Genomic DNA, 72,089 nt, shown 5'->3' on the forward strand with positions numbered 1-72,089 from the left:
TGGAGATTTCGCTAAAACAGAGAAATTGCTTGTGAACTGTAATTTAGAAATGGATATAAACACTGCGTTAGGAAAGCCTGTTTCATTATAACTATTCTACAACATAAAACTACTACGTTATCTGTAGCGTCCAAATCATGCTTAAAGTATAGTATCTGAGATATTCTACTCATCGTCCATTCATCTTACCGAATGGAAATAATATGCATCATTTGGAAAACATAAATTCATTAGGCATTGCTTAATTTGCGTGCATTTATCTAGAACAAAAAGTTACGTTCAAGTATTGTAGTCTAGTGATATGCCCTCACAAAGTAGTTACCTAATAAGAAATATATTTTGGGCTACAGATAAGAATAATATACTTTGCTGTGCTTGCACTGATCTGGTTTTGTATATAAAGAATATATTTGATGCATGAACATCGGATATAGGTTATATTCTAGAACCGTATTTATCAGGCATAAGAACGCAAACAAATATACATAACGTAAATGATATCGAGTAACTGGATAATGTTAATGCATATTGACACATTTAACGTTGTTGCATTATAAAACCACTCTACTAACGATACAGCGTACAATAAGGTAAATAACACGACACACATATGGATACTGGTCCTACCGATACACGGACAAATAATTCATACATTATTATAATGCACTCTATTCACATTGAAACATGATAATTATGAAGTATCCACAACATCTGTGATTAATAATCATTTGCCTAGTAGTTTTAACCCGATAAATAAACATGTGGGATACGAACGCTGATTGTGGAATAGTAATATTTCTACATCAGACGCACGCATATAAATTACTGTAGTTAATTTGTGTCAGAAAAACTTGAATGATATGCAGCTTAGATTCGAACGGCATTTCGAATACATAGAGTATAAGTTCATTGTTCAAGCAAGATATTCATACAAAATTAAAGACAAGTTTAAAAGACAATTTTAAGCAAAGTTCAACCTAAATGGCAAAGTAACAAGTAAAAGCGACTTACCTTCAAAGACAAACAGAGAGAGGTTCTCAGGCAAAGCAGGAATGACTAACAGTCGATTTCCCCCTATATTTATACCTGAGACCTCCTTTGTTAATCTGAAGGCAAGTCTACATGTGCATGTCCAGTTTGAAATTTGAGACTTTGGACTAATAAAGACTGGACATGTTATACAATTTTGTATAATGGTTTTGGGCTGTTAATAGCCAAAGCAGACGGTCAGTTTGGAGAGTTGAGTAATAGAAGATTATAAATGCCGATAGAATCACTCAGCTCATGTTTTGGTTTCGCGTTTTCAATTTTCTAGTTTGGTCAGTTGCCGCTAAATAGCTGATAACGGTACACTGGCAAGTGCCGAACGCGCTGACCACTACCAGTTGTTATTCAAGATCTAATTAAAGTTTCGCCCACCGACCTGTTTGTGGCAGCGTAAATCTGAAGTGCCAGATGTTGTTATACAATTTCTTATTGCTAGTATGTACTGACAGGTCTTAAATGGTTAACCGACAACTTATAAATTGAAGGCGAATTTCACAAAAAGTTGAATAAAATATAGCAATTTTAGCACTGTTACAAAAGCAAGATCATGTGCCGAACCAAACCAGGATGTTGAATTAGGTGTCGTGGACATAAAAGAGCACATCATGGCCAACAAAGACATTAGATCTGACAAACTGAATATGACAACAGCAGTAAGTATTTTCCTAAAAAAATCATCTTCCAATCTATTACCTCAAAGTTAAAGCATTGGATAAGAACGAGAAGAAGTAAATTAAACGTTTTCATAATGTTTTCATTGGTATCTATGCTATTTTCGCCGGAATAAGTTTAAAAATCGGTTTCAAGCAGTTTTGATTCCATTTCCATATCTACCAAGTGTGGAAACATCTTCCTTCAGGAGACTCTCTCTTTCCTCCTCTCTAACAATCTGCACTCTCACCTCCAACTGGGTTAAATACCTGTCTTCCGCTACTGTTTCTTCAACCTTTTTTCTTTCAGTCAATACATGTGCGAGTTCTTCCTCAGCATCTTTGATTTGCTGAAGAAGTGAATCCCTCTCCGACCATGGCTATTGCATAACTGTGAAGCCATTTTGTACTTCTTTGACTTGATCTCCATTCCCCTCTGCACCAATGCTTCCAACACTTTCTCGTTGTCTCTCCTGGATACATGATGGTCTGCCGGGTTATCGTGTATGTCCTTCGGCTGCCGCTTCAGATCTTCCATCTCTAGCTTCAGATGTTCTATCTGTTTCAAGTTTTCTTTTAGTTGATCCCTATAAGACTCCCTTTCTTCTCTGATCTTGTTTTCCATTTCTTCTCTCAGTTTTATCCTAATTTCCTTCCTCATCTCTTCTTCCTTCGTTTTCATCACAGCAACTGTGCTTTGAATCCGACGTTGCATAATTTCTTCAGCTTGCAAAAACAAAGAGGAAGAAAAGAAACTTTCCCTGTTCTTCTGTACCATTTCCTGAATACACAGGAGGAAAGTAACATCCTTTTCCCGAGCCTCTTCTCCACCTTTGTTCAATGGACACATAGCCGCCACCAACACTCCGCAGTATGTGCTTCAGTGTATCGGGAGCAGTTTCAAGATACTCCTTGACAGATTCTCCCTCGCCAAGGTCATCTTTTCTCGTGAAGACGATTATCAAATATTTGTGCATTTGATCTCCAAATATATCATCAATTTCATCGAAGACCTTTTTATCTCCTTCTGTGAATCGCTGCGTTAAGGAAATCACTAATAAGAATGCGTGTGGCCCGGGAGCGGAGATGGCAATACATTTCTTTATTTCCTTATCAACGACGTCTCTTTCCATGTTGGTGTCAAACATCCCTGGTGTGTCGACAACTTTTCGGCATATACGGTGTCTAACGTAATATGACACCGTATACGGCAACTGAAGACACCATAACGAATTTATTATGCCGAAAAGTTTACACTATCTGGTATCCATATCACACGTGTCATGTCAAAATGAAAACTTGACACTAACCGTACATGGACGTTAAAGGGTCAAAGGGAGCCTACTCTTCAAACCTTAGAGGCCAAACCTTGTAGAAAATTTTAACGATAATCTTTATCAATAAAGTCACGAACGTGATCTAAAACACAGATTAATGTCCTTGCACATCACAATTTATGATAGTAAAACACAAAAAAAGTGTCAAATAACGAATTTCAGTACCAGAATTTCCATGTGAAATATGAGAGGTGGGTGTTTGAAAATCCAAGATGGCTGTTACTGACGGTAAACGGTCTCATATTAGGTCAGTATCAACCATCTTGGATTTTTACTGACGGTATACGGGCTAATGTGGGGTCGGTAGATCTGCTCTCTGATTGGTCAATCTCACTTTGAGGCATAATAATATGAAATATGTTACAAATGGAACTAATAGGGCATTAAAGCAACATCATATGCCACACCAAACCAGGATGTTGATTCAGGTGTCGTGGACATAAAAGAGCACATCATGGCCAACAAAGACATTAGATCTGACAAACTGAATATCACAACAGCAGAAAGTATTTTCCTAAAAAAACATCTACCAATTTATTACCTCAAAGTTAAAGCATTGGATAAGAATGACAAGAAGTAAATTTAACGTTTTCATAATGTTTTCATTGGTATCTAGGCTATTTTCGCCGGAATAAGTTTAAAAATCGGGTTCCAGCAAATTTGATTCCTTTTCTATATCTACTAAGTGTGGAAACATCTTCCTTTAGGAGACTCTCTCTTTCCTCCTCTCTAACATTCTGCGCTCTCAGCTCCAGCTGGGTTAAATACCGGTCCTCCGCTACTGTTTATTCAACCTTTTTTCTTTCAGTCAGTACATGTGCGAGTTCTTCCTCAGCATCTTTGATTTGCTGAAGAAGTGAATCCCTCTCCCGACCATAGCTGTTCGGTAACTGTGAAGCCAATTTGTTCTTCTTTGACTTGATCTCCATTTCCCTCTGCACCAACGCTTCCAACACTTTCTCGTCTCTCCTGGATACATGATGGTCGGCCGGATTATCGTGTATGTCCTTCGGCTGCCGCTTCAGATCTTCCTTCTCTAGCTTCAGATGTTCTATCTGTTTCAAGTTTTCTTTTAGTTGATCCCTATAAGACTCCTTTTCTTCTCTGATCTTGTTTTCCATTTCTTCTCTCAGTTTTATCCTAATTTCCTTCCTCATCTCTTCTTCCTTCGTTTTCATCACAGCAACTGCGCTTTGAATCCAACATTGCATAATTTCTTCAGCTTGCAAAAACATAGAGGAAGAAAAGAAACTTTCCCCGACTTCTGTACCATTTCCTGAATACGCTGAAGGAGGAAAGTAACATCCTTTTCCCGAGCCTCTTCTCCACCTTTGTTATTGAAGGACACATAGCCGCCACCAACACTCCGCAGTATGTGCTTCAGTGTATCGGGAGCATTTTCAAGATACTCCTTGACAGATTCTCCCTCGCCAAGGTCATCTTTTCTGATGAAGACGATTATCAAATATTTGTGCATTTGATCTCCAAATATATCATCAATTTCATCGAAGACTTTTTTATCTTCTTCTGTGAATCGCTGCGTTAAGGAAATCACTAATAAGAATGCGTGTGGCCCGGGAGTGGAGATGGCAATACATTTCTTTATTTCCTTATCAACGATGTCTCTTTCCATGTTGGTGTCAAACATCTCTGGTGTGTCGACAACTTTTCGGCATATACCGTGTCTAACCTAATATGACACTGTATACGGCAACTGAAGACACCATAACGAATTTATTATGCCGAAAAGTTTACACTATCTGGTATCCATATCACACGTGTCATGTCAAAATGAAAACTTGACACTATCCGTACATGGACGTTAAGGGTCAAAGGGAGCCTACTCTTCAAACCTTAGAGGCCAAACCTTGTTGAAAATTTTAACGATAATTTTTATCAATAAAGTCACGAACGTGATCTAAAACACAGATTAATGTCCTTGCACATCACAATTAATGATAGTAAAACACAAAAAAAGTGTCAAATAACGAATTTCAGTACCAGAATTTCCATGTGAAATATGAGAGGTGGGTGTTTGAAAATCCAAGTTGGCTGTTACTGACTGTAAACGGTCTCATATTAGGTCAGTATCAACCATCTTAGATTTTTACTGACGGTATACGGGCTCATGTGGGGTCAGTAGATCTGCTCTCTGATTGGTCAATCTCACTTTGAGGCATAATAATATGAAATATGTTACAAATGGAACTAATAGGGCATTAAAGCAACATCATATGCCCCACCAAACCAGGATGTTGATTCATGTGTCGTGGACATAAAAGAGCACATCATGGCCAACAAAGACATTAGATCTGACAAACTGAATATCACAACAGCAGAAAGTATTTTCCTAAAAAAACATCTTCCAATTTATTACCTCAAAGTTAAAGCATTGGATAAGAATGACAAGAAGTAAATTTAACGTTTTCATAATGTTTTCATTGGTATCTAGGCTATTTTCGCCGGAATAAGTTTAAAAATCGGGTTCCAGCAAATTTGATTCCCTTTCTATATCTACTAAGTGTGGAAACATCTTCCTTTAGGAGACTCTCTCTTTCCTCCTCTCTAACATTCTGCGCTCTCAGCTCTAGCTGGGTTAAATACCGGTCCTCCGCAACTGTTTCTTCAGCCTTTTTTCTTTCAGTGAATACATGTGCGAGTTCTTCCTCAGCATCTTTGATTTGCTGAAGAAGTGAATCCCTCTCCCGACCATAGCTGTTCGGTAACTGTGAAGCCATTTTGTTCTTCTTTGACTTGATCTCCATTTCCCTCTGCACCAACGCTTCCAACACTTTCTCGTCTCTCCTGGATACATGATGGTCGGCCGGGTTATCGTGTATGTCCTTCGGCCCCCGCTTCAGATCTTCCTTCTCTAGCTTCAGATGTTCTATCCGTTTCAAGTTTTCTTTTAGTTGATCCCTATAAGACTCCCTTTCTTCTCTGATCTTGTTTTCCATTTCTTCTCTCAGTTTTATCCTAATTTCCTTCCTCATCTCTTCTTCCTTCATTTTCATCACAGCAACTGAGCTTTGAATCCGACATTGAATAATTTCTTCAGCTTGCCAAAACATAGAGGAGGAAAAGAAGCGTTCCCCGTTCTTCTGAACCATTTTCTGAATACGCTGAAGGAGGAAAGTAACATCCTTTTCCCGAGCCTCTTCTGTACCTTTGTTATTGAAGGACACATAGCCGCCACCAACACTCCGCAGTATGTGCTTCAGTGTATCGGGAGCAGTTTCAAGATACTCCTTGACAGATTCTCCCTCGCCAAGGTCATCTTTTCTCGTGAAGACGATTATCAAATATTTGTGCATTTGATCTCCAAATATATCATCAATTTCATCGAAGACTTTTTTATCTTCTTCTGTGAATCGCTGCGTTAAGGAAATCACCAATAAGAATGCGTGTGGCCCGGGAGCGGAGATGGCAATACATTTCTTTATTTCCTTATCAACGACGTCTCTTTCCATGTTGGTGTCAAACATCCCTGGTGTGTCGACAACTTGGATGACGAGGCCGAAGGTCTCCCGGTAGGCATATTGGCTTACTTCTGTCACAGTCTGGAACGATGAACTCGACTTGAAAACATTTTCATTCAAAATTGTGTTTGCTGTTGCACTTTTTCCCGATCCTGTTTTGCCCAAAAGTACAAGTCTCAAGACGTTTTGGCTTGTAAAATAAGATAAATAATACCTAGTATCCTAAAAGTATTTACCTTCAAAAACTGGAATGGAAATTCTCAGCATTTACTAAGAAATACACAACCTACTTTATAATCTTTAAGACCGCCTCCGTGGTCTAATGGTAGAGCGTCCGCCCGGAGAGCGGAAGGCCCGGGGTTCAATCCCCAGCCGCGTCATACCAAAAGACGTTAAAAGATGGTACTTGTTGTTACCTTGCCTGTCGCTCGACATTAAGGGGCTAAAACAAGGACTGGTCGGCTCGGAGTCAGTATACTGTGTCTGAGTGGGGTATCAATGTTAAACTGCTGTATGGTATCTCAGTGAGCTAGCACTATAAATCGGCATCAGTCCGGACTAGTACAAGCAGCCACACACAAACATACACGTGAAAGCACGTCACTATATAAGTGCAATAATCTTGGACGCGACGTTTCACCTCACCACCTTATAATCTTCAATGATAGAATGTGTTTGTTTGTTGTTTATCGCCGTACTCAGCAATATTCCAGCTATATGACGGCGGTCTGGAAATAATCGAGTCTGGACAAGACAATCAAGTGATTGGCAATGAGTATTGATCTGTGCATTTGGGAAACGATGACATGCATTACCCAAGTCAGCGAGCCTGACCACCAGTCAGTCGCCTCTTATGACAATCATAGTCACCTCTTACGGCAATCATGGGCTGAAGACCTATTTTAATCCGGATCTTCACGGGTCTATTTCAAGTGGCGAGGACTATCGATAGTATCTGTTTATTACGAAACTTTGTTTCTGTTTTAGCAAAGTAAGACGGTGACGTTTCACTATTACAATATCCTCTTATTGAATAGGGCGGTCGGGTAGCCTAGTGGTTAAAGCGTTCGCTCGTCACGCCAAAGATCCGGGTTCGATTCCCGACATGGGTACAATGTGTGAAGCCCATTTCTGGTATCACCGGCCGTGATATTGCTGGAATATTGCCAACAGCGGCGTAAAACCATACTCACTATTAATGAATATACCCAAAGCACAAGTCGTCCGGGTTTAATTTTGTCTGTTATCTTTCGAGGAGTAAATGACATAAGGTGTTGTGTTGTCTGTAGTGTTTTATCTAACTAGGCCTGGCTTAACGATAAGAGACCGCCATATTACAGACAAACAACTCATACGTAATGGTGATATTATTAATTTTACATTTAAAAGGAAACAATCAAACTGTACCTTTGTTTCTTCGTTGTGTAACGCCGCATTCAGCAATATTCCAGTCATATAATGATCTGTAAATAATCAATTCTGGACCAGACAATCTAGTGACTGACATGCATCAACCAAGTCAGCGAGCCTGACCACCTGATCCCGTTAGTTGCACTTTAGGACAAGCATGGGTTCCCGAAGACCAATTCTAACCTGGATTTTCACTGGTATCAAATTGTACCTAATCTGCGCTGTGATTGAACTGCTGCTGAGATATTTACCTGGTAATGGTGGCTGTCTGCGTGGTTTAGGTACAGGGTTGACTAACGCTGCCATGCTGTCTGTGTCTCCGCTGTTCACCCTCAAGCCAACAGCAACGTCAGATTACGATCAAACTTAGTATCTAATCTACACAACTGCCATAGAATCATTCGTGACCAACTCGTGTTATTCCGAGACAAGCCAAATATTCTTGCAGGTTACGGAAAGGGCCTAGTGGTGACGAATGGATGCATTCGTGACCAACTCGTGTTATTCCGGGACAAGCCGAATCTTCTTGCAGGTAACGGAAAGGGGCGAGTGGTGACGAATGGTCATGATGATTGGTCAATCTCACTTTGAGGCATAATAATATGAAATATGTTACAAATGGAACTAATAGGGCATTAAAAGTGAAACAGAGTTAGTTTTTACACAAAAACTGATCAAAACCTAGAATGACGTTCGGGGAATTAGCCACGGGATCAACACACCTTCAAAGACAAACAGAGAGAGGTTCTCAGGCAAAGCAGGAATTCTTTATTAAATGTTTTCATCATCATCAAGCATATAGACATAATCAGACAATCTTCATCATCACCAAACACAAAGACATAATCAGACAAATAATTAAGCAGTAATACAAAAACTGTTAAGATATTCGTTGTTATATAATAGTAGGCATGAGTTAATAAACAATTGCTTGTTATGTGATTTCACTTTGAGAACAATGCATTAACTTCAGAGACGTCTCAGTACCTATTCAAGTTACAGCCTAATATAACATTGATAAGATTACGTAACACATTTATAATTAAAAATACCATTTGTAAAATAATAACAAAGTGTAAAGTGTAAGCTCTACTCATTGGATATTTATTTATATCATAGCAGTAAACATTTGATATAATGCAGACATTATAATCAACTCACATTAAATTACTCATTGATAATTACTCATAATGTTTGATATATATTTAAGGTACTCATAAATTACATCTGAACAAAGTTCACAAAAAGCATTCATATGAAAGATTATAACAACACCTTTCTTGAACAATGACATGTCTAATAACTTATTCTACGTTAAATACGGTACATGTGACGTCATGAACTATAGCTGATTCAGATGTACACTTCAGAGTTAAATAGTGAATACAAGATTTAATACGGTAAATAATAATGGGACCCGCATTCAATGACTGAATACACTATACTAAATTCTGAAAACAGCTATGCGCAAAATGGTTAAATACGGTACGTGCCGTCACTGCCGAGCGCTGGTGATTGCGCCGTTATGTAACAATGAGAGGTGCCGCCTGTGCATGCCGCGCTATGCGGGCCGAGCTTATACAAATCACACAGACTGAATACCTTGTTTGAAACTTGAAATATATATGAATTAAAACTGATTATTAGTGAACATATATTCTATTGTGAATGTTTATGGACCTTATTGGAGATTTCGCTAAAACAGAGAAATTGCTTGTGAACTGTAATTTAGAAATGGATATAAACACTGCGTTAGGAAAGCCTGTTTCATTATAACTATTCTACAACATAAAACTACTACGTTATCTGTAGCGTCCAAATCATGCTTAAAGTATAGTATCTGAGATATTCTACTCATCGTCCATTCATCTTACCGAATGGAAATAATATGCATCATTTGGAAAACATAAATTCATTAGGCATTGCTTAATTTGCGTGCATTTATCTAGAACAAAAAGTTACGTTCAAGTATTGTAGTCTAGTGATATGCCCTCACAAAGTAGTTACCTAATAAGAAATATATTTTGGGCTACAGATAAGAATAATATACTTTGCTGTGCTTGCACTGATCTGGTTTTGTATATAAAGAATATATTTGATGCATGAACATCGGATATAGGTTATATTCTAGAACCGTATTTATCAGGCATAAGAACGCAAACAAATATACATAACGTAAATGATATCGAGTAACTGGATAATGTTAATGCATATTGACACATTTAACGTTGTTGCATTATAAAACCACTCTACTAACGATACAGCGTACAATAAGGTAAATAACACGACACACATATGGATACTGGTCCTACCGATACACGGACAAATAATTCATACATTATTATAATGCACTCTATTCACATTGAAACATGATAATTATGAAGTATCCACAACATCTGTGATTAATAATCATTTGCCTAGTAGTTTTAACCCGATAAATAAACATGTGGGATACGAACGCTGATTGTGGAATAGTAATATTTCTACATGAGACGCACGCATATAAATTACTGTAGTTAATTTGTGTCAGAAAAACTTGAATGATATGCAGCTTAGATTCGAACGGCATTTCGAATACATAGAGTATAAGTTCATTGTTCAAGCAAGATATTCATACAAAATTAAAGACAAGTTTAAAAGACAATTTTAAGCAAAGTTCAACCTAAATGGCAAAGTAACAAGTAAAAGCGACTTACCTTCAAAGACAAACAGAGAGAGGTTCTCAGGCAAAGCAGGAATGACTAACAGTCGATTTCCCCCTATATTTATACCTGAGACCTCCTTTGTTAATCTGAAGGCAAGTCTACATGTGCATGTCCAGTTTGAAATTTGAGACTTTGGACTAATAAAGACTGGACATGTTATACAATTTTGTATAATGGTTTTGGGCTGTTAATAGCCAAAGCAGACGGTCAGTTTGGAGAGTTGAGTAATAGAAGATTATAAATGCCGATAGAATCACTCAGCTCATGTTTTGGTTTCGCGTTTTCAATTTTCTAGTTTGGTCAGTTGCCGCTAAATAGCTGATAACGGTACACTGGCAAGTGCCGAACGCGCTGACCACTACCAGTTGTTATTCAAGATCTAATTAAAGTTTCGCCCACCGACCTGTTTGTGGCAGCGTAGATCTGAAGTGCCAGATGTTGTTATACAATTTCTTATTGCTAGTATGTACTGACAGGTCTTAAATGGTTAACCGACAACTTATAAATTGAAGGCGAATTTCACAAAAAGTTGAATAAAATATAGCAATTTTAGCACTGTTACAAAAGCAAGATCATGTGCCGAACCAAACCAGGATGTTGAATTAGGTGTCGTGGACATAAAAGAGCACATCATGGCCAACAAAGACATTAGATCTGACAAACTGAATATGACAACAGCAGTAAGTATTTTCCTAAAAAAATCATCTTCCAATCTATTACCTCAAAGTTAAAGCATTGGATAAGAACAAGAAGAAGTAAATTAAACGTTTTCATAATGTTTTCATTGGTATCTATGCTATTTTCGCCGGAATAAGTTTAAAAATCGGTTTCAAGCAGTTTTGATTCCATTTCCATATCTACCAAGTGTGGAAACATCTTCCTTCAGGAGACTCTCTCTTTCCTCCTCTCTAACAATCTGCACTCTCACCTCCAACTGGGTTAAATACCTGTCTTCCGCTACTGTTTCTTCAACCTTTTTTCTTTCAGTCAATACATGTGCGAGTTCTTCCTCAGCATCTTTGATTTGCTGAAGAAGTGAATCCCTCTCCGACCATGGCTATTGCGTAACTGTGAAGCCATTTTGTACTTCTTTGACTTGATCTCCATTCCCCTCTGCACCAATGCTTCCAACACTTTCTCGTTGTCTCTCCTGGATACATGATGGTCTGCCGGGTTATCGTGTATGTCCTTCGGCTGCCGCTTCAGATCTTCCATCTCTAGCTTCAGATGTTCTATCTGTTTCAAGTTTTCTTTTAGTTGATCCCTATAAGACTCCCTTTCTTCTCTGATCTTGTTTTCCATTTCTTCTCTCAGTTTTATCCTAATTTCCTTCCTCATCTCTTCTTCCTTCGTTTTCATCACAGCAACTGTGCTTTGAATCCGACGTTGCATAATTTCTTCAGCTTGCAAAAACAAAGAGGAAGAAAAGAAACTTTCCCTGTTCTTCTGTACCATTTCCTGAATACACAGGAGGAAAGTAACATCCTTTTCCCGAGCCTCTTCTCCACCTTTGTTCAATGGACACATAGCCGCCACCAACACTCCGCAGTATGTGCTTCAGTGTATCGGGAGCAGTTTCAAGATACTCCTTGACAGATTCTCCCTCGCCAAGGTCATCTTTTCTCGTGAAGACGATTATCAAATATTTGTGCATTTGATCTCCAAATATATCATCAATTTCATCGAAGACCTTTTTATCTCCTTCTGTGAATCGCTGCGTTAAGGAAATCACTAATAAGAATGCGTGTGGCCCGGGAGCGGAGATGGCAATACATTTCTTTATTTCCTTATCAACGACGTCTCTTTCCATGTTGGTGTCAAACATCCCTGGTGTGTCGACAACTTTTCGGCATATACGGTGTCTAACGTAATATGACACCGTATACGGCAACTGAAGACACCATAACGAATTTATTATGCCGAAAAGTTTACACTATCTGGTATCCATATCACACGTGTCATGTCAAAATGAAAACTTGACACTAACCGTACATGGACGTTAAAGGGTCAAAGGGAGCCTACTCTTCAAACCTTAGAGGCCAAACCTTGTAGAAAATTTTAACGATAATCTTTATCAATAAAGTCACGAACGTGATCTAAAACACAGATTAATGTCCTTGCACATCACAATTTATGATAGTAAAACACAAAAAAAGTGTCAAATAACGAATTTCAGTACCAGAATTTCCATGTGAAATATGAGAGGTGGGTGTTTGAAAATCCAAGATGGCTGTTACTGACGGTAAACGGTCTCATATTAGGTCAGTATCAACCATCTTGGATTTTTACTGACGGTATACGGGCTCATGTGGGGTCGGTAGATCTGCTCTCTGATTGGTCAATCTCACTTTGAGGCATACTAATATGAAATATGTTACAAATGGAACTAATAGGGCATTAAAGCAACATCATATGCCACACCAAACCAGGATGTTGATTCAGGTGTCGTGGACATAAAAGAGCACATCATGGCCAACAAAGACATTAGATCTGACAAACTGAATATCACAACAGCAGAAAGTATTTTCCTAAAAAAACATCTACCAATTTATTACCTCAAAGTTAAAGCATTGGATAAGAATGACAAGAAGTAAATTTAACGTTTTCATAATGTTTTCATTGGTATCTAGGCTATTTTCGCCGGAATAAGTTTAAAAATCGGGTTCCAGCAAATTTGATTCCTTTTCTATATCTACTAAGTGTGGAAACATCTTCCTTTAGGAGACTCTCTCTTTCCTCCTCTCTAACATTCTGCGCTCTCAGCTCCAGCTGGGTTAAATACCGGTCCTCCGCTACTGTTTATTCAACCTTTTTTCTTTCAGTCAGTACATGTGCGAGTTCTTCCTCAGCATCTTTGATTTGCTGAAGAAGTGAATCCCTCTCCCGACCATAGCTGTTCGGTAACTGTGAAGCCAATTTGTTCTTCTTTGACTTGATCTCCATTTCCCTCTGCACCAACGCTTCCAACACTTTCTCGTCTCTCCTGGATACATGATGGTCGGCCGGATTATCGTGTATGTCCTTCGGCTGCCGCTTCAGATCTTCCTTCTCTAGCTTCAGATGTTCTATCTGTTTCAAGTTTTCTTTTAGTTGATCCCTATAAGACTCCTTTTCTTCTCTGATCTTGTTTTCCATTTCTTCTCTCAGTTTTATCCTAATTTCCTTCCTCATCTCTTCTTCCTTCGTTTTCATCACAGCAACTGCGCTTTGAATCCGACATTGCATAATTTCTTCAGCTTGCAAAAACATAGAGGAAGAAAAGAAACTTTCCCCGACTTCTGTACCATTTCCTGAATACGCTGAAGGAGGAAAGTAACATCCTTTTCCCGAGCCTCTTCTCCACCTTTGTTATTGAAGGACACATAGCCGCCACCAACACTCCGCAGTATGTGCTTCAGTGTATCGGGAGCATTTTCAAGATACTCCTTGACAGATTCTCCCTCGCCAAGGTCATCTTTTCTGATGAAGACGATTATCAAATATTTGTGCATTTGATCTCCAAATATATCATCAATTTCATCGAAGACTTTTTTATCTTCTTCTGTGAATCGCTGCGTTAAGGAAATCACTAATAAGAATGCGTGTGGCCCGGGAGTGGAGATGGCAATACATTTCTTTATTTCCTTATCAACGATGTCTCTTTCCATGTTGGTGTCAAACATCTCTGGTGTGTCGACAACTTTTCGGCATATACCGTGTCTAACCTAATATGACACTGTATACGGCAACTGAAGACACCATAACGAATTTATTATGCCGAAAAGTTTACACTATCTGGTATCCATATCACACGTGTCATGTCAAAATGAAAACTTGACACTATCCGTACATGGACGTTAAGGGTCAAAGGGAGCCTACTCTTCAAACCTTAGAGGCCAAACCTTGTTGAAAATTTTAACGATAATTTTTATCAATAAAGTCACGAACGTGATCTAAAACACAGATTAATGTCCTTGCACATCACAATTAATGATAGTAAAACACAAAAAAAGTGTCAAATAACGAATTTCAGTACCAGAATTTCCATGTGAAATATGAGAGGTGGGTGTTTGAAAATCCAAGTTGGCTGTTACTGACTGTAAACGGTCTCATATTAGGTCAGTATCAACCATCTTAGATTTTTACTGACGGTATACGGGCTCATGTGGGGTCAGTAGATCTGCTCTCTGATTGGTCAATCTCACTTTGAGGCATAATAATATGAAATATGTTACAAATGGAACTAATAGGGCATTAAAGCAACATCATATGCCCCACCAAACCAGGATGTTGATTCAGGTGTCGTGGACATAAAAGAGCACATCATGGCCAACAAAGACATTAGATCTGACAAACTGAATATCACAACAGCAGAAAGTATTTTCCTAAAAAAACATCTTCCAATTTATTACCTCAAAGTTAAAGCATTGGATAAGAATGACAAGAAGTAAATTTAACGTTTTCATAATGTTTTCATTGGTATCTAGGCTATTTTCGCCGGAATAAGTTTAAAAATCGGGTTCCAGCAAATTTGATTCCCTTTCTATATCTACTAAGTGTGGAAACATCTTCCTTCAGGAGACTCTCTCTTTCCTCCTCTCTAACATTCTGCGCTCTCAGCTCTAGCTGGGTTAAATACCGGTCCTCCGCAACTGTTTCTTCAGCCTTTTTTCTTTCAGTGAATACATGTGCGAGTTCTTCCTCAGCATCTTTGATTTGCTGAAGAAGTGAATCCCTCTCCCGACCATAGCTGTTCGGTAACTGTGAAGCCATTTTGTTCTTCTTTGACTTGATCTCCATTTCCCTCTGCACCAACGCTTCCAACACTTTCTCGTCTCTCCTGGATACATGATGGTCGGCCGGGTTATCGTGTATGTCCTTCGGCCCCCGCTTCAGATCTTCCTTCTCTAGCTTCAGATGTTCTATCCGTTTCAAGTTTTCTTTTAGTTGATCCCTATAAGACTCCCTTTCTTCTCTGATCTTGTTTTCCATTTCTTCTCTCAGTTTTATCCTAATTTCCTTCCTCATCTCTTCTTCCTTCGTTTTCATCACAGCAACTGAGCTTTGAATCCGACATTGAATAATTTCTTCAGCTTGCCAAAACATAGAGGAGGAAAAGAAGCGTTCCCCGTTCTTCTGAACCATTTTCTGAATACGCTGAAGGAGGAAAGTAACATCCTTTTCCCGAGCCTCTTCTGTACCTTTGTTATTGAAGGACACATAGCCGCCACCAACACTCCGCAGTATGTGCTTCAGTGTATCGGGAGCAGTTTCAAGATACTCCTTGACAGATTCTCCCTCGCCAAGGTCATCTTTTCTCGTGAAGACGATTATCAAATGTTTGTGCATTTGATCTCCAAATATATCATCAATTTCATCGAAGACTTTTTTATCTTCTTCTGTGAATCGCTGCGTTAAGGAAATCACTAATAAGAATGCGTGTGGCCCGGGAGCGGAGATGGCAATACATTTCTTTATTTCCTTATCAACGACGTCTCTTTCCATGTTGGTGTCAAACATCCCTGGTGTGTCAACAACTTGGATGACGAGGCCGAGGGTCTCCCGGTTGGCATATTGGCTTACTTCTGTCACAGACTGGAACGATGAACTCGACTTGAAAACATTTTCATTCAAAATTGTGTTTGCTGTTGCACTTTTTCCCGATCCTGTTTTGCCCAAAAGTACAAGTCTCAAGACGTTTTGGCCTGTAAAATAAGATAAATAATACCTAGTATCCTAAATGTATTTATCTTCAAAAACTGGAATGGAAATTCTCTGCATTTACTTAGAAATACACAACGTTCTTTATAATCTTCAAGACCGCCTCCGTGGTCTAATGGTAGAGCGTCCACCCGGAGAGCGGGGTTCGATCCCCAGCCGCGTCATACCAAAAGACGTTTAAAGATGGTACTTGTTGTTACCCTGCCTGGCGCTCAACATAAAGGGGCTAAAACAAGGACTGGTCGGCTCGGAGTCAGTATACTGTGTCTGAGTGGGGTACTCATGTTAAACTGCGGGATGGTATTTCAGTGAGCTAGCACTATAAATCGGCATCAGTCCGGACTAGTACAAGCAGCCACACACACATACACGTGCATGCACGTCACTATATAAGTGCAATAATCTTGGACGCGACGTTTCACCTCACCACCTTACAATCTTCAGTGATAGAATGTGTTTGTTTGTTGTTTATCGCCGTATTCTACAATATTCCAGCTATATGACGGCGGTCAGGAAATAATCGAGTCTGGACAAGACAATTCAGTGATTGGCAATGAGTATTGATCTGTGCATTTGGGAAACGATGACATGCATTACAAAAGTCAGTGAGCCTGACCACCGGTCAGTCGCCTCTTTTGACAATCATAGTCACCTCTTACGGCAATCATGGGTTGCTGAAGACCAATTTTAATCCGGATCTTCACGGGTCTATTTCAAGTGGCGAGGACTATCGTTAAAATCTGTTCATTACGAAACTTTGTTGCTGTTTTCGCCAAGTAAGACGGTGACGTTTCACTATTACAATATCCTATTATTGAATTGGGCGGGCGGGTAGCCTAGTGGTTAAAGCGTTCGCTCGTCACGCAAAAGACCCGGGTCGATTCCCGACATGGGTACAATGTGTGAAGCCCATTTCCGGTGTCCCCCGCCGTGATATTGCTGGAATATTGCCAACAGCGTCGTAAAACCATACTCACTATTAATGAATATACCCAAAGCACAAGTCGTCCGGGTTTAATTTTGTCTGTTATCTTTCGAGGAGTAAATGATATCAGGTGTTGTGTTGACTGTAGCGTTTTATCTAACTAGGCCTGTCATAACGATAACAGACCGCCATATTTTTTTTATTTATTTATTTTTTTCAGACCGCCATATTACAGACAAACATCTGATACGTAATGGTGATATTATTGATTTGACATTTAAAAGGAAACAATCAAACTGTACCTTTGGGTTTTTTTTCTGTTTAACGCCGCATTCAGCAATATTCCAGCCATATAATGATCTGTAAATAATCAATTCTGGACCAGACAATCTAGTGACTGACATGCATCAACCAAGTCAGCGAGCCTGACCACCTGATCCCGTTAGTCGCACTTTGGGACAAGCATGGGTTGCTGAAGACCAATTCTAACCCGGATTTTCACTGGTATCAAATGTACCTAATCTGCGCTGTGATTGAACTGCTGCTGAGATATTTACCTGGTAATGGTGGCTGTCTGCGTGGTTTAGGTACAGGATTGACTAACGCTGCCATGCTGTCTGTGTCTCCGCTGTTCACCCTCAAGCCAACAACAACGTCAGATTACGATCAAACTTGGTATCTAATCTACACAACTGCCCGGGCGGGCATAGCTGCCCCCGAATTCCATGCACTCGTGACCAACTCGTGTTATTCCGAGACTAGCCGAATCTTCTTGCAGGTTACGGAAAGGGGCGAGTGATGACGAATGGTCATGATGATCCATTTTGATATAAATTTGAAAATGGGTCGTGAATTCATAAACAATGCAATGGTAGAAATGCTGACCGCCACTCCCATATTTCTGAGACATGTTGTATTGCATGATTACCCCAACGGTGAGGAGAAGATATTTGTTTGTTTATTGTTTAACGCCGCACTCAGCAATATTACAGCTATATGACGGCGGTCTGTAAAAAGTCGAGTCTGGACCAGACAATCCAGTGATTGTCATCATGAGCATCGATCCACGCAATTGGGATACGATGACATGCATCAACCAAATCAGCGAGCCTGACCACCCGATCCCGTTAGTCGCCTCTTACGACAAGCAAAGTCGCCTTTTACGTCAAGCATGGGTTGCTGAAGACCTAAAGACCGGGATCGAGTGGTCAGGTGCGCTGACTTGGTGATGCATGTCATCGTATCCCAATTGCGTGGATCGATGCTCATGATGTCAATCACTTGATTACAGTAAAGTGTTCTGCCGTCTATTGTTCTGATTCATCTGCTACTTGTAACGTTTTCAGTGTAACAATGCGCAGTCAAGAAGATCATGTAGTCTTGATTAATTGAGTGAGTGAGTGAGTGAGTTTTACGCCGCTTTTAGCAATATTCCAGCAATATCACGGCGGGGGACACCAGAAATGGGCTTCACACATTGTACCCATGTCGGGAATCGAACCTGGGTCTTCGGCGTGACGAGCGAACGCTTTAACCACTAGGCTACCCGACCGCCCCCTTGATTAATTGTATTACAAAGCTTTACAATAGGTGTCTACAACACAAACATAATGCTCAACAAACGATATCTACTTATGGGTTTCTATTTCGGGAGAGTAGATAAAGTGTGTTATCAGTTATCGTTTGTGAGATCGCTGTATATGCAAAAACCTATCTATGCATATAGACAGTGTCATCCGGAGATCAAAGGTCCCATAGAAAGCAGTCCTGATAACACTTACACACAACACTTCCTGTCTGTCTTCCTCAACCGAGGACACGGGTGGCCCGGTCGTCTAAGGCGCCGCTATTCGCTGTGCAGAGTTGCGTCCCTTGGGCACGCCAGGAAACTATGATTGTGAGTTCGAATCTCGGTTCGCCCCGATTGTGTTTCCAGGTTTGTCAACCAAGTCAGCGAGCATGACTACATGATCCCGTTAGTTGCCCCTTACGACAAAGTCGCCTTTTACGGCAAGCATGGGTTGCTGAAGACCAATTCTACCCGGATCTTCACGGATTGGTTTTTTTGTTGTACTGCATATTTCACATAATCTCTAAAATTACAAGGTCAATGGAGGTGATACCGCCCCATGCTTGTCCATCCGGGCATGTATCACTATGAACCTGTGAAAATCAGGGGTAGAATAGGTCTTCAGCAACCCATGCTTGCTATAAGAGGCGACTATGCTTGTCGTAAGAGGCGACTTACGGGATCGGGTTGTCAGGCCCCCTGCCTCGGTTTATGCTTGTCATCGTATCCCAGTTGCTTGGATCAATGCTCATGAGATCAAATCACTGGATTGACTGGTCCGAACTCGATTGTTTACAGGCCGCCGTGATATGGCTGGAATATTGCTGAGTTCTGCGTTAAACAACAAACAAACAAAGCACTTTGAACTTTGCAGCAACCATTGATATCTCGAAAATTTGCTCATAGAATTCTGATCCGACTTTAAACATGGCTGTCAAAATAAAAATATAATAACGCCCATTGCTCCATCATTATTTGCGTGTGTTTTAAAATTACATCATTATTATGATGTGTGATTTTACAATAACATGTTTGATATTTTGTTGAGCATTGTGGTATTTGTAACGTCAGCCGTTGACCATTAGGTACTGCAGTAGGCTGTGAATAGTACTCAGGGCAAACGATCATGTCTGTTATATTTTACTTATCCATCTAATATTCCAGAAAAAATTAGGTGAGCTACAGTGACTTATGTCTCTGTACTGACACTGTGATATAAAGGATATGTGAGCGATTGTGAAAGAGAAATATGTGGAATAAATAAAGCGACAAAACCCTTTCCATGGCAACAGACCCATAAAGATCCGGGTAGAATAGGCCTTCAGCAACCCATGCTTGCCGAAAGGCGACTATGCTTGTCGTAAGAGGCGACTAACGGGATAGGGTGGTCAGGCTCGCTGACTTGGTTGATGCATGTCATCAATCCCAATTACGTGGATCGATGCTCATGATATCAATCACTGGATTGTCTGGTCCAGACTCCATTATTTACAGACCGCCGTCATATAGCTGTAATATTGCTGAGTGCGGCGTAAAACAACAAACCAACCAACCTACCATGGCAACCAGACAATTCCGCCACTAGCAGAGTCAGCTGCAGGTTTCCGACTGCATCATGAACATGTGTTTATGAATCACTATCAGATAATGTTGGCACAAGGTGCTCGCGAAAAGGTGAGCGTATCCTGTCTCACCTGTCACAAACACATTGCATTCAAGACTTGTCAATCGAATCAAGACTGGAACTCAGCATCTTATCAACTACGCATGTGTACTGTTTAATTGTTTGTTTGTTTGTTTGGGGGCGGTCGGGTAGCCTAGTGGTTAAAGCGTTCGCTCACCACGCCGAAGTCCCGGGTTCGATTCCTGACATGGGTACAATGTGTGAAGCCCATTTCTGGTGTCCCCCGCCGTAATATTGCTGGAATATTGCTAAAAGCGGCGTAAAACCATACTCACTCACTTGTTTGTTTGTTTGTTGTTTAACGCTGCTCTCAGCAATGTTTCAGCTATATGACAGCCGTCTGTAAATAATCGAGCTGGACCAGGCAATCCGACTCTTGGTATCATGAGCATCGATCTACGTAACTCGGACACAGTGACATGCATCAATCAGTTCAGCGATCCTTACAAGCCGATCCGTTAGTCGCCTCTTCAGCAGTAGCAAGAACTAAGATCGGAGTTTAATGATATTGTTGTCATGGTTGCCAGGAGCCAGTCTGAGTTGCCACTTTAGCAGATCTATGTTTGTTCCTATCGGGTAGAAAGACCTAACACTGTGTATCACATTTTAAGATTACTCACTCACTTGTTTGTTTGTTTGTTTGTTGTTTAACGCTGCTCTCAGCAATGTTTCAGCTATATGACAGCCGTCTGTAAATAATCGAGCTGGACCAGACAATCCGACTCTTGGTATCATGAGCATCGATCTACGTAACTCGGACACAGTGACATGCATCAATCAGTTCAGCGATCCTTACAAGCCGATCCGTTAGTCGCCTCTTCAGCAGTAGCAAGAACTAAGATCGGAGTTTAATGATATTGTTGTCATGGTTGCCAGGAGCCAGTCTGAGTTGCCACTTTAGCAGATCTATGTTTGTTCCTATCGGGTAGAAAGACCTAACACTGTGTATCACATTTTAAGATTACTCACTCACTTGTTTGTTTGTTTGTTTGTTGTTTAACGCTGCTCTCAGCAATGTTTCAGCTATATGACAGCCGTCTGTAAATAATCGAGCTGGACCAGACAATCCGACTCTTGGTATCATGAGCATCGATCTACGTAACTCGGACACAGTGACATGCATCAATCAGTTCAGCGATCCAATTCCAAGCAAGTGTTTGTGTTTTCAAAATTTGATTTATCTAATGAGATATTGTGATGCAGTGCAAGGGAATCTCTCCCCTAACAGCACTTGGTTCAGTCCATTCTAACTATATAGGGGTGTGAGGATAACCCCTTGCATGCCACCAGTTTTCAATGACCTTTCAGTTAAAAGGTCAATGTGAGTGAGTTGACTTTAGTAGTGAGTGAGTGAGTTTGGTTTAACGCCACTTTTCGTGTCAGCTTAATGTGGGAGGAAAGCCCGAAGTGATGCAGGTCTTATATGATTTCCACTTTGATGAAACCCACGAGCAGGGATATGGTGCTGACAAACCTAGAATTATAATCGGGGGAACCAGATTCGAACCCAGAGTCATAGGTTTCTGGCGTGCCCAAGGGATGCAACTATGTAGCATGCATGGCCGTGATTTAGAAAACTGGGCCCCTTGAACCGAAATGTTGTATCGAGCTCAAATGACATTTTTAAAATGGCTAGAGTGAGTGAGTGAGTGAGTGAGTGAGTGAGTGAGTGAGTGAGTGAGTGAGTGAGGTTTTACGTCCCTTTTAGCAATATTCCACCAATATCACCATGTGGGACACCAGAAATGGGCTTCACACATTGTACCCATGTGGTAAATCGAACCGGGTCTTTGGCGTGACGAGCGAGCGCTTTAACCAGTAGGCTACCCAACCGTCCCATATGGCTTGAGTACAAGGAGATGTCAAAAATGACAACAGATGCATGAAAGGACGGCATGCCACACCAAAAGGTCACATCCACTGGAAGTTAAGGTGACCTAAAAAAGACACAACAATATCAAATGACATGAAGAATGTAACAATGACTTTATTTGATTATCTCAGAATCAGTATTCACCAGTAAGTACAAAACAAAAAGATTGTGATAATGTATCCTTCTCAGCACAGAGGAAACAAATTGCACTTTTTCCCAATTTTGGACACAGAGACATATCACCAGTTCCGAAGGAAATATAATACCAGTAATGTGTAGGCCTTGTCAGGATGGAGAGTCTTGATCTTGAGGCTTCAAACCCTGACAGAGATCAATTCCAGCAATGAGAGCTCCTAAATAGTATACAAATGTTCAGGGGGAACATATTTATGCCGACATATTCACTCTGTTCCTTCATCACCTGTGAATACACACAGCCACTTGGGAGTGTAGTCGCTGTTTTCAACCAATCAGCATTCAGATTATATCTCACATCATAAACCTCCTTATATCATTCCATGAACTTCATATAATATCTCTGGGATTTTATATAATATTCCATGGACTTTATATAATATCTCTGGGATTTTATAAATAATCCAGGTACTTTATATAATATTCCTGGGGTTTTATATAATATTCCATGGACTTTATGTAATATCTCTGGGATTTTATATAATATTCTATTGACTTTATATAATATCCCTGGGATTTCATATAATATTCCATGGACTTTACATAATATCCCTGGGACTATACAAGTTCTAGTAACATTGTAATGTGTGCATTTCCCTTACTACAGATTTATCTTGCATTTGAACACAATCTACCAAAGCAAATATGAAAAATCAAATGACAATATTTTTTCTATATTTCAGTGGATCACACATACAACCTTCCATGGGGGAAAAACATCAAAACTCATTAATTCGTGTATAATGTGCACCCCTTCTACACAGCTGTGTTTTTTGGAAAAAAATGCGCACTATACTCAAGAAAATACGGTACAACCTTTGTATCTGTAGCCTGGTGAGTGAACCAGTTGACTTCAGAGGTACTGATAAATCACGAAGCTTAAGAATCTCATTTTCTAGTGCTGGTACATGTACGCCAGCAACAGATATTTCATGCCCGTTTCCAAAGGTTCATGGAAAGTATGTTTGACATAGAATAGTTGATAATTGATTCAGATTTCTTTTTTCGGTTTGCAAGTCAGATAAAACACTTCTCCTCGGGGTTTATGAGATGTAAAACCTGAATCTGAGGGATAAAACCGAGGAACAGCAAGAGGCTTCACACGTGGCATAGTCTTGTGGTCATCTTCTCTTCACACTGCTTCATGTTACAGTCTGGTTCACACACAATGCATGTGCAGAGTTGGGCTCACTCGACTTCCCTACACAGCCTCATTTCATTACAGGGGGGTCGGTCGGGTAGACCGGGGGTGAAAGTGTTTGCTTGTCACACCGACAATATGGGTTCGATTTGCCACATTGGTACAATGTGTGAAGCCCATTTCTGGTGTCCCCTGCCGTGATATTGCTGGAATATTGCTAAAAGCGGTGTAACACCATACTCACGTCATTTCACTACTGGATGAAAACTAGATGTGTCACGACTCCACTGCTAATCATCCGCATGTATTCATAGTGATGGAGAGGGGGCACGGGTGGCCCAGTCGTCTCAGGCGCTGCGATTCGCTGTGCAGAGTTGTGTCACTTGGGCAGGCCAGAAACCTATGATTGTGGGTTCGAATCCTGGTTCGCCCCGATTATGTTTCTAGGTTTGTCAGCACCACACCCGTGCTCGTGGGTTTCACCGAAGTGGTAAACGTCTGAGACCTGCATCACTTTTGGCTTTCCTCCCACATTAAGCTGACACAGCGTGATATAACTGGAATACTGTTAAAAGCGGCGTTAAACCCAACTCACTCACTCACAGTGATGGAGAAACACATACAAACATGTGAAGTACTGACAATACTTCTGTCCAAGACAGACGGAGTATGGACTCTCCAAGGACGTTTTGTGCGGGTCGATTCTGTTTCCTTGTCCTGTTGTCCAAGCTACGTCAGAGGTCAAGGTCATCATGTGGTGGCCAGGGCCTTCATCCTCTTCTTGATCTCTTCCTTCCGATGCCGGAGCTGCTCCATCCGGACCTTGTTCATTTCCAGTCTGTTCTCCAGGCTCTGCAGCAGCGGTCCTCCCATCACGTCCATGATGTGGCACTCCGACTTGGTGTACACTGAAACATTGGAGTAAACACTGAAACATTGGAGTTAACACTGAAACATTGAAGTAAACACTGAAAAATTGAAGTCAACACTGAAACATTTGAGTAAACACTGAAACATTGGAATAAACACTGAAACATTGAAGTAAACACTGAAACATTGAGTAAACACTGAAACATTGGAGTGAACATTAAACATTGGAGTAAACACTGAAACATTCGAGTAAACACTGAAACATTGAAGGTGAACACTGAAACAGAAGTAAACACTGAAACATTGAAGTAAACACTGAAACATTGGAGTAAACACTGAAACATTGAAGTGAACACTGAAATATTGAAGTAAACACTGAAACAAGGTTAAACACTGAATTAAGAGGGTGTCCACTGAAAGATTGCAGGTGTACACTGAAACATTGGAATAAACACTGAAAGATTGCAGATGTACACTGAAACATAGAAGGTAAACACTGAAACAAAGAAGGTGAACACTCAATTCAGAGGGTGTACCCTGAAACATAGCGCCAACGGTGGCTATTATGAGTTATATCCCTTCTTTGTCCCTCATTTCGACCAATCAGATTCATCACCTGCATTTGCTTTAGATAAAATGGTGGCTCCCGGTAAAAACATCTGATCGATAATCAAGCTCTATATTGTAATAAAACAGGTCTTACTTCACAAAGTGCACAAATAAATTGAGCACCTTGATTAAAAACATGAAAAGATTTGCAAATATCTGTCGACGCCCATATGGCAATACACATGCTTTGCAAATCCTTCAGTCGACTAAAATCAGCAAGTTGAAATCCATGTTGTTTACGAATCAGATGTCTAGTTCCTTACGTGATTTTGATTGGACTATGCAGACTCGTTAGTCCAGCCAAAATATAATTCCAGAATTCCAGCCTAGGGTGGAAACTGGACTTTTATAGTCAGTAAACTCACTTTCCTTGGGAAGGTGTCTATAATGAGATATAATTAATTTTGAATGAATAGAACAGTTATTTTTCAATCATTCAAATATGATGCTGAAATGAAAGGTTTTAGTGTGATGTTCAACATGTTAAAGATTTGGGCTGGATTGGTTGGTTGGTTTGTTGTTTAACGCCGCACTCAGCAATATCCCAGATAAATGATGGCGGTCTGTAAATAATCGAGTCAGGACCAGAAAATCCAGTGATTAATATCATGAGCATCACTCCGTGTAATTGGGATACGATGACAAGCATCAACAAAGTCAGCGAACCTGACCACCCGTTAGTTGCCTCTTATGACAAATTGAAATTGATTAGGGCTTGGACAGGTACTCGGGTGGGGTGGGTCTTGAGTAGGACTCGGGTACCCACAGGACTACCCGGACTTGTGGTTAGTCATGTGATATATTGTTTAATGACAAAAATTATCTAAAACTCTGTGGTTACACTACTGGTCACTAATGTTCCCATTTCTTTCTGACAATGCACCCATTCCTTCTGACTTTTATATGTTTGAATAAAGATAAAACTCCATGCTGTAAACTTCAGTGTATGCATGACCAGATCGTTCATGTATCTAAATACATTTTGCCAGGGCTGCAGTCAAACTTTTCCAAATCAGACAGTTTGTACCTATCTCTAAATATCTATAACAGGTACCCGGGTAGGGTCGTGTAATAGGCTTTATAGGGTGGAGGGTATGCGGGTAGGGTCGGGTAACAGGGTGGAGGGTACCCAGATAGTAAATTTAAAGATCATGGAAATTCAATCACAATTTCAGGTCAACCAGACTTCCTTTTTTTACAATCAACACATGTTACATACAATTATAGCACATGGCCGCCTTTCCTGGGACCTCCTGGGGAATAAATCAATGTATTCCCCCACCAGCTGACGCAGCTGATGCAGCTTCATGTTGCCAGATGCCTTCAGACTGAGAGCATCGCACACGAGGACGGAGAGCACCCTTCCTCAAATTCACGAGGTAAGATTTGTCATATTTCATACCCTGAGATGCTAAACCTCAGTGTCACCATCTTCGCAAGGCAAGAGAGTCCATGAACCTATATCAAAACCTAGTTTCATCCTTGCCCTGTCAAGTTGACTTTTCTGTGATAAAACTGACACGCTTGGGTGAGGAAAATCACACGTGTTGATAGTTCAATCTGTGAACGTTTTAAAAAATCAAGGCTTGAAAACATGGCCGCAGACTTCGCTTGTTGAATTTGAACAGAGATTAATCGAACAATTAAGTGAAAACAAGTTTTCAATCAACTCGCATAAGTGCTTTTATACTTATGAGTGAAAATTTCATTGTATCTGACTTGAATGAGTGAATGTTTATCAGTGACTGAGATATGGTGCTATTTTTAGACGAACCCTGCTGAGCTTTTCATGTAACCTCAATGTGCAGTGTCACTCGAAACTATTTAGTCTGCGCGCAAAGCGGCAGTAATAATCTTTACTGTGGTATTACGTCAATTTGTATGTCAGTATACTGTCTCCGAGCGGGACAGCCCTTGTTTTATCCCCTTAATGCCAAGCACCAGGCAGGGTAACAACAAGAACCGTCCCTTATGGTCTTTTGGTGTAATGGGTCCGGGAATCGAACCACCTCCCTTCCGCTCCCCAACACTCCATTGACCAGACGATGGTTGACAATAAGGATAAGAAGTCTTCAGACTTTCCCACAACAATTCGATCCGTGAAGATTCCGGGGTAGAATAGGTCTTCAGCAACCCATGCTAGCCGTAACAGGTGACTATGCTTGTCGCAAGAGGCGACTAACGGGATCAGGTGGTCAGACTCGCTAACTTGGTTGATGCATGTCATTGATCCCAATTGCATGGACCAATGCTCATGATGTCAATCAGTGGATTGTTCGGTCCAGACCGCCATCATATAGCTGGAATACTTCTGAGTGCAGCCTTAAACAACAAACAAACAAACGAACACACTACAATTCCAATTACCTGCAGCATTGTGTATTTTGGTGAGAAGGTCAAGGTCATGTTGTTCGGTGTGCTGGTATGCTTCCTGTTCTTCGAGACTGAGGATCTTGGGTAAATTGACAAGGGATTCCAGACACGCTCGGCCAATGCCGGTACTTGGCACGACGTGGAGGGGGATCTCGATCCTGTCATAGCTGCAACCCAGACACAACACAGAGTGTATTAGTCTAACTCACACAACGTCAGTGTACCTAGGACCAGAGGAGCAGTATGGGAAAGTGTATTGCCACTGTCAAATGTTAAAAGTTAGTTCATCAATACAGAGCTCCAGATAAGCTTTTGGTGTTGTGGGTATTTTAGCCATGCATTTTAAAATCCTTGGGTATCAGTAACTCTATCTGGGTATTCAATTTTCTGTTACCCACTAGTTTTTACACATGTGGGTATTTAAGTTAAATATTTAAAAACTCTATTCATCTAGTCCCTGCAAACTGGTGTCGTGTGGGTTCGAGAGCTTTATAGGACTAAAAAATAGCACGATACTTCCACAAGAAAGTGGGATGGCAAATGATCATGATGTAACTGTCATCGTTGAGTTTGGCAAGGTTGGCGGAATGCCCGATTATAATTTCAAAATAAGTTGCTGATTTGCTAATCAAATACGCAGGGTTACTTCACAATATTTTGATGATACGCACAAGTTTTATTTTTGTAGTGTATCTGTAACGTTCGTTGCATATTTGGATTTTATTTTACTGCTTATTTCTGCATTTCTGATGAGTATTTTACGCAGATACGCAGCTTATCTGGAGCTCTGTCAATATCACAAGATCTCGCGGGGTGTTCCGAAAGATAGTTACGGGTTTAACGACTGAATCCATACAACCTAGACCATCTATTAGCCATTCCAGAATGTTCTTTTGTTCAGGTTTCAATTTTAATCGAGAATTTGTCAAAATATGTATTGAAGAGTAGTCGCCAATTTGAAATAAGTGTAAAGCACAAGACAGCTGCCTTCTGATTGGCTAATGTCGACTTCTTGTCTGTCATTCCATTGGTCGGTCAAAGTTTGTGCAAGGTCGGTCTGACATGACTTGTAATAGGGTGTCCTCAGATCTTTGTTAAGGGGTTAGGGAGAACTAAGATCTGATTTTAATGAGATTGTATCTTTTCCAGATTCATTGTTAACAACCATCTGGTTTGTTATTTGAGGGCTGGTCAGTATAGATCCTTGAATCCCAGGTTTAGTCTTAAAACAAACATTTATTCCACAATTTACATGGAAACAGGCAACATGATAATTACAACTGTTGCTATAGTTACTCTCTTGGAGGTTACGACTGTTACTATGGTTACACACTCGAGAATTCCAACTTTTACCATGGTTACTTACTCAAGAGGTACAACTGTCACCATGGTTACTTACTCGAAAATTACAACTGTCACCATGGTTACTTCCTTCAAGACCGATTTTTGTTATCATAGTTACTTACTCGAAAATTACAACTGTCACCATAGTTACTTCCTTTGAGAGTTATTACTGTTACCATGGTTACTTTCTTGAAAATTACAACTGTCACCACGGTGACTTCCTTTGAGAGTTGTTACTGTTACCATGGTTACTTACTCGAAAATTACAACTGTCACCATGGTTACTTTCTTTGAGAGTTATTACTGTTACCATGGTTACTTACTCGAAAATTACAACTGTCACCATGGTTACTTCCTTTGAGAGTTATTACTGTTACCATGGTTACTTATTCGAAAATGACAACTGCCACCATGGTTACTTCCTTTTTAGAGTTATTACTGTTACCATGGTTACTTACTCGAAAATGACAACTGTCACCCCGGTTACTTCCTTAAGAGTTATTACTGTTACCATGGTTACTTACTCGAGAGGGCCGTAGTCTCCTCCCCGACTCACACTCTGGAAGCTGGTCACCTGAACTCGGTTTTGCTGCAAACAAATTCAGGATTGTCAATTCACATTTAATGTCAGGCGGGACTGTAAGGGCTTGGGGAAATCATAAAACAGTGGGGGACACCAGAAATGGGCTTCACACTTTGTACCCAAGTCAGGAATCGAACAAAGGTCTTCGGTGATACAAGTGAGACTCAATCTCATTAAAATCAGATCTTAGTTCTTGCTACCGCTAAACAAAGATCTGAGGACATCCCATTACGGGTCACGTCAGAACGATCTTTTGCGAAATTTGACCGACCAATGGAATGAGTAACAAGAAGTCGACAACAGCCAATCAGAAGGCAGCTTAATCAAGCTTTACAGCACGGGTTTCAAACTGGCGACTACGCTTCGAAACATAATTTGACATATACTCGATTAAAAAATTAAAACCTGAACAAAAGAACATTCTTGAATGGCTAATAGATGGTCTAGATAGTGTGAATACAGTCATGAAGACCCTTACTATTGTTCGGAATACCCTGTGTGTGGTTTTTTCAAGGTTGCACGATCAAAATTCACATTCCAACTGTCACTTTCATGGTCTGATAAGCGATGCTTTGATTGGTCAGATGAAAGGTCGTTCTGATGAAGTCGTAATGGGACGTCCTCAGATCTTTGTTTAGCGGTAGCGAGAACTAAGATCTGATTTTAATGTGATTGAGTGAGACTCTAACCACTACACTCCCCGACTGTCCCAGTGCCACAAGAAAACTGAGATGCATCTGTTGATCATTGAATACAGGAAGTGAGGTAAAATGGGCATTAATGTTGCTTGTTGTTTGTGTGGCTGCTTGTACTACACCTGAGATATAATAGAGACACAGCTGATATTTTCCATTGAACCCAAATGCATGGTTTCAGTGCTAAGATCTATGATCACATGAACATACTCAGTTGAAGATATAATTTAAACCCACTATCAGCGGATCCTGACATTACAAGGGTCACAACTCTGAACCGGAAAATTGCAGCGCACTGGCCACCCAAACCCAAAGTCATGTAATGTATGTCCTGGCACTATGAGCATGATGAGAAGTTGTTTGTTTGTTTGTTTGTTGTTTAACGCCACACTCAGCAACATCAGCTATATGACGGCGGTCTGTAAATAATCAAGTCTGGACCAGACAATCCAGTGAATGACATCATGAGCATCAATCCACGCAGTTGGCATACGATGACATGCATCAACCAAGTCAGCGAGCCTGACCACCCGATCCTGTTAGTCGCCTCTAGTGACCTAGTCGCCTTTTACGGCAAGCATGGGTTGCTGATGACCTATTCTACCCCGGATCTTCAGGTGTCACTGTGAGAAGTGAGAAAAGTTACCTTGGTGTGTTTGTCTTCATTAAACACGGAGAAGATGAGGCCTATGAAGCCAGGGTCCATCAGCTGGTATGACGCTTGTGTTCGCACATCTGAACGTAACACAAAGACGCAGAATACACAAACTGAAGTAGTTCACGTCATCCACAAACAGCTGTAACGTTTCACCAATCAGTGTTTGAAATAAGTCGAGCAGGTGACCCATAAGTATTGCCTGCCCACCTTCATAGTAACCTGCCCTCATTCAGACATTAAGAATATTGAAAAAAAATGAAATAATAAGAGACAAATCGTGTCTTAATTCGTTTGAAATAATCCAAACAATTATTTAAAAATCTATGAAAAGTTAAAATTATCTGCTCAACAAGTGGGCAGTAGGAGGAAAATTTCAGACAGCCCGACAGAAAAGTTACCAGCCACGGGCAGGGGGGCAGGCAGTTATTTGTTTTCTACACTTAAGAAGAGTATGTCTTGGTGGTTATGATCATGAAGCTGGTTATTTTAAGAAATGCAGTAATAAAACACACAAATAACATTCTTTTCTGAGCAGTCAGGGACTTATTTCGGGTTTAAAAAAAGTGGGCAGGGAAACTGGAATTGTTTTTTGACATTGTTCAAAATCGGATTTTGTTCATGTTCTTATTTCGCAAATTCTGAGGAATTGGGATTTAAAAAATTTAAATTTGGAATGTTAACTGTCTCTTGCTGACGACTCAGGGCCGAATATCGGCCTCCGAACAGCTCTAGATAAATCAATGAGAAGTGTTGGATTCTGATACCTGACACAGTATTATCACAGGTATCCATGACAACTGGTCATTTGACCTATCAATAAGAGCTTGTTTACTGAGTCACTAGCTAGGTTACATATATTGACAAACAAAGTCTGTAACCATGGTAAATGACCCTGATAGAGGTCACAAAAGCATCTGGATCTGTAACAATGGTAACCGATTATTAATGTTTCTTACCAACATGGGATGGCCACACTGTGATGTGGGGATGAGAATGGTACCAGCCCAACACTCGCATCGGCCGCTGCAGCTCTTTGGCCAAGTCCTGTGCATAAAACAAGTAACATCTACATCCTTGTTTGTTGTTTAACCTGGTGCGCTCAGCAATATTCAAGCAATATATCTGTTTGTTTGTTGTTTAACGCCGCACTCAGCAATATTCCAGCTATATGACAGCGGTCTGTGAATAAGCGAGTCTGGAACCAGACAATCCAGTGACTGACATTATGAGCAGCGATCTACGCAATTGGGATTGATGACATACATCAACCAAGTCAGCGAGCCTGACCACCCGATCTCATTAGTTGCCTCTTACGACTAGCATAGTCGCCTCTTACGACAAGCATAGTCGCCTCTTATGACAAGCATAGTCGCCTTTTACAGCAAGCATATGATTGTGGTCTGTAAATAATCAAGTCACCATGACAGCATAATTGACATCATGAGCAACTGAAATACGATAACATGCATCAATATAGTCAGCAAAACTGACCACCAAATCCCGTTAGTCACTCTTGCGACAAGCATGGGTTGCTGATCTGACCTGGATCGTCATGGGTACTTTCATATATAATTCCATTTGAATACTTCTCATGGTATTGACAGAGGGGGGTGGGGGGGGGGGAGGATTTTACGCAAATATGCTGCTTATCTGTAGCTTTATTATTATTATTATTATTATCATTACCTTATTCGACGTAATAAGCACCCCACTCTAATAAGCACCCACTGCAATATTTGCTAATATATTGGCTAGTGAACAATCCCAATTAGCACCCCTTCCAATTGATCAATGTACAAGACTTATTTATTCGTGTATAATACGCACTCGTGTTATATGCACCCTTAATTATGGGCAATTAAATTCTGGAAAAATATATCTGTCGTATATATACATTTCAGGCTGTCAGTATAACATGGTATAAACCAAGAAAATTTATCTTTCAACTCAAAAAGTTTTTCACCCAAATAATATTCTAATAAGAGCCCCCTATTTCTAATTTTGAGAGCGCCCTGGGCGCTTATGCGGAATACTTTATTATTATTATTAGGCCTTATAGCTAAAATGGATAGAATTATCATTAAAACGCCCGCATGTTATCAGAAATCAGCGGGCCACTGTAACTTGATAATGCCCTCATATTACTTGACGACGGGCCATTATCACGCCCGTTGTTAGGTGACGTCATAGGATAGGGATAGGTGATGTAACGTTCAATAGTGACGTCATCTGGTTTGTTCTATGACGTTTCCATATTTGTAAAAGTGGGTCAGTGACATTCGTGTTGTTTGCAGTAAATGTTTCAAAATCGACATTGTTTCTATTTATTTGATAACAAATTCCATCCATTTTAGCTATAATAACGGTAACGCTATTTTTCAGGGCATTATCATTTGCTGAAGCCCTCGGTCTTTTCAACTGCCCTCCTTCGTCGGGCAGTTAATGGAAGACCTCGGGCTTCTGCAAATGATAATGCCCTGAAAAATAGCGTTACCCTTATATTATTGTGCTAATAAACTACCTCTGCCTTGGTTGATGCATCAGAAAGCTGTTCCGGTGATATCTCCACCCTGTCCGCCTGCTTGTCCGACCTCCTTAACATGATGACAGCCGAGACATGGGACACTTTCCTCTCGTCAACCTAAAACATACAATACATATTGACATAGGTAGATTGTTACTTTACATACTAGAATCCTGTGATTTAGACACAAAAAACTGTATATAGGTCAATGACTTGGACCAAAAAATTGTAATAAGTCAATGACAAAAGTCAATAAGTCAAATCAACAAAAATGGCAGAACCATAACAGCAAATCCATTTGTGATTGGATGAAAATATACTATCTGGCCAATAAAACACTGCGATACTAAAAGCGCTTGACTAATCACAATAGCTTGAGACAGTGTTTTCCTATGACACAGAAAGTATGATGTAATGTCATCTGCTGCTTAGAATTTCCATTACAAAAATTTATGGCTGTGAATTGTTTTTTAAATTAAAATTGTATCTGGGAGTGATCCTTACTATCTAATTAAGAAATTTTAAAAAATGTGACACCTTGCTTAGCATTTCTATTGGTCAAAAGTCTGACTACAGTGGTCCCTCGCTACAACGCTACCAATGGGGTCCAAATAATTGGTGGGCGTTATAGACGATGAGCCGTTTAACCGAGGCCGAGGCGGGGGAGCGCGCTCGGCAAATCTCAAATCATCAATGTGTTTATCTCACGTCACGTCAAAATAGTATATATTTTTATGGACCTAGATCTACCTGTAATATCATTCATTTATTAAATCCGTCACATTTCACAATGTCTGAAATACGTATTCCATTTCAATTTATCATTTTTTATCGATAAATTAAAAAAATTATTCACTATTTCCCGCGATGTTATTGAAAATAAAATTCTCGGACACACATTTCGACAACGGGTCCGCATCGAACATGTCAAAGAGCAAAATAAAGACGTTTTAAGCAAATCTTTAAATATATTATACAAAGTGTTAAATAAATTCAACAAAAATATATCTAAAAGTAATCAAACTTACATCTAAGTTATTATTTCCATCGTTTCGTGCGATCGCGTGTAATGTGAGTCAAATGACATCTCGGCTTTCGTCGCCTTGAATTCTCGGCTCGGACACAACGTTTAATGCAAAAATATATGCATGAAAAATCTTAAACAAACCATCGTTCAAATAGGAATCTTATCGGTCTTTGACTGGTGACTGATGGCCCTCCGAAACTCTGGAATCATCTGAATGATTGCTACAAATCCTTAGTAAATGTAAAATATTAGTTGTTGTGTCATTAGCTGGATTTTACTGCAATACCAGCTGAACAGTGAATTGGTCCTGTACCTACTATGACTGATGTGAGTGAGTGAGTTTGGTTTTACGCCGCTTTTAGCAATATTCCAGCCATATCACGGCGGGGGACACCAGAAATGGGCTTCACACATTGTACCCATGTCGGGATTCGAACCCGGGTCTTCGGCGTGATGAGCAACGCTTTAACCAGTAGGCTACCCGACCGCCCCCTGTACCTGAAGGTTCAGCACACTAACTAGTTATAGTTTGGTAATTGCACTTAACCAATCTTAACCATCCTAAAGTTGCCACTCAATGTATTCTCAGTTGTGCAGTGACAAACATGGCAAGTGTTTATCAACCATGAACATGCAAGGCAAGAACACACTTTCAGGGCTCGATTTAGCTTTTTTAAACATGCACAAGTTCAACCTATTATTGAAAATACAGCCTAATATTTATGTCTACATGCACCAAATGAACGTAAAAAACTTTGTGTCTGACTGACCTTTACTTGTCCACACACAATCCATTTTTGAACTAACTTAGTACCTCTAAAGTTTATTTACCATACAACATAACTAATCCTGTGTAATTCATTATGTTTTCATGGTGACATCATCAAACTGTGGGTACTTCAAGATTATGTGCACATGTTCCTATTACGTTTTACAGCAATGGGGGCGGTCGGGTAGCCTATTGGTTAAAGCGTTCGCTTGTCACGCCGAAGACCCGGGTTCGATTCCCGACATGGGTACAATGTGTGAAGCCCATTTCTGGTGTCCCCCGCCGTGATATTGCTCGAATGTTTCTAAAAGCGGCGGAAAACCATACTCACTCACTCACTCACTTTTACAGCAACGTGTCATTAATTTAAGTGACACTGGCAGCAGACAAGCCTGTGTTTCAACTTTGATAAATTTATGAGAGCAGGGTGCACCCTGGTTCTATTTGGTGCAACATAGATTGCATATCAACATGCATCAAGTGCAAGTTAAATCAAGTTCCTTAAATCGAGCCCTGACTTTACCAGGAGTGTGTTCTAGCAGACTTTCCTGTTTTGTACTGCAGCGATGTAGCGATAGTCAGCTGTGAATCAAACTTCACTGATCCTTAGTGTTGACTGTGTCACTGTTTGGGAAGGTTATCTCCCCTTTTCGAAACTAAGGGTTAGTGGTCCAGCGTTGGCTGTGTCAGTGTTAGGGTAGGTTATCTCCCCTTTCCGAAGCTAAGGGTTAGTGGTCCAATGTTGGCTGTGTCACTGTTTGGGAAGGTTATCTCCCCTTTCCGAAACTAAGGGTTAGTGGTCCAGTGTTGGCGAATTACTTATCTGCCAGCTCACCTAACCTAGCTTCTACAAGTTGACAATGCAAATTTGAACTCAACAACCACTAGAGCTAAATAGCATGGGGAGTAGTGCACCTTACCAGGAGAACTGTTTCGGTTTTCAATTAATACCACATGGAGGATCAAACTCACTTTGCCACCTTGCAACAGGACCACAAGTGCTAAACAGCTATGACAAATAACTAGTGTTTGTGTACCAAATGATCAGATCGATGCTCATGATGTCAATCACTGGATTGTCTGGTCCAGACATGACTGTTTACAAACCGCCGTCTTATAGCTGGAATATTGCTGAGTGCGGAGTTAAACAAACAACCAACCAAGTGATCAGCAGCCCATTGTTTACCGCCACATGCATGCACAGTTACTGTGACAGTAGCCATTTTCTATGCAAAACTCGAAACGTGATAAAATGATTGATTTTCCTGAAATTACTTTGGATTAAATCGATAGAAGTTATAGCTAACGCATACTCCATCTCACAACTAAAGCTAAGAATCTTGGTGGCTAATCTGAAGGATCGTAAAGAGATGTTTTATAGGAAAGGGTACCTAAACCTAATGATCGTGGGTTTTTGATGAGAAAGGGAATCAAAGTGCTAAGAATAGAGTTTGGGCTAATCTTCTCTAACACAACTAACCATCGAAGAGGTACGCGAGACCTGTGAAGCGAGAGCAACGGCCGGCTGCCTGAGCCAATCTGTGCTATATAGGCTGTATTTTCTTTGACATACATCAAATTCACACACACTAACATTCAAGCAATTGATCAACGACAGCTGTGTCCCGGTAAACTGCTCATGCAGATGTACAGGCCTGGCGCTAAAGCTCACCTCTCCGATGAGCAGACCCATGACTTCTTCTCTCTCGGTTGACAAGGCATGCGTCAGACACACCAGATACGCATCTGCTTCAAGATGTACACAAGACACCGCCATGATTTTACTTTTGGATCAAACAATAATGATCCAAACACTAGATGTTTACAAATATTACCCTTAAAATAGCATTAACAATATCGAATTGTACAAGGGTCGCGAGACAATACCGGAAATACTTATCCGGAAGTTAGGTGCTGAGTGAATTCTAAAAAGTTGTAGTGATATGCGAAACACGATGTCATTTAATTTATCATGTGCCTAGTATTTCGGAAAATTGAAGCATTTAATTCACGAGAATTACGTATTTTGAACATGAGATTAAGTTCACCGTTTGCAAAATCCAGTTTATAAAATAAAGGATAAAATTGTTTCGGATTTATTCATCGATGTGCGTTTTATAATTACGATTAACTTATCGACCTCCAAACAGAAAAGAGTTGTCAAACCTGTGTTTAGACGATCGTGTTTACACGCGAGCAATGAAAAGGTAAACAATGTACTATTTGTTTGATTGTATTGTGATGGCTGCTACATTTATTCATTGTGTTCGCATGTTGCCCTTTTCGCACGAACTTGATGATGCTTTGGTATTTGTGGCAAATTGAGAAGCACAATTCTTGCTAGGCTTACTGATCGTTGACTTATTGATTGATTTCTCATGTTCACGTGTAAGGCTACACGACTGTAGGTGTTAGTTCTTGTGCAGCTCAGTTCTCAGTTTATGCTATATGATAACCTATGTCATCTGCGGAAATTTGTCTCATTCATTCGTTTTAATCATTTAGTAATTTTGTCGTTTGTGAAACATTTGTTAAGGATTCGGTAATTTGTTTACATACGTACAGCACATATACAATTAGGACTCATCTCTATTCTATGCTCTATTTTTATTACTACTTATTTGTAATAGAATATTTTTTATGGATTCCGTTCCAACATCTTTTAGAGTTAGTGCAATATATCATACCAGAGACCATATCGGTATATGGCCTCTGATCATACTAAAAGACCTGTTTCCACCTACTAAAAGCATATACGATTTCCAAATTAACAGGCTTATATGGGATAAACTGCCCTTGGAAAAAAAATTAGTTTGTTCCAAAATGGTATTTTAAAAATATATTATTTGCTTACTTAAGTGGTATTCTAAACATAAAATTGCATTTAATGCTGTGAAAAGTATTCCTGAAAAGCCTCTTCCTCTATTGGTCATGTTATCAGAGATACAAATCACATCGACCAAGACATTAGTATATATTATTGTTATACAGATATAAACATGAGTTGGGATAGTTCCTTTTCCTATTTGGGAATTTTTGCTGAAATTTGCTATAGGCTTGGGGCTGAATATTGGTCTCTGAGAAGGTCTTTGTAAATTCCTGAGTAAACATAATAAATGTGAATAATTCCTTTTCTATTCATTTCCAGAAAGTGTCCTGTTGGAATGCCAGGTAAATACAAAGATAGCAACACTAGGACATTGATGTAGGACAATGGCTATCAAGGAGCCATTAGAGTCAAACTAGCGACATCCATGTTCACCTTCCCAGGCAATGTTGACACGATGGTGTTAGCACTCAACCGATGGAGGAGAACAGCCAGGGGGAAAAAGATACTCCTCATCCTTGCTGCTGGTTTAATCATAGTCATCATCAACATCATCTGTGGTGTCAACTTCATGGACGCTCGCTACCCAGTTGACTACAATGCTGATGACGACTCTAATCCTGTTGCCACACTGGACAAAAACAGTGAGAGCTACATCAGAGAACAACGCCGACGTGAAAGACTCCAGATTTTCCAAAAGATTTTCGAAAAACAGAGTCGTAGGAAATCACAAATCAGTAATCAGACCTGTCAGCATCCTCACTTGGATTTGAAGCATGATAGCAACAAAGAAGCATTCCATTCTATGCCTCCCTTGAACTGTACTGGGAAGAGCTTGTTTTACTTGCACAACCGTGTTGCACGGCTTAACAGAACTGTGCTACAGGGTAAGGAACTTGGCAAGTGCTTGTATTTTGGGATAGAACGAATGACGGATGAATTCTTTACCTACACTGAGAGCCTAGAAAAGACAGCACCTCCATATGATCTCATATTAAATCATGACTTTCTGAGGATACAGTGTAACTATAAGAGCACCGAGGAAGAAGAGAAAAATATAGACTATCCTGCGCAACGAAGACTGATGTCAATGGAATTTAGGCACCAGAAGAAAAATATTCCAAACAGCCATAAAGACATTCATCAAACTGATTTGAAATATGATCATGATATACTTGACAAACAAAATGCCAAAGATGTGATACGTTTTTCTCAACAAAAAGCACCTGTCAACAAAAAATCAAATTCTTTATTGGACCAATTGAAAACTTGGAATCAATCAGGTACCGGTACTCCACAGGGGGGTCAAGGTCAAGCACGGAAGTTGCTGCAGATGAATTTTGAGGAGGGTAAAGCTGGGGATGAGTTAAAGGAACCGATGAACGGCGCCGGCGACATCATGGCGCCATTTCCAGGGGGAGACTCGGACCAGTTTAATCCCGGGATGGGGCCGGCTCTAGACGACAGTGAAGGATTTGACTACCAACATTTTATGGGAGCTGAATGGAGTGATAAAGATTTTGATCAGTTTCTTGTTCAAGTTGTTCCAAAGCAAGAAGTGTTTGATAGAATCACCAAAGCTAAAGCCAAAATGACGAAGCCTTCGTCCAATATGAACATCCTCATTCTAGCCATGGATTCCATGTCGCAGTTGTCCTATCAGAGGAAACTGCCACTGACGTATCGATACCTGAAGGAGGAGCTAGGGGCGACTGTGCTGGACGGCTACAATATTGTTGGTGATGCTACAACCGCCGCTCTCATCCCCATGTTAACAGGTGAGGCCAACATTTTATATGAGGGTCGTCTGGACCAGACAATCCAGTGATTGATATCATGAGTATCGATCCACGCAATTGGGATCGATGACATGCATCAACCAAGTCAGCGAGCCTGACCACACAATCCCGTTACAGAGCTCCAGATAAGCTTTTGGTGTTGTGGGTATTTTACCCATGCATTTTAAAATCATTGGGTAGCAGTAATTCTATCTGGGTATTCAAATTTCTGTTACCCACTAGTTTTTACACATGTGGGTATTTAAATTAAATATTTAAAAACACTATTCATCTAGTCCCTGCAAACTGGTGTCATGTGGGTTGAGAGCTTTATAGGACTCAAAAATACCAAGAAAGTGTGATGGCAAATGATCATGATGTAACTGTCATCGTTCAAAATAAGTTGCTGATTTGCTTATCGAATACGCAGCGTTACCATGGGTTACTTCGCAATATTTTGATGATACGCACAAGTTTTAATTTTGTAGCGTATCTGTAATGTTCGTTGCGTATTTGATACGCTTGGATTTTATTTTACTGCATATTTCTGCATTTCTGATGCATATTTTACGCAGATATGCAGCTTATCTGGAGCTCTGATATGAGGGTCGTCAGTGTGTGTGTTACAAGTCAGTTCTGTTCAGTAGTCAGATAAATTTGGGGTCTTTAGTCAGTAGTCAGTATTTTTTCGGTAGTTGGTTAAAAATAGCCATTTCTAACCGTGAGCAAGCTGTCAAGATGAATCTAAGATGGGGAATCATCTCGGAATATCAGTCGGTAGAGAAACATGGGGACAGCTGATTCTGCTTTTGTTTCCCTACTGCAGACTCGTGAAGATACGGGTAGAATAGGTCTTCAGCAACCCATGTTTGCTGTAAACAGCGACTATGCTTGTCGTAAGAGGCGACTAAGGGGATCGGGTGGTCAGGCTCGCTGACTTGGTTGATGCATGTCATCGTATCACAATTACATGTACCGATGCACATGATATCATGTGATATCAATCACTGGATTGTTTGGTCTAGACTTGATTATTTACAAACCACGGTCATTTAACTGGAATATTGCTAAGTGCGGTGTTAAATAACAAACAAAACAAACAATTATCTTCATGATCTTTGACCCAATTTATTATCGTATTTTTCCGGTATTCTCCTTTAAAACAGAGTTGACCATGCTTGTCGTAAGTGGCGACTAACGGGATCGGGTGGTCAGGACGTGATGGGTCTGTATCATGCCTAGGTTTGAAATAGGAGATATCCTCAAATTTGAAAATTGTTTATGAGTTCTGACCTACGTACCTTAAATTCTTGGGGATTCTGTTCGTATGGGGGCGGTTCACACCTGTTCTGTCATTAGGTAAATCTTTCCACAAGTTAGTATTAAGGAGTTATTTTTCCTTGCTTGAACAGAAGTGCTTGATGAGATGCAAGGAGCACGGGTGGCCCAATCATCTAAGTTGTTTCCCTTGGGCATGCTAGAAACCTGTGGGTTCGAATCCAGGCTCCCCCCGATTATGTTTCTAGGCTTGTCAGCACCATACCCGTGCTCGTGGGTTTCACCGAAGTGGTAAACGTCTGAGACCTGCATCACTTAGGGCTTTCCTCCCACATTAAGCTGACACGCTGTGATATAACTGGAATATTGTTAAAAGCGGCGTTAAACCCACTCACTCACTTGATGAGATGAGGCGACTATGCTTGTCGTAAGAGGCTACTAACAGGATCGGGTGGTCAGACTCGCTTACTTGGTTGATGCATATCATTGTATCCCAACTGCGTAGATCGATGCTTTTGATGTCAATCACTGGATTGTCTGGTCCAGACTCGATTATTTACAGACCGTCGTTATATAGCTGGAATATTGCTGACTGCGGCGTTAAACAACAAACAAGCAAAATATGAAGCAGAAATGTGCGTCCAGTACACACAAATGTATAGAATGGACACAGACAAAATAGTTTTTATGTTAATTATACCAAATTCTTGACAAAAAATATATAGGTCCTGTAATTAAAGTAATTATAAAATCTTACAGTACAATACACTTCGCCGTTTTCTCACTTTACAGGACCCTCATATTTGTGTAAAATACCCCCCAAAACTATTCAAAACCCAATTTCAATTAACTTGCGTACAGAAACGCATAAATGAAATGAAAAACTCAATTGTTTGAAAACAGCACGCGTAAATGCTCAATGAAGCTTTTTCAACATACGTACAACAAAGCTAATTTCCGAAACAATTACGAGTTAATTTACTTTCCGAGTCAAGCCTATGTTTAAACCGTTATATATATCTGAAAAACTATTTCATTTTTTAAAAATCTCAAAATGTTCACTCAGTTTGGGAAAAACCCAATAGAGTGATGAATAGATGAGTGAAAAAAGATTGGTTACCCAACGAAAAATGTAATAACCCAATTAAAATAGAAACCTTCGAGTAAAAACTCAATTGCTCAAAAAATTATCTGGAACTCTGGTCATATTTCCTATAAGAACTAGCCTAGTGGTTAAAGCGTTCGCTTGTCATGCCAAAGACTTGGGTTCGATTCCCGACATGGGTACAACGTATAAAGCCCATTTCTGGTGTCCCGTGCCGTGATAATTGCTATAATATTGCTAAAAGCAGCGTAAAACCATACTCACTCACTAAGAACTAATTAATATATTAATCAATTATTGGGAATCCCCTGGACCTGAATTTTGTAAGAAAAGGTAAAACCACAGTGTGTTGAAACTAAGGGCAATCTGACCTGGCATCACTGTGAAGGGGTGTTGCTGTGTTGCAGGCAAGACGGAGATGGAGTTGCCGGAGGTACGGAAGGACGAGGAGGATGCCAACTTCCTGGACGTGTACCCCATGGTGTGGAACCGCTTCAAGGAGGCTGGCTACGCCACCATGTACGCCGAGGATGAACCCTCCATCAGTACCTTCAACCTGCGCTTCAATGGATTCCAGGTGACATGACAGCCTATCCGACACACAAGGAAGGGGGCGGTCGGGTAGCCTAGTGGTTAAAGCGTTCGCTCGTCACGCCGAAGACCCGGGTTCGATTCCCTCATGGGTACTATGTGTGAAGCCCATTTCTGGTGTCCCCCCGCCATGATATTGCTGGAATATTGCTAAAAGCGGCGTAAAATCATACTCACTCACAAGGAAGGGATTACCGTATTCGACGTAATAGGTGCCCATTAAAAATAGAGGGCTCTTTTTAGAATATAAATTTTGTGCAAAAAAACAGACTTGAAAAAAATGAAAGATCATAAATTTCGTGGTTTATGCTGACAGCCTGAAATTTTACAAAAGAAAGGTCTGTGTGTATTATACACGACAGATATATTTTTCCAGAATTTAATTGCCCATATTTAAGGGTGCATATAACATGTATAACACACAAGTGCGTATTATACACGAATAAATAAGCCTTGTGTACATTGATCAATCGGAAGGGGTTCTAATTGGGATTGTTCACAAGCCAGTATACACGTATTAGCAAATATCGCTGTGGGAGCTTATTAGAGTGGGGCGCTTATTGCGTCGAATACGGTATGTATCATATCAAACACTGATTACAAGTTCACAAGTTGCAAACTGTTTATTGTTTATTAGTTTTCACATTTTGATCTATCTTTGGTGGCACGTGGTCCTGTGTACAGCGTACAGATCACAAATCAGGTGAAGTTAAGTCGGAGAGTAGTTGGATGGGTGACCACGTTGAGCAGCTTGACACCTGAGAGTTTCTAGGGCTTCGGTCCTGCCCCCACACTGAAGCACATGTACCACGTGTGGCGTCTCCTTGGACAAGTGACTTTGTTCGAAATGTGCCTCTGTTCACCCAGCAGTGAGTGGGTACCCGGTAGGATGAGATGGTAATGTGACTGTTGACCTTCTAGGACCTTACGGGCAGCTTTGGGTTGTATACTCCCCAGGGAGCTGAGAATGAAAATCGAGTGCTCACTGATCCGTTGACCGGGGTAATAATGTAGCACTTTGAGCATGAATTGCTGCATGGAGACCAGCGCGTTATAAGTGCACATTATTATTATGCCTGGGGTCTGCCGGATTGGTTCTTCTAACTTGAAACAGTCTGGTGATAGGGCTGAGTCTGAAACATTAGCTAACTCAATAGTCCAACAAACGGTTTAATGACAGTGCCTTCAGAGCCTTATGAAGTATGATACGTGTTGCGATACGATACGTATCCTTATGCTATAGGTGTGTATCATTTGTGTAGAGTTGTATCATCGAGTTTACTCATGTATGAGTTTACAAGATGGTGACTGGCCGGTCAGGCAGAGATTTTATGACGCTTAATTGTAATAATGTTTCAGGGACTTGGGTGGCCCAGCAATTCACTCTAGTTGTCCACGTCTGAGTGTTTTGCTCACTCGTACCAAAAATAAGGAAGCCTTGGTGCTTACTGGCTGATTAGAATCTTCGCCTGGCACAACCTGTGCTGGAGTGTCATCAGATATTTTTGCAGAGAAGTATCGTATCTACGGAAGCCTTTTAGAGCCATTTGTCTTTTTGGTTTTTTTCTTGAAATTTCAAGGTACTCACTTGAAATTTCAAGATGCTGTGTTAAAATTTCAAGATGCTAAGTTGAAATTTGAAGATACATACCGGTTTGTTGAAATTTCAAGATAATCATCTTAAAATTTTAAGATAATAAGTTGAAATTTCAAGATAATGATCCTAAAATTTTAAGATATTAAGTTGAAATTTCAAGATACTAATTTGAAATTTCATGATATTAACTTGAAATTTCAATTTTTCTTGAATTTCAACTTAGTATGTGTCTTGAATTTTCAAGTTAGTACATGTATCTTGAAATTTCAAGAAAAAACAAACAAAACAAATGACCCTAACAGGTTTCCGTATGTGTCAGTGTGAAAGATCAGATTTTATTGAGACTGACTCAGCAACTTATTTTCTCCATGTTTTCAGGAATCCCCCGCTGACCACTACATGCGGCCATTCTGGCAGGCTATCTGGGAGTCCAGCCTTCGTTCACAGAGTCCGCGGTACAGCACCGGCACCACCCCTCACCACATCTACCTGCTGGACTATCTCAAAGACTTCTTTGTCAGCTACAACAATGTGTCGAGGTTCGCGTTCGGCTTCAGCGTGGAACTCACCCACTGGGACAACGACCCTGGAGAGTACATGGACAGAGATCTTGTAGACTTCCTGCAATTTCTTCAGAAGAAGGGTTACCTTGACAACACAATGCTTGTCGTCATGGGCGACCATGGCGCCAGATACAGCAAGGTGCGGAATACGGTGCAGGGAAAGCTTGAAGAGAGACTCCCAATGATGTCGCTTGTGATGCCAGCGTGGTTTCTTCACGAATATCCACAAGCTAAAGCAGCTTTAAAACGGAACAGCAAACGTCTCACAACACCGTTTGATATTCATGAAACATTTTTAGATTTGTTGAATCTGGAACGATTGACGGTTCCCATTAATCCAGAACAGAGAGGGATGAGTGTTCTGAGAGACATTCCCAATAACCGGACATGTGCTTCAGCCAGAATAGACATCCATTGGTGCTCTTGTCTTCATCAAGTGCAGGTCAACCTGGAGGATAAGTTTGTTATGACAGCGTCCGAGGAGGTCGTCAACTACATCAATGGGTTGACAAGGAAACTTCGTGGCAACTGCACGGAACTAAGTCTCAAGAGAATATACACTGCTTACATGGTGTTGCCTAATGAGAAGGTAGGTTGAAAAGTCTGACAAGGTTCCTCATAGTGCTGCCGTACAGTGCTCCAGATAACTTTTTGAACAATTGAGTTTTTTCCTCGAAGGGTTCTATTCTTATTGGTTTATTTCATTTTTGATTGGGTAACCAATCTTTTTTCACTCATCTGTACTATTTTGTTTTTTACCCAAATGAGTAAACATTTTTAAATTTAAAAAAAATGAAATAATGTTTTAGATATATATATAATGGTACTAAATATAGACTTGACCGGGAAATTAAATTAGCTCGTAATTGTGTTTTGGAAATTAGCTTTGTTGTACGCATGCTTAAAAAGCTTCATTGGGAATTTACGTGTGCTGTTTTTATACATTTGAGTTTTTCATAAAATACATGCGTTTCTGTACACAAGTTAATTGAACGTAATTGGGTTTTGAATATTTTGGGGGGTATTTTAGGCAAATACGCAGTTTATCTGTAGCTCTGGCGGTAGTTTCTTCGTTCATTGACACCTCTGTTTTGCAGTGTTCTTCTGACCGGTAATTAACAGTTTTTAACCAGTAAAATTAGGCTTGGACCGGTAATTCATGTGACTGCCAGTCCCTGTGGGCCAGCAAATAAATAGAGGATTCATCACGAGTGTTTTTTAATATGGGAAATATCAACCGAGTCTTAGTTAATCGGTATTTGCCGAGCCTTTGGCGAGGCAAATACCGATTAACGGGACGAGGTTGATATTTCCCATATTAAAAAACACTCGTGATGAATTCTATTTATCATTTTCACATTTTTACTTCCAAATTAAGGAATAATTGCATTAAACATTAACATCAGCAACTTGTCGAAATCTTACGTATAGATCGTGCGTAGTGATACATGTTTTCCATAGCCATGTAAACCAAAATAAACAATTCGCTGAGAAAAAAAGTTCCTCGGATTATTTGAAACAAAATACTTGAACAGACTTTTGCAGAATAATTGAAACTTTAATAACGGTAACAACAACGATTCTGTGTAATCTGATTATATCTCTGGTGTAACTTCACTTATAATATATAGTTTCAAATCAAACCGCTCGCTCTTCCGGTTATCTAATTTGCATATCTAATTTGCATACTTATGTCATTGGGGTATGACATACATGTTTTTATGTCATAAGCTTATGTCATGGATAAATGCTTAAGTTAAATGATAAAGTACCTTATAAATCTTTGTTGTTGAACAAAACATTGCAGATATTTTTCGAACTAAGTCAAGTAGTCTGTTACAAGGTTTCCCCTTGTCTATTATCAGTGCATGGCAATGGCATTCAGCTTTGCTATAGGTTAAATATATATTTGTTGCGACTTTTTAAAAAAAATATTTAGAAAAAAAGAAGGTAAAATTGTGACTGAACTTTGTGTGAATAACACGTAGTTCTAACTAAGTTACTTCAGAGATGACGTCATTGCATTGATGCAGAGCTCCAGATAAGATGTGTATCTGCGTAAAATACGCATCAGAAATGCAGAAATATGCAGTAAAATAAAATCCAAGCGTATCAAATACGCATCGAACATTACAGATACTCTACAAAAATAAAACTTGTGCGTATCATCAAAATATTGTGAAGTAACCCTGCGTATTTGATTAGCAAATCAGCAACTTATTTTGAAATTATATATGGGCATTCTGTCAACCTTGCCAAACTCCATGGTGACAGTTAAATCATGATCATTTTCCATCACACTTTCTTGTGGAAGTATCGTGGTATTTTTGAGTCCTATAAAGCTCTCCAACCCACACGACACCAGTTTGCAGGGACTAGATAAATGGTGTTTTTAAATATTTAATTTAAATACCCACATGTGTAAAAACTAGTGGGTAACAGAACTTTGAATACCCAGATAGAATTACTGATACCCAATGATTTTAAAATGCATGGGTAAAAAACCCACAACACCAAAAGCTTATCTGGAGCTCTGTTGATGTACATGATGTCGACAGGTAATTTGTAGATGGTTTTTTTTCTGTTGAAAGTCACAACTGACAAAAATTAGATGGGACTGGTAATGGTTAGAGTTGGAAGTCGAGCAGAACTGGCAGTTTCAAAAGCTGGCGGGAACACTGCTGTTTTGTCATTTTTCAGCTTTTTGATTCCATCTTGACTTAAAATAATTAAAGAAACATCACTTCAACCACTGATTCCACCTTTCACTTTGATTTCACTTTGAACAGGACTGTCCAGTTTTAATCCTGTGGGGTTTTCGGGGTAAAATATAGGTTCCACAACCCATGCTTGATGTAAGAGGCGACCAAATGTGTTGGTTGATTGTAACTTGGTTGATTGATGTCATCGTATCCCAATTGCGTGGATCGATGCTCATGATGTCAATCAGTGGATTTTCTGGTTGAGACTTGATTATTTATAGACCATAATCACATAGCTTGAATACTGCTGACTGGGGAGTCAAAAAACAAAACAAAATCAAAACAAATCATGGATCAGCGAGTCATTATGTCGGCTTGACATTTTTAATTATAACCTCAGGAAAAAAATTATGTTTTGTACTGACATTGCCTTCACCATCTTCGCAGGTCCTGAAGTTCCAAAAATCAACTGACCCAGATGCGAGGAATGCTAATTTTAGTAGATCGGTTGACCTTGACAAAGCTCATTATCAAATCACCCTGGAGACGAGTCCCAGCGACGCCATCTATGAGGTTACAGTTCAGGTCGACTTTCGGAACGAGACGTACCACTATCACGTGACTCCGGAGATCAGCCGCCTCAATCTCTATGGAGACCAGCCCAAGTGTATTCAGAAACACCATCCTGACCTCAGGAAGTACTGTTACTGTCAGGAATTTGTAAAACCAGACATCCAGGTCAGGAAGGGAATGGCTTAGAGCCCAGTGTGTTCAGAGACACGCTCAAATCTCTATAGGTTGGGTTTGGAAACCCTTTCCCCCTACTGACCTGCATTGGGAAGTGCTGTTTTTGTTGGGAGTGCAGAGCTACAAATAAGCAGCGTATTTGTGTAAAATACCCCCCAAAAACTATTCAAAATCCAATTACTTTCAGTTAACTTGCGTACAGAAACGCATGCATTAAATCCGGACCCGAGGGAGCAACCATTTAATTTTTTTAAGGTGGGGGGGGCTTGATTTTATATATAAAAAAATCTAGCCCCTGTTTCGCTGAATTTGTTTTTCCATATGCCTCACATTGTAGAAAAAACAATAATGTTCCCCTTTCTTGCAGGCAAGTGTCCAAAGAATGTAGTACGTTATTTTATCTATATAAAACTTTTTTTTTGAGTACCTGTTTATGTTGAAAAAATATCAAATCCTGAATATTACCAAAACTAATGCTGATCTCAAACCAAAATCTCCACCACAAACCCTACCCCCGGGATCTGCCACTGGGGGTGGGGAAGTGTTGGGAGATCAGGCCAGGGGTCATGGAGAAGGTGCTTAGAGTCGACAGTTGCCAGTGTATGAAAACTATGTATTAATATAAGGCTAAAAAAGATAATAGTCTTTGTTCTCAGGCACCGCGTGCATCATCATAAAGTTTGCCAAACGTTTCGATTTTATTTCCATTTAAAAAAAAAATCCTTAAATATTCCCACTCCAACGTGGTCAATTACTGAATTCCAGTATTTTACATTGTACTCATCAAGGAATACATTTATGTAGGGAGGCCCTTTCCAAGGTTGATTGTGCACAATTGTATATTTGGTTACACAATTGTATATTTGGTTACACAACTGTTTATTTGGTTACATACTAGTTTGAACACAAATCCATCTGCCCCCACACACTTTATTTTCAAAAGCCATTGCCTGAGAACCAATTCTTTTATTTGTTTAAGCCTCATCATTTGCAAGCAGTCCAAATGATCCTATTAATTACGTCATGTGTTCCAAATGAAATATTTTGAGATTCCAAAGTGAAAGTATTGTTGCATTTATGTCCAGTTGCACTATTTTAATATTTTACAAAGATTATGATACTCTGCTCATGTCAGATACAGATAGGCTAACCCCGGACGTATATACAAAGGATAGGAAGCCTGCAGTGATAGCCTTCGCCGATGTGCGCCGCGCATCCGGGCCAAGCCAATCGACAACACATGTGAAAGACCCCCTCCCGTGAGGCGAGAGTGGTCGAACGTTGGTCATCTGGCGCTTGCGCAATGCCTAGTTTATCGACTTCCTTAGTTACCCAAACTTCCGGATAATAGCGCGTGTCAGAATTCTATACACGTCTTTGGGCTAACAGACTTTGTGGTTTTGGGCCAGTTTGCAGAATATTAAAGTATTTGTTGAATTATGATACTCAAGATACCAAATTGGTAAAACACGATGAATGGCCAGATTACAAAATAGAACCCTGATTATCCAAACAGTATTTTACAAGTGAAATAATCCAATCATGGATTTCTATCATTGGGATGAATGAATATTGTTTTACGCAGCATCAGCATTTTTCCAGCTATTCACGGAGATCTATCATTGAGAGCTGTAATGTCCTCTGACTACATCTCGATGTCCCAGCAGTTATTGTCTGGATTAACAGGGGCCAGATTAACAGGGTTTTACTGTGCACAAAAGAGTAAATGGCCAGTTCACAAAATGAAATAGTTTTATTTATTTACAATGTAAATGTTGCTTTTTCTACAGAAGGTACAGATATAAGGTCAGAGAAATTATGGCCAGTTTGTCATGTTTACAAAATATAAACTTTTGTTGATTGTAGTGAATTATGATGCTTTAGGTCTATACTAGGGGTGTCACGATAAATGGAAATATCGATATGTTGCTATTGGTAAGCACATAAAGTCAATAAATCGATTGTTAAATCAGTTTCTGATCAATCGTGTCAATTCTAGTTAGGAATATCGATAGTTTAAATTGTATTTACCATATCATGTGATTGAGTCACCAAAACACGCTCGCGAATGCAGCCGAGTGAGGATTAGAGTTAACTGCCCTTGGTGCTTAGCAACCGGTCTTTCTTCAAGTAAAATGGCGGAGGGTGACAGTCAAGTGGAGTTTGTGACAAATTTGGGTGGAAAATCGAGTGTTTGGAAGTCTTATGGTTATCACATTCAAAGGAAACTTCACTTCCAGGGTTTAATTTAACTCTAAAATCAATCTAAAAAGATACGCTGAAAACTATCGATATTTATCGCAATAGTTGCTTGCAATATCAATAGTTATCGCAATAGTTTCTTTCAATATCAATAGTTATCGCAATAGTTTCTTTCAATATCAATAGTTATCGCAATAGTTTCTTTCAATATCAATAGTTATCAAAATAGTTTCTTTCAATATCAATAGTTATTGCAATAGTTTCTTTCAATATCAATAGTTATCGCAATAGTTTCTTTCAATATCAATAGTTATCGCAATAGTTTCTTTCAATATCAATAGTTATCGCAATAGTTTCTTTCAATATCAATAGTTATCAAAATAGTTTCTTTCAATATCAATAGTTATTGCAATAGTTTCTTTCAATATCAATAGTTATTGCAATAGTTTCTTTCAATATCAATAGTTATCGCAATAGTTTCTTTCAATATCAATAGTTATTGCAATAGTTTCTTTCAATATCAATAGTTATCGCAATAGTTTCTTTCAATATCAATAGTTATCGCAATAGTTTCTTTCAAAATCAATAGTTATCGCAATAGTGATTTCCGGACCAATAGTCACCCCTAGTCTATGCACACTAGCTTAGACGTATCATCGATTCATACCCAACTTCAAAAATTATTTGTGGAATGATACTCCAGAGATAAATTCACTAGATATACAAGATAAAATGGGTAGTTTTCAGTGAACACAATATTTGTTATTTTCAATAAATTATTATCACATTTATACTGAAGATATTTGATATTAATGACTTTGACAGCTGTTTGGAGATCCATTGCCACATCTGTCACAATTTTCCTTACGTATTGATGTGGATAATTCATTGGCTGTGAAAATAGATATTTATGTGTTTGTTTGCCTTTGGAAATTTGAACCAGTTTAAAAACTGGAGGTTTTTTCATTGGGTCGAACAACAAGATCACAGTCTGTTGTGTTAGCCACAAGTGCGAAACGTGAGTCGAAGGAGTGGAACATCTTTTGTGGTAACCTGATACATCTGCTGATGTGTTTCTCGTGTGTCAAGTGTATAAAATGTGTACCAGTTTAAAAAACTAGTGATATATATTGATTGACTGAGTCAAGGTTGATGTCACGGACTATACCACGGTTTGGGTATAGTATTGTGTATTGTATTTTGTATTATTGTATTATTGTATTTTGTATTATTGTATTATTGTTTTGTATTTTGAGGGGAAGGAATGGTTATTACTTCGTCATGGAGTTGGAGAGTATTACGTAAACTTAGCTCAGTAGGTTTACTTGCTTATAATTGATTGGCTGTTTTAAACTTCTGCTTCTGATTGGTTTGAAAGTATTTTAAATACTATTCAGAAGCTTTTTGTTACATTAATCATGTTTTTTTAATTTGGGATGCCTTATGGAAATTTGATTATTGGCCGCTATGTTTTGTTTTAAAACCACAAGCCTGTTTTTGAGACAATGATCGTTCGTTGTAGGTCAAGGTCATCCCCAAGGTCATTGCCTTAAAGAAACTGAATTATGGACTAACTTATCAAGCTTGTTGGTCACTGAAACTTGGTACATGCTTTTTGCTTTTTAGAGAGCTAAAAAGGTCAAGATCACTGTAACGTTTTATGAAGTATTTGTGTCATTTTGTATACCATGCGTTGTACTTATATGGTTGTACAATTTGAGTACTTACATCACAAGAAATGACAATCTTATCATCTTATCAGTTGTATGTCTCACTATTGATGGTGACCTACTTTCATCGTATCATGATTAGTGTCTCAAAATACGTAACCTGCCATTGCCTTCCAAACACATCGGTCGTTGAAATGTATTTTCGGGAAGACGTGACAGACAGATTACCAGCAACGACTGAACTAAGTGTGCATCGTTGGATTATTGTTGGCCCATGAAGATCCAGGTTAGAATTGGTCTTCAGCAATCCATGCTTGTCTCCCCCTGTGAAGTTCCGGGGTAGAATAGGTCTTCAGCAACCCATGCTTGTCGTAAAGGCGACAATCCTTGTCGTAAGAGGCGACTAACGGGATCGGGGGTCAGGCTCGCTGACCTGGTTGATGCATGTCATCGTGTCCCGATTGTGTGGATCGATGCTCATAATATCAATCACTGGATTGTCATCGTGTCCCGATTGTGTAGATCTTTACAAGGTTTACAGGTTATTTGCCAATGAGTTAATTCATGTATGTCAAATGAAATGATAAGAATCACTTGCGGTATATTTATATGCATTTACTTCAATCAGAGAGGGGTGGTCGGGTAGCCCAGTGGTTAAAGCGTTCGCTCGTCACGCCGAAGACCCGGGTTCGATTCCCGACATGGGTACAATGTGTGAAGCCCATTTCTGGTGTCCCCCGCCGTGATATTGCTGGAATATTGCTAAAAGCGGCGTAAAATCAAACTCACTCACTCACTCACTCACTCCATCAGAGAAAGCTTTATAAAGTGTTTATAAAGTATACTACTCAAAACAAGTTAAAGAACGCCCATAATTGGAAGGCTGCGTGTTGCAACACCCACCAGTCATGACAAATTAACTTTCATAGGAAAAAAATAATTCCTTAACTTCTTTTGAGTAGTATATATGTATTGGCCGGAGGGTGTATAAAGGCAATTTATTATTTTATTTTTGAAATGTGTAATGTGTAGTTTTTTAATCCATAAATAATAGAGTTGTCTTTTTATCTTTTATTTTCTGATTGTCCTTTTTGCTCCAGTTATTTGAAAGTCATTAATCGAAATCATGGTTGCGAGAAATGAGACAAAACATACGACCATAAGGAAGAGGATTAATGGATGTCAACTTCTTTATTATGAGGAACACAACATTTTGGAGTATAAAATTAATCCTTCAGGTGAATGAAGGGGTAAGTATGTACTCTGAAACGTTGTGTTCCTCGTAATAAAGAAGTTGACATCCATAAATTCTCTTCCTTATGTGTATCACTTCTGAATGCCATTTAAAGACTTGATCCAACCTTACTTGTGTAAGAACTTTGCCAGAGTTCTCTGGTTAACCATGGAGTACATGCTGAATGTCATGAAGGTCATGAATGTCATGTCAGAAAGCATGCTTCAGTCGTTCTGTTATGTTCTTCCCTCAGTATATACCGTATTCGACGTAATAAGCGCCCCGCTCTAATAAACACCCACGGCAATATTTGCTAATATAATTGCTAGTGAACAATCCCAATTAGCACCCTTTCCGATTGAGCAATGTACACAAGACTTATTTATACGTGTATAATATGCACCCTTAATTATGGGCAGTTAAATTCTGGAAAAATATGTGTGTGGTATATGAAGATTTCAGGCTGTCAGCATAAACCACGAAATTTACAATCTTTCACCTCTGTTTTTTCACCAAAATAATATTCTAATAAGAGCCCCCTATTTCTAATTTTGAGAGCACCCAGGGTGCTCATTATGTGGAATACGGTAGCATTGGTCTTCTATTACCCAAACCTGATCAGTGGGGTGTTTTCCCTTCCAATGTAGATACACATAGCCAGCATTAGAAACCCCTGCTGCAGGTAATGCCACCCAGTCAGTAGGTTTAATAGGTGGTAGGGTGAGGTGAAATGGGGTTTAACGTTACATTCAAGATTGTTGCACTCATACGGCGATGTGCATGATGTGTGTGTGGCTGCTTGTACTAGTCCGGGCTAATGCTGGTTTGTTAGGGTTAGCCCACTGAGATACCATGCCAGTTTAACATGAATACCCCACTCAGACACAGTATACTGACTCCGAGCCGACCAGTCCTTGTTTCAGCCCTGAACGCCAGGCAGGTTAACAACAAGTACCATCTCTTGGTATGACTCAGCCAGAGATTAAAGTAATGATATTTAATCTCCGCTCTATCCACTAGGAATATGTTTTGAGGATGTGCATTAAAAAAGAATTGAAGTTGGTAAGCGAAAATCTTCCTTATTTCGAATTATTTAGAATATTATTGGTCAGTCGGGTTCCCTGAAATAAAGACGTTTTCTAATGATCTATTGTACACACAACTACATATACATGATGCAGCTAGATTGTAGACTAGTAGTTGTTTATGCTTGTTTACAATTTATTGATGAGAACATGTAGTATTCGCTTTGTTGTTTTCCAGCTTGTTGAAATATGGCTGTGTTTATGTAGGAACCTTTAACATATGTAACATGTCCTTTACATGCATGGGTGCTCTGATATATTCCTAGATGACATATCACAGGCGAACATCTTCTACAATGTTCCCGGATGTAATCTGTGTGTTTTCATGTGTATCGTGTAATTTGCTCTTTCAATTGCATTCTCATTGAAATAATATCTTTTACTGTGATACAATACCTTGTGACGATGTGACGTTGTGTTTGTTGAACTGAGAGGATTTGGGCTCCCAGTCTAAATGAAGTATGCTCAAATTCTTGAGCCAGGTAGATGTTCTTTTTCATTTCTTTAATGTGGACGGGGCGGTCGGGTAGCCTAGTGGTTAAAGCGTTCGCTCGTCACGCCGAAGACCCGGGTTCGATTCCCGACATGGGTACAATGTGTGAAGCCCATTTCTGGTGTCCCCCGCCGTGATATTGCTGGAATATTGCTAAAAGCGGCGTAAAACCATACTCACTCACTCACTCACTCACTTTAATGTGGAAGATCTGATCTCAGCTAAAGAAAACCAGAATCAAAACCTGACACGTTGTGTAGCCACAACAAAATAATAGTGTAACTTTTGTTTACATTAAGAACTGCCAGATTATATTCGTTTTTGGGAACGAATGATGTTCTGATGTTTCACTCATTTGTGTTGAGCTCAGATCTGCATGCTGAGAGGTATTTTGTCGGAATAAGAGACCTCATTTTAATGAGATTGTTTTGAATTTGAATTGCAAACAGCCCTGCTCTTTAACTAATTGTGTACTTATGATTGATTGATTTGTTTTGTTCACTGGTTTCCTGAAAAAACACACATCAAATTCTGTTTCTTTGTTCTTCCCAAAATTCTCTGAATTATTTGCAAATTGATCCATGTTTGTAAAGCTAGTGTTGCCAATGTTGCTATTTTATGCATAATAGACTTGTGAAGTCTGAAATTAGGATGATACTCTTTTTGAGGGTAAACACAGAACCTTTAGAAGTATTCCCAATTGTACCATTTTGAAGGAAATATTGTTATTTTACTCTAGTTAGGCATGTTTTTCACAAAAGTTGTTTTGTAAAGAACATGTTTACAATATGTTCGGAAATTGTTATGGCCCCGTCGACGAAGGTGCTGCGATTCGCTGTGCAGAGTTGCGTCCCTTGGGCACGCCAGAAACCTATGATTAAGGGTTCGAATCCCGGTTCGCCCCGATTATGTTTCTAGGTTGGTCAGCACCATGCTCGTGGGTTTCACCGAAGTGGTAAACGTCTTAGACCTGCATCACTTCAGGCTTTCCTCCCACATTAAGCTGACACGCTGTGATATAACTGGAATATTGTTAAAAGCGGCGTTAAGCACAACTCGCTTATCATCATTCATTTTTCACTCTGAAGAATTCCAATGTATAACTGGTATAATGCATAACTTTTTATTTAACTTGTTTCAGTAAAATGTAATCACTTAGCTGTGCCACTGTGGGTTCCTATACGTGATATAGATAGTTTGGGAAGCTTATGCTCGTCCTATATTAATGCTTTTTTGAGGGTCCTGTTGCCATGGTTACCATTATATCTTTATATTGTTTTGTTTGCATTGTGAAAAAAAGGCATTTCTACTCCATTAATGTGGGATGTTGATTCTAGTGCAATAATTTCCCTTATTGTAAACATTTTATCAAGAGCTTTCTTAGCAGTGTTTTTGAATCACATTCTTATTACTATTGTGATATATATGTGTGTGTTGTTCTGTTTGTCTGACAAGAAACATTGATAAAGAAAGGACCAATCTCATTAAAATCAGATCTTAGTTCTCGCTACCGCTAAACAAAGATCTGAGGACATCCCATTAAAGGTCACGTCAGACTGACCTTGCGCCAACTTTGACCGGCCAATGGAATGACCAATCAGAAGGCAGCTTTCTCGAGCTTTACGGCACTAATTTCAAATTGGCGACTACGCCTCGAAACATATTTCGAAAAATTCTCGATTACAAATTTGAAACCTGTACAAAAGAACATTCTTGAATGGCTAATTGATGGTCTCGATTGTATGGATTCACTCGTTAAACCCGAAACTATCGTTAGGAATACCCCATGTTAAAGTTTTCAAGATTGCATGATTAGAAATTACATTCTGACTGTCACTTTCATCATCTGGTAAGCGATGCTCTGATTGGTCGGATGCAAGGTCGTTCTGATGTGACCCCTAATGGGATGTCCTCAGATCTTTGTTTAGCGGTAGCGAGAACTGAGGTCTGATTTTAATGAGATTGAGAAAGGACAGACCAATTTTTTATCTTGTTTCACAGATATTCCTGATTATGTACTACTCAAAAGAAGTTAAAGAACACTTGTTTCTTTCATATTACTACAGTTTAACTGTCATGCCATGTTGGCCTTTGTCAACATACTGGTAATCCCAGCACAAAATCAATAAACAAAGACTGATAAATTGTTTTTCTTTCATATCATCCATTTTTTCATTCATGAATTTCTACAATGCATGTAGTAACACAATTATTATGTTGCTGATAAAACCAACTAACTGGATCGGATGGTCAGGCTCGCTGACTTGATTGATGCATGTCATCGTAGCCCATTGGCGTGGATTGATGCTCATGATATTAATCACTTGATTGTCTGGTCCAGATTTAATTATTTACAGACTGCTGTCATATAGCTGGAATATTGCTGGGTGAGGCGTTAACCAACCAACAAACTAACAACCTTAAACTTCTTTTATTATTGTTTTTTGGCATCACCAACTTGTTTCATATGTCATAGTTTTGTCTCGGAATTTTGAACATTACATATCATATATGTCTGCTTTCACAAAACGTTTGTATAATTTTTGTATCATGTTTTGTTGGGCTTGGATCATATGTACCGGGGTACTGACTACTGCAGCCACTGTATGATGCTTGATGTCAATGCGACATTTGTGTACCTGCTGATGATAATCAGTTCATATTGGTGTTAAGATGACTTGAGTGAAGGCATGTCATCGTGCCCTCACACCGTGAATCGATGCTCATAATATCAATCACTGGATTGTCTGGTCAAGATTCTATTGTTTACAAACCAGCTGTTGTACCACCCCATTTTCAATATTACCATAGTTAATCTGTCATGCCATATCAACTTTAGTAAATAATGAAAGAATCGGGTGATCCTTAACTTCTTTTGAGTAGTATAGGTCACTGATAAATTGTACCTTTCTGCACCTAAAACTGTATTCAAGGAGGGAACTAGACAGTGAATGTACACATTTGCCCTTAACAGTTAAAAAGGAAATTAAGCGCTACAAATGAAACTTTGATGAAAAATTAATAATAAGATTATTGTTTCTTTATAATTAAATTATAAAACATGATGCCTACATGTTGTTTGTGCTGTTAATGTGTATCAGGCATAATTTTGGAGACCATTTTTTTCCTTTTTTCCCACCAGTTCAAGAGTGAGAGAAATTGTTTCATCATAAATTGAATGTGAAACATTTTCAGTTAGTTATGGAGGTTTATTGGCTACTTGTTCCAGGTTCAATTTCAATAGGCTAACATCTAGTCTCTGAAATGAACATATCGTACATAAAAAAACAGTTGTTCAGTTATCTTAATAAAAATATAATAAAAAGGAGCCCAGTGACTCTCTTCATTTTCAGATACTGCAGTGATCTAGACTTGCCAAACATTATAGACTTGCATGGGCTGTATTTGATATATATTGTAATATCTTGAAATCCAACAACTGACAATTTGTATTCCTTGTTTTTCAGAGAGCTTTGAGCTTTAAGCTTTAAGCTTCAAGCTATGAGCTTTAAGAGGTTTAAGAGCTTTAAGATAATCCATATTCTTTCCTGTGTATTTTCTTGTCTCAGTGTTTCATTGAGATGATGGTCAAGGAGAAACTGTTGCTATTTTTGTAGAGGGTATTTTTGTCAAAGTGTCTTTTTCCGTCCTCACAAATGAACCGCCATGAGACATCCATGAACTGTTAGTACCTTATATGTGTGTTGTGTGTTGTCTTGGATGTGTTTGTGATGAGGATGATGATATTGGGCATAAAATTGAAAATAAACAATGAAGAAAAATGATCCTTTAGTTATTATTGTAGACATTTCAAGCAAGACATTTGTGCTTAATATTTATGCACATAGGAATTTCATTGAAATAGAATGTACCCTGATACAGTACCTCTTTGTGCAGAGTTGCGTCCCTTGGGCACGCCAGAAACCTATGATTGTGGGTTCGAATCCCGGTTCGCCCTGATTATGTTTCTAGGTTTGTCAGCACCTTACCCGTGCTCGTGGGTTTCGCCAAAGTGGTAAACGTCCGAGACCTGCATCACTTCGGCTTTCCTCCCACATTAAGCTGACACGCTGTGATATAACTGCAATTCTGTTAAAAGCTGCGTTAAACCCAACTCACACTCTGTGACATATTCTTCATCATGTTGAGCATGGAGCAAGCAAAGCATTCAGAGCAGCATATATGACTGAACATGAATGGGCAGTTCTGAATGCAAATTATTAAAGGCTTTACTATTTTATAACATGGATATTTTACACATGACATGGTGTCTATACCCAAATGGATGTACTACTTAGGGTATATTTATATTCTGTGATGGTTTTTAGATTTCGTTAAGATTGAAATTTCAGAGTTGAAGTGGAAAGGCAATGAAGGCCAAATGATTCAGAAAGCTGACTACTGATGGCTCAAAAACCTACACATGCTATATACTCCGATTGGGTGATGAGTGTGCTGATGTTCACCGAACCTGTGGAGGGTCTCTCAGATCTTCATATAGAGAGGGGGCATGGGTGGCACAGTCGTCTTAGGCCCCGCAATTTCGCTGTGCAGAGTTGCGTCCCTTGGGCACGCCAGAAACCTATGATTGTGGGTTCGAATCCTGGTTCGCCCTGATTATGTTTCTAGGTTTGTCAGCACCCGTGCTTGTGGGTTTCACCAAAGTGGTAAACGTCTGAGACCTGCATCACTTTGGGCTTTCCTCCCACATTAAGCTGACATGCCATGATATAACTGGAATAATGTTAAAAGCTGCGTTAAACCCAACTCACTCACTCATATTGAGAGGTACATTTATGTAAGGCTAGATGTATTTATTTTTTTGGTTTTACAGATTTTTCCCCCCAAAATTTCAGGTCAGTAGGTCAAAAAACAAAACAAAAATATTCAAATACACTTGTATATAATTTGATTTCCTGAAAATGGTAAATTGGGAAAGAAAAGGCAGGGAGGGGTAATGGAAACCCAGGGCGGGGGTTTCAAATGTAAAGAAGTATCAAATACCCAATAACAACTGCAAATCTGAAAACACATACAGTAAACAACCGTTATAACGAACTTAAAGGGACAACTAAATTTGGTTCGTAATAGCCGTAGTTCGTTATAAGCAAATATACAGCATAGCTACAGCAAATAGACGGGGCCCAAAACAGTTCGTTATATCCATCAGTTCAAACAAAACGGCGGCGCCCATTCAAGACGATCTGATCGACAATCAATCATGAATGGTCGTATGCTTGTTTATGGGGAAGCTGACCCATCATATGGCATAATATAACGTTGGGAGAAGGAATGTCAGCAGTGGGAGAGACAGTTTGGAAGATGACCCAATCTCATTAAAATCAGATCTTACAGAGACCATATAATACATTATATGGTCTCTGGATCTTAGTTTTCGCTACCGCTAAACAAAGTTTAGCGGTAGCGAGAACTGAGGTCTGATTTTAATGAGATTGGAAGATGACCGCTACTATGGTCGACCCACCATCAGCACCAAGATTGTGTGTTTGTTTGTTTGTTGTTTAACGCCACACTCAGCAACATTCCAGCTATATGACGTCGGTCTGTAAATCATCGAGTCTGGACCAGACAATCCAGTGATTGAGATCATGAGCATCGATCCATGCAATTGGGATACGATGACATGCATCAACCACGACAGCGAGTCTGACCATCCGATCCCGTTAGTCGCCTCTTTCGACAAACATAGTCGTCTTTTAAGGAAATCATGGGTTCCTGAAGACCTATTCTACCCGGTATCTTCACTCGTCTGTATTTTAATTAAGTCTTTTTACTTGCTGTTTTGACCTACTGAAACATAGTCTGACTTGTCATAATAATTAATAATATAGACAAAACCCTTTCTATATCCAATAATATACGTGGGGTGGAAGAATATCTGTGTGGGAAGATGCCTCCCACTTTGGTCGACCCACCATCAGCACCAAGAAAACATTGATGACATGATGTTTTGCCAAAAATGTCATTTGGCTAACAAAGTTATCACTTATATGGATAAGGACTAGAGCAAAATATACACAAGTACCTTCTTAATTCATCTGCAAAACCTTGTTTCTTTTCCTCCGTTGCGTAGACCTGTGCTGTGTACATTCATTTCCACGGTACTGACTATCTGTAAGGCACCCTGTAATAAAAACAACAAAACAATGTGACTGTTTCTCTAAAATATTTCACAGAAAATAGCCCAAAACATGTCCTGTGTAGGTTTAGTTCTTTTTGTTCATTACATACTTACACTACTCTGCTGATTTCGATGCTTTGTCGATGCATGGTGATCATGCACTCGGATCCCAAATTTAGATGTTCAGAGATTTGTTTCGTGGCGCCGCTTCGCACTTTCAGACGAACATAAGTCTGGATTCATATAGAACCTGAAATAGATATTCATTTTATTTGAACATTATTCCGGAAACTTTCAAATTGTCACAAGTGCAAATTGGATTGGGATTTCATCTCACAATTTGCGAATAATGTGTAACAATGACAGAAATGACGAGGAATATGTCGTCTGCTATGCGTTTCGTATGGGGCAGGTTTTCATGAGATCAGCATAAGATTTTATCGCCGAAATATTACACAATTTTTGGTAAGGATTAATTATGAATCAAAAGTATTCCTAGATGGATACTTACCACAGATACCCGTCGGATGATAGGAAATTGTAGCGCCAAATAAATGCGTTTTCTCACATAGCGGATGTGGTTCACAGGTCATGGGCAGCTTTGAATGCTCGTTAGAAAAACAGAACACTGATGTTCTATTAATGAAACACGTGTTCTCGCCCATAACATTAGTGTGCTGATATCATTATATACTCATTATAGAACACAGCAGAACACATGTGTTCATGGAGAGAACACATGTGTTCCAGGAGAAATGTGTTCAGCAAATAGAAGTATATGTTCCATAGCACAAATATATGCTCCAGGTAAATGTGGCCAACAGAATGCCAGTGTTCTGATACACGAAAATGTCCCGTAATGAAAGCAAGTTATTTCCATGTATTACCAATGAGTTGTATTTCAATAATGTTTCATGATGTATTTAGTCAGGCTACATGTGAGTTACTATTAATACAAAGTAAGCCGTGTTTATAAACTATTTATTGTTCATCAAACTCAAAATATCACCCTTCTTATACACATTTTCTGTTTGACTTAACAATCTACCAGCCTCTCTTATTCTCAAAAATAAAAATTTCAAAAACACAAATAAATGGTCGCATTTAAATTTAGCTAGCAATATTAAGCACATTATCTCTGCTTAGGTGCATGGACTTCTATAAAGGTCAAGCCCACTAGCTTGATGATTGGCTGATAATACAGTGGGCGTGGTTTGTATGGCATTATTCAGCACATTATCTCTGCTTAGGTGCATGGACTTCTATATAGGTCAAGCCCACTAGCTTGATGATTGGCTGATAATACAGTGGGCGGGGTTTATACGGCATTATTCCGATCAATATCACTGTTTTGGTATCGTTGTCTACCGTTTGATATGTTAATGATTAAATAAGCAGTCTGTGAAGTTGTTATTTTTTACTTATTTATTTATAAGACTTGATGGTTCGCAAAACGCAAAACATAGTATAGTCATTCAGTCATTACATAACTCCTAATGTCTTCACCCGTGAAGATTCCGGGGTAGAATAGGTTTTCAACAACCCATGTAAGCCGTAAAAGGCGACTATGCTTGTCGTAAGAGGCGACTAACGGGATCGGGTGGTCAGGCTCGCTGACTTGGTTGATGCATGTCATCGATCCCAATTGCGTGGATCGATGCTCATGATATCAATCACTGGATTGTCTGGTCCAGACTCGATTTTTTACAGACCACCGTCATGTAGCTGGAATATTGCTGAGTGCGACGTTAAACAACCAACCAACCAACCTAATTTCTTTAAACAAACACTCTACACCCACTCTCTCACTCTCGCTACTGCCCCCCTCTCCGTGCACACACCTGCATCCGATATAAACTTGTACTGTAGAATCCGAAAAAAGGTAAGAAAGTATTTCGTTGTTTCGAATGGAACAGAACATGCGCTTGGCTAGACTAATATCTAGTCTCTGAAATGAATATATTTTACGTATAAAAACAGTTAAATCATAGGTATGAAATATAATAAAAAGGAGCCCAGAGACTCTCTTCATTATAGATACTGCAGTAACCTAGACTTGAAAAATATTATAGACTTGCATAGGCTGTATTGGATATATTTGTTTCAGGATCTGTATGACAGACTAATTTTTTTGCAGAAAAGTCGATTTACTGTTCTGTTAATCACGACTACAGTTGTGAAAATGGCACCTTTTATATGAATGGTCTGTCGTTAAAATACCACATTCGTCAGTTCTCTAATACCCTAGCTTAATATCAATGTATTGGTAATTATGTTAGAAAAGTAGACAAGCATGTTATCTAAATATCTTATCAAATAAAATTCGTAAGTGTGTAATTTTTAAAATGATAAGCCGAAACGTAAAGATGACCAGTTATACCGACCAAACCTACCAAACCTACCCCTCAAAAAGCACACAGAAAAAAATCAACACGCTTGTCTGTCTACCTTGTGAGCCGCAACGTGTCGTGACAGTTGCCGAACGTAACCGGAATGACCCGAGGATATCTGAATGTAGTGTATATACGTTTGCGACATATCGGCTCATTTACGGCAGCTACTGTCAACGTGGACGAAGTTCGGCTGGTCGACTGGGGCGTAATTGTAAGTTTTCAATAACACGATCGTTGACACCTAAAGTTGTATATGAGAATTGACAAGGTCGAAGCATCGGTACGATACAAAACTTGTACACTTTCTCGATAAAATTAGAACTGTGAGTCTGATTGCATTGCATTGAAACGAGTTGATGAACAGCTGTTGACAGCGTTGTTGCAAGTTGAAGTGTATTTAATATAGTATACAAGCAAACAACACAGATGCCACAGATGTCTTGACTTGTTTTTTACTTTTAAACTTTGGAACATTTTTTGTTCAGTTTATTTTTTGTACTATTATCATTTGACTTCATTGTCTGACATTTAAGAGGTTTTTTATCTTTGGGTCTGGGGAATAGCCAGATTTATATATTGACCATACTGTCAATAGAAACTGTGTTTATAAACGTCTCACTCTAGCATGATTGTCTTCTATCCTAGCATGGGATATGTATTGGTAGGGTAATTTATTCGCTCATTTTATGATAAGATTGTTAAGACTACCTGAATGTCTTTGTTTGATTTTTGAAGGCTGCAAGTGTATAATTAACATCAATATAGCGAGGGTTTTATGCGAAGCGCAAATGTGTGCACAGTGCACACAAATGTAGAAAAGGGATGCAGAAAATAACACTGCACCCTGAGGGAAACACAATAATATTCAATGTACCTACAGAGCATCAAGAGCAGTTATGGGTGTCTGTTATTTCATCCATCAATCATGACCACTGTCAACACGATTATTGATTATTCCACGCTCTAAAGTAATGATCTAAACATAGAGTACACTACACCATTTAATCACTTTACAGGACCCTCATATTGCCAGCATGGACCCTTAAAATTAATTATCTGGGATCCCCTGGACCCCAACTTTTGTAAGTCCGGGTAAAACCCCAATAATGATAAGTGTCATGCTATATATTTATTGTGATCTTTTAAGAACTTCATATATTCATAGACAAGAATAATTGTCATGTATGATTGATTTATCCCACAATCTGTTATAGACTTGCCACACTTAATGTTGACTCTGTGGCTGTATATTGATCATGTGACACGTGGTGTCACAGATGTTACTTCAGCGTGGTCTTACTACCATATGGTTGATAGTTTACACTGTCACAGAAGGGTTTTACTCTCATCTTATTTAAATCAGATCTTTGTGCTTAGTAATCTTAGTGCTTGCTAATGCTGCATGGATTTTAATGACATTTCAGTATATCTGTTGTTAGAATGGTGTTTCACAATCATAACTTTATTTAATATTTTCCCAACCTCTTTCACCATGTTGTGATATTTCTATCACGATAGACTAGTGGTAGAGCGTCTGCCTGGAGAGTGGAAGGTGCGGGATTCGATCCCTGGCCATAAAGACATTAATAGATGGTGCTTGTTGTTACCCTCCCTGGCGCTCGGCATTAAAGGGCAAGTTCACACGGAAATGAACCAATTTTTCTTGTACTTTTTCCACATTAAAAGTGTTAACATAGAAGTGTCATAGACAAAAATATAAAAACATCATATTTAATTAACATATTTTTTGCATAAAAACGATTTATATTTTTCATATTTACCAATTGTTCTATTTCTATAACAAAAACACCATGGCTTATGCCCCTTGCAATATGACGTCATTGGTGCCAATTGATAAACATTATGACGTCATCATGCTTTGTTAGAGCCGCTTCACGTGGTGTAGGTACAGTTTTGTGATTTTAGCGTCTCAGATGCCAGCCAGAATTGTGTTATACTGAGTCAACACTGCGCCGGAGTGTGTCGTAGACCATGTTGTTTTACCGCAAACTGGTCCTTGATATCTTTTGCGTTGAGAATAGACAGGGACCCAGTTGAATTAGCACCAATTACGTCATAATCTAAGGGGGATAACTCAGGCCTGTTTAGCTCGAAAAACAAAGGCCTCATAACGGCATATCATTTTAACACTATTGTGAGCTTCCTACTTTCACTGTGAAAAAAAATGAGTGTATATTTTCAAACACAGATACTAACTAATTCTAAAATTGCGTTTTGTTTAGAAAAAGAAAGAAAGTGATTTTTGCGTGTACACTTCCCCTTTAAGGGGCTAAAACAAGGACTGGTCGGCTTGGAGTCAGTGTACTGTGCCTGGAAGGGGTAATCATGTTAAACTGCGGCATGGTATCTCAGTGTGCTAGCACTATAAATCGGCATCAGTCTGGACTGATACAAGCAGCCACACACACATGCATGTCACTAAATATGTGCAATAATCTTGGACACAATGTTAAACCCCATTTCACCTCAACTATCACGATAGAATGACCGAGGACAGCAATCTGTAGTGACTGCCATAATGGTTGATAAAAAACTGGAAATTCCAAAATAGTAGTATCCAAAACAGATACATTATTAATATACAACAAGATGAACACTTATCATAACCAGATAACTGTTCCTTACTAAAATAAATACTGAATACTTTAGGGTTGATTCTTAATGAGAAATATAGATCTTTTTATCATGTGACATATGGCCAAACTATTGAAATGTAATTGCATACTTATCTTCCGAGGCAAGAGAGTTAACTGACTTTAAAAGTCTAGTTTCCACCCTTGCCGCAACCACAAGAACAAAATAGTTATAAATGAAGGGATGGCTATTAAATGTAACACTAGTTGGCGCGTCCTCAGTTACCACGTCCCTGTGTTTTGCCATGCTTTCTGGTGGCTCTGTGCTACTTCTGCGATTATGGGAGGTAACTCTATGAGTTCCCGTTCTATTAATAGCGTATCACGATCTCACAAACAGACGATACAAGTAACGTGTGCACCTAGGTATTGATGATATCAAAGGTAGCGGTGAATCGTTACAGCCCTAACACTAACTACAAATATAGTGGAGGCTGTTGAGTATTGCCAGTGTCATCTTCTCGAGGCAAGTGAGTTAACTGACTATAAAAGTCCAGTTTCCACCCTTGCTGAACAAGGCTGGTATTATGGAGTTACATTTAGGCTGGACTAACGAGTCTGTGCATAGTCCAATCACAATTGTGCAATAAAATTAAAAAAATCCATTTCGTAAACTGTCGTGCATATTTCAGTCGATTGCAGGATTTGCAAAGTGTGTGCACCGCCAACTCGTTGTCAGCAGATATTTTCCAAATCTTTTCATGTTTTTAATCAACGTGCTCACGTTATTTCACGATGCAAGACCTGTTTTATCACTATACAGATCTTGATTATCGATAAGATCGTCTTGACTAAGCGCCAGCATTTTGTTTGAAGCAAATGCAAGTGATATGAGAGGTGGAATCTAATTGATCCATAGGAGACGCTTAGAAGGGCCATAACTCGTAATAGCCACTGGTGGCGCTACGATCAAGCCCAGGAATTCCAGCCTAGTTCGGCAAGGGTGGAAACTGGACTTTTAAAGTCAGTTAACTCTCTTGCCTCGGGAAGATGTTGCATATTGTGTCACACAATATTGTAATCTTTAACCTTTAGTTGTAACTGATGTTTGAAATTGATTGAACATTTAAGATTAATGATTAAATAAGGATGTATATCGTGTTGACAGCTAAAATTTAATTAACAACCTTTAATATTTCATTTTGAAATACCTTGTGTCATCGCACACAGTATAGTCTGCACCAAAGATTTGCTACAGCCATTGAGAATAGTAACCATGGTAACCAGATAGTCTGTCTTACAGACCCTGATATAAATACCGTATTCGACGTAATACGCGTTAAGGGCGCTCTCAAAAATAAAAATAAGGGGCTCTTATTAGAATATTATTTTGGTGGAAAAAAACTGAGTTGAAAGATAAATTTTGTGGTTTATGCTGACGGCCTGAACTGTTTATATACGACAAATATATTTTCCTGAATTTAATTGAATTTTTATTTTTTTTTAAAATAGTCTTGTGTACAATGACCAATCGGAAGGGGTGCTAATTGGGGTTGTTCACTTGCCAATGTATAAGCAAATATCGGCGGGGCGCTTATTATGTCGAATACGGTATATCAAATACAGCCCATGCAAGTCAATAATGTTTGGCAAGTCTAGATTACTGCAGTATCAGTATCCGAAAATGAAGAGTCTCTGGGCTCATTTTTGTTCTATTTTTATTAAAATAATTTAACAACTGTTTTTTTCTGTACGATAATTTCATTTCAGAGACAGGATGTTAGTCTAGTGAGCTTCAGCTATTGGCTCTTTTTCAGAACAAACAACCAATCATCAACTGAGATCAAGATGAGGCAGCTGAAGGGCAAGGTCAAGGAGACGAGGAAGGAGAAGCGGGAGCGCAAGATGGACAATATGAAAAACAAGCAGGCGTTGATGACGGTCGTGCTCCCTGTGTTGGGGGTGATCGCCTTGTTGATTGGACTCTTCGTGTACGTGAACTCTCGCCCGATGCCCGACGAGCAGTGATCTGGCCAGACTTTGAACTCATACTGGATTTATATTGTTAACTATATATTTTATGGTTATGGGTGTTTCTGAGACCTGTGTGAATGCTGACTGAGAGTTTTGGTGTTTGGTCAGATTTTCAAGAACTTTGCATAATTCATTCGTCATCACATCGTTGAATTTTCGCTAAGATGAAGAGGTGGTAGTAATTGATATCTGTGCAGTGAGATGCACTGGACGTTGTATATGCTTCAGCCAGTCAGGGGATCGAGGTCATGCCTGTGAACAAAATGAGTTCTGAGCAATTGTAGCCCTTTAGAAATAATTATTATTGTTTTTCTAGGGTCAAGGTCATGCCCTGAGAACAAAATAACTGATCAATCGTGGCCCAAGAAAATGATTGCTTTTCCTCCATGTCCTACTTACTCCATGGCCACGATTTTGACTTTTAGTTTCTATGGTTACCAGACCCATAATTATTCCTGACAGTTAGTAACGATTGTGTAGTGTCGATTTTAGGTTCAAACAAACAATACATCACAGTTTTCTGTATGGACTTTGTACATGATGTATACTGTGACATGTGAAGCCCATTTCTGGTGTCCCCTGCAGTGATGTTGCTGGAATATTGCTAAAAGCAGCGTAAGACCATACTCACTCACTCACTCACTCACTCATGTATGTGAGGTTTTAATTGCCTCTCATTGAAGCAAAAACATAATGTGCCCTTTTCTTGCAGACAAATGTACAAAGAATATAATCTGTTCTTTTCATTTAACTTAAGAAATATAATTGAGCACCCGTTGGTTGTAAAAAATAACTGAGCTCCTTAAACATTTAAAAAAAACTGCTATCTCAAATCAATAATGGTTGTTCCCGAAATATTACTTTTTGAAAATTTGCGATTTATATAAACATAATATATACATTGATATGTCCGTCCCTTCAAACAGAATCTCATCATCAATATCAAGACTGTTTCACAAGTATATTGGAAGACGGAAATAGAACAAAATGTGTGTTCATTGAGTGAGAAACACGACAAGGACTGTGTCATGTCTAGTCATTATCTGTTTTAAGCGCCACAACTATCGTGATGGTCTTTTAGATATTTGTTGTGAATGAATCCACTGGGTTCCAATCCCAGTACACACTGATTTAGTTTTTAAGTTTGTCTGTTAGGGTTGGGATGAGTCCAAATCTACTACCCGGGTACCTAACCCCCTATTTCCCGACCCTACCCGGGTACCCACTGCAGGTCTGAAGAGTTGGGAACAAAATGTCTGATTGGAAATTGTTTTACTGCAGCCCTGGCCAAAATTATTAAGATACATGTATCAAAAGATCCGATCATCTACACTGACATTAACTGAAGCTTTATCTTTACTCAAACATATACAAGTCAAAAGGAATGTGTGCATTATCAGAAAGAAATGCGAACATTAGGGACTTGTAGTGTAAGCGCTGAGCTATAGTGAGTTTTTGTCATTAAACAATGTATCACGTGACTTACCACGGGTCCGGGTAGTCTTTGTGGGTACCCGGGTCCAACTCAGTACCCACCCGAGTACCCGAGTACTCGAGTTACCCATCCCAGCCCTATTGTCTGCTCCATACTCTAACTCATGGGTTTTCTGGGGGCACAGGTGGCCCAGTCGTCTAAGGCGCCGTGATTCGCTGTGCAGAGTTGCGTCCCTTGGGCACGCCAGAAACCTATGATTGTGGGTTCGAACCCCGGTTCGCCCCGATTATGTTTCTAGGTTTGTCAGCACCATACCCGTGCTCGTGGGTTTCACCGAAGTGGTAAACGTCCGAGACCTGCATCACTTGGGGCTTTCCTCCCACATTAAGCTGACATGCCATGATATAACTGGAATAATGTTAAAAGCAGTGTTAAACCCAACTCACTCACTCATGGGTTTTCTGATCACTTTGGGCTTCCTCCTACATCAAGCTGACACGCCCTGATATATCTGAGATACTCTTCAGCTTGAAACTAAACTAAGTTGCTAATCCAGTTGGCTACCATAATGTTGACCATCTTCCTGAGGCAAGGGAGTTTACTAGGCTGGAATTAGGGAGTTATATTTTGGCTGGACTAACGAGTCTGTGCATAGTCCAGTCAAATCCTGTAATGAACTGGACATCCAGTTCATAAACAAAATGTCAACTGCAGTGCTGATTTTGTTTGATTACAGTATTTCCAGTGTATATGTACCGCCATCTGGGCATCGACAGATATTTTCCAAATATTTTCATGTTTTTAATCAAGGTGCTCAAGTTATTTGATGCACTTCACAAGGCGAGACCTGTTTTATTACAATATAGATCTTGATTATCTCGAGACTGTGCGTCGCCATTTTGTTTGAATCAAATGCAAGTGATATGAGGGGTGGAATAACTCATAAGGGTTCAATTCCCAACATGGGTACAATGTGTGAATCCCATTTCTGGTGTCCCCCGCTGTGTTTTGCTGGAATATTGCTAAAAGTGGCTTAAAACCATACTCACTCACTCACTCATAACAGCCACTGGTGGCGCTGTGATCGAGCCCAGAAATCCCAACCTAATTCGGCAAGGGTGGAAACTGGAATTTTTGAGTCAGTTAATTCCCTAGCCTCAGGAAGATGAATGTTGCCAAATTTGACCTGTTTGATTTTAGTGCTACATTTGACACTGTATGTTAATATTTTACAAACAGATAGTATTACTATATTACTTATTGGATTGTAACTTCAGTAGAAATGAGTTTTTCACTCAAAAAATGTTTTTTATATAAGGGTGTAGTTTTTATTGCATAATAATTGTGTTGTTTTAGAAATTGAGGAGACAATCTACATGCAATTTGTCATTTTGTGATAAAACTCATTATTTTTTACATTGGTAATGCCCTTGTTTCCATCATTTCACAATGTGTGTATGGGTTATATATTCAAACTACTTATATGATGGGAAATTCTAAAGGAAGGACTTTTAGATTTAGGACACATCACGAAGGAAATAGTCTGACCTTTTGTCATTCAATTTTGAGACGATATCTGTCGTTATTTTGTTTTTTAATGCATATCGTTACATCCTGCAATTGCTAGCCGCCAAAGAACAAACACCAAAAATTGGTATTTATGACATTTGAATTGATGTTTATGCTCCTTGTAAGTCAATTTAGATACAGAATCTGCAGATCATGTAACCATGGTAACCAAAACGTGAATTATGAAATTGTATGCATGACATACGGCAGTGGGTCTTTCTTGACTTGTCTTGTAAATTAGTCATTTCAGTTCTCAGCATGTACCCTTAATTCTGCCTGTCAGGTGAACTTTTGTTGATGTCTTCTGACAGTGGAGCAGGAAGCCTTTCAACTGAATGCTCAGTTCATGAGGGATCTTCCATCTATTTTCTTGGCAGCATGTTGTATTAAAGTGAAGCCTTACCAATATTAGATTGTATTTGTGAATGGGAATACGGGAATACACGAAGATTTGTCATAATGATTTGTTATGTCTTATGAGATTATTAAAAATTTGTCAAAGTGATAATCTTTGTTGGAACAATGTTATACTCATTATAAGGACCGCCTCCATGGTCTAGTGGTTAGGTCCTGCCTGGAGAATGGAATATCGGTGTGGTCAGGCGCACTGACTTGGTTGATGAATATCATCTATCCCAATTGCGTGGATCGATGCGCATGATGTCAATCACTGGATTGTCTGGTCCAGACTCAATTATTTACACTGTACAAATCTGTTTAGAATGTAAACACATACAACATATTTTTAGGAATGTGTTGATGCATGTCATCGATCCCAATTGCGTGGATCGATGCTCATGATATTAATCACTGGATTGTCTGGTCCAGACTCGATAATTTACAGACCGCCGTCATATAGCTGGAATATTGCCGAGTGCGGCG

At 39.4% G+C, this 72,089-nt stretch overlaps 6 protein-coding genes and 1 long non-coding RNA gene across 7 annotated transcripts; 2 read left to right on the forward strand and 5 right to left on the reverse strand.

Annotated features, from left to right (window-relative positions):
- Positions 1–4,211: 4,211 nt before the first annotated feature.
- Positions 4,212–4,667, reverse strand: LOC124110868 (GTPase IMAP family member 9-like). The gene has a single exon (XM_046470334.2). The coding sequence runs from the start codon at positions 4,665–4,667 to the stop codon at positions 4,212–4,214; it is 456 nt and encodes a 151-aa protein (XP_046326290.2).
- Positions 4,668–5,379: 712 nt separating this feature from the next.
- Positions 5,380–8,292, reverse strand: LOC124110871 (GTPase IMAP family member 7-like). The gene is made up of 2 exons (XM_046470338.2): positions 8,175–8,292; positions 5,380–6,704 (listed from the first exon to the last, which is right to left on the reverse strand). The coding sequence occupies exons 1-2, from the start codon at positions 8,227–8,229 to the stop codon at positions 5,488–5,490; spliced, it is 1,272 nt and encodes a 423-aa protein (XP_046326294.2). The 5' UTR covers positions 8,230–8,292; the 3' UTR covers positions 5,380–5,487.
- Positions 8,293–13,819: 5,527 nt separating this feature from the next.
- Positions 13,820–14,275, reverse strand: LOC125372744 (GTPase IMAP family member 9-like). The gene has a single exon (XM_048383313.1). It carries the CDS (start codon positions 14,273–14,275, stop codon positions 13,820–13,822), a length of 456 nt encoding a protein of 151 aa, XP_048239270.1.
- A 712-nt stretch (positions 14,276–14,987) lies between these two features.
- Positions 14,988–17,999, reverse strand: LOC124110882 (GTPase IMAP family member 7-like). The gene is made up of 2 exons (XM_046470349.2): positions 17,811–17,999; positions 14,988–16,312 (listed from the first exon to the last, which is right to left on the reverse strand). Exons 1-2 carry the CDS (start codon positions 17,863–17,865, stop codon positions 15,096–15,098), a joined length of 1,272 nt encoding a protein of 423 aa, XP_046326305.2. The 5' UTR covers positions 17,866–17,999; the 3' UTR covers positions 14,988–15,095.
- Positions 18,000–24,220: 6,221 nt separating this feature from the next.
- LOC124110894 (lys-63-specific deubiquitinase BRCC36-like) lies at positions 24,221–37,068 on the reverse strand. Its single transcript, XM_046470358.2, has 7 exons — positions 36,841–37,068; positions 33,370–33,489; positions 31,805–31,892; positions 30,837–30,925; positions 29,437–29,501; positions 27,563–27,735; positions 24,221–24,624 (listed from the first exon to the last, which is right to left on the reverse strand). The coding sequence occupies exons 1-7, from the start codon at positions 36,943–36,945 to the stop codon at positions 24,467–24,469; spliced, it is 798 nt and encodes a 265-aa protein (XP_046326314.1). The 5' UTR covers positions 36,946–37,068; the 3' UTR covers positions 24,221–24,466.
- Positions 37,069–37,307: 239 nt separating this feature from the next.
- LOC124110893 lies at positions 37,308–50,755 on the forward strand. The gene is made up of 5 exons (XM_046470357.2): positions 37,308–37,375; positions 38,317–39,773; positions 42,564–42,733; positions 44,723–45,496; positions 48,057–50,755. Exons 2-5 carry the CDS (start codon positions 38,423–38,425, stop codon positions 48,366–48,368), a joined length of 2,607 nt encoding a protein of 868 aa, XP_046326313.2. The 5' UTR covers positions 37,308–37,375; positions 38,317–38,422; the 3' UTR covers positions 48,369–50,755.
- A 12,934-nt stretch (positions 50,756–63,689) lies between these two features.
- LOC124110892 lies at positions 63,690–68,706 on the forward strand. The gene is made up of 2 exons (XR_006857344.2): positions 63,690–63,786; positions 67,987–68,706. It is a non-coding gene; the product is annotated as an uncharacterized LOC124110892 (long non-coding RNA).
- The last annotated feature ends 3,383 nt before the right edge of the window (positions 68,707–72,089 follow it).

This window comes from Haliotis rufescens, unplaced genomic scaffold (genome assembly GCF_023055435.1).
Source record: "Haliotis rufescens isolate VD_foot unplaced genomic scaffold, xgHalRufe1.0.p SCAF_47, whole genome shotgun sequence".
Taxonomy (NCBI): Eukaryota; Metazoa; Mollusca; class Gastropoda; order Lepetellida; family Haliotidae; genus Haliotis; species Haliotis rufescens.

Excerpts from the sequence above, each read along its gene's own strand:
- LOC124110868 (XM_046470334.2), bottom strand. The coding sequence starts at position 4,667 with ATGGAAAGAGACATCGTTGATAAGGAAATAAAGAAATGTATTGCCATC.
- LOC124110871 (XM_046470338.2), bottom strand. The coding sequence starts at position 8,229 with ATGGCAGCGTTAGTCAACCCTGTACCTAAACCACGCAGACAGCCACCA. Across the intron at positions 6,705-8,174 it reads CAGACAGCCACCATTACCAG|GCCAAAACGTCTTGAGACTT; the intron begins GTAAATATCTCA and ends CTTATTTTACAA.
- LOC125372744 (XM_048383313.1), bottom strand. The coding sequence starts at position 14,275 with ATGGAAAGAGACATCGTTGATAAGGAAATAAAGAAATGTATTGCCATC.
- LOC124110882 (XM_046470349.2), bottom strand. The coding sequence starts at position 17,865 with ATGGCAGCGTTAGTCAATCCTGTACCTAAACCACGCAGACAGCCACCA. Across the intron at positions 16,313-17,810 it reads CAGACAGCCACCATTACCAG|GCCAAAACGTCTTGAGACTT; the intron begins GTAAATATCTCA and ends CTTATTTTACAG.
- LOC124110894 (XM_046470358.2), bottom strand. The coding sequence starts at position 36,945 with ATGGCGGTGTCTTGTGTACATCTTGAAGCAGATGCGTATCTGGTGTGT. Across the intron at positions 31,893-33,369 it reads ATGCATCAACCAAGGCAGAG|GACTTGGCCAAAGAGCTGCA; the intron begins GTAGTTTATTAG and ends TTTTATGCACAG. Across the intron at positions 27,736-29,436 it reads GGAGACTACGGCCCTCTCGA|CTATGACAGGATCGAGATCC; the intron begins GTAAGTAACCAT and ends TCTGGGTTGCAG.
- LOC124110893 (XM_046470357.2), top strand. The coding sequence starts at position 38,423 with ATGTTCACCTTCCCAGGCAATGTTGACACGATGGTGTTAGCACTCAAC. Across the intron at positions 39,774-42,563 it reads TCTCATCCCCATGTTAACAG|GCAAGACGGAGATGGAGTTG; the intron begins GTGAGGCCAACA and ends GCTGTGTTGCAG. Across the intron at positions 42,734-44,722 it reads TGCGCTTCAATGGATTCCAG|GAATCCCCCGCTGACCACTA; the intron begins GTGACATGACAG and ends CCATGTTTTCAG.